The following is a 72,089-nucleotide window of genomic DNA, read 5'->3' as shown; positions in this document are numbered from 1 at the left end:
CAGACAACACAAAGAAATAAAAGGCATCCAAATCAGCCAGGAGGAGGTCAAACTTTCACTCTTCGCAGATGACATGATACTCTATATGGAAAACCCAAAAGATTTCACAAAAAAACTGCTAGAACTGATTCATGAATTCAGCAAAGTTGCGGGATATAAAATAAACACACAGAAGTCAGTTGTATTCCTATACACCAACAATGAAGTGACAGAAAGAGAAATCAAGGAATCGATCCCATTTACAGTTGCACCAAAAACCATAAAATACCTAGGAATAAATCTAACCAAAGAGGTAAAAAAATCTATACACTAAAAACTATAGAAACCTTATGAAAGAAATTGAAGAAGACACAAAAAATGGAAAAAGATTCCATGCTTCTGGATAGGAAGAACGAATATTGTTAAAATGTCGATACTACCCAAAGCAATCTACATATTCAATGCAATCCCTATCAAAGTAACACCAGCATTTTTCACAGAGCTAGAATAAATAATCCTAAAATTTGTATGGAACCAGAAAAGACCCCAAATAGCCAAAGCAATCTTGAAAAAGAAAACCAAAGCAGGAGGCATCACAATTCCAGACCTCAAGCTATACTACAAAGTTGTAATCATCAAGACAGTATGGTACTGGCACAATAACAGACACTCAGATCAGTGGAACAGAACAGAGAACCCAGAAATGGACCCACAAACGTATGGCTGAGTAATCTTTGACAAAGCAAGAAAGAATATCCAATGGAATAAAGAGTCTCTTCAGCAAATGGTAGTGGCAAAACTGGACAGCGACATGCAGAAAAATGAACCTGGACCACTTTCTTACACCATACACAGAAATAAACTCAAAATGGATGAAAGACCTCAATGTAAGACAGGAAGCCATCAAAATCCTTGAGGAGAAAGCAGGCAAAAACCTCTTTGATTTTGGCTGCAGCAACTTCTTACTCAACACGTTTCCAGAGGCAAGGGAAACAAAAGCAAAAATTAACTACTGGGACTTCATCAAAATTAAAAGCTTCTGCACAGTGAAGGAAACAATCAGCAAAACTAAAAGGCAACTGACAGAATGGGAGAATATATTTGCAAATGACATATCAGATAAAGGGTTCTTATCCAAAATCTATAAAGAACTTCTCAAACTCAACACCCAAAAAACAAATAATCCAGTGAAGAAATGGGCAAAAGACACGAATAGACATTTCTCCAAAGAAGACATCCAGATGGCCAACTGACACATGAAAAAACGCTCAATATCACTCATCATCAGGGAAATACAAATCAAAACCACAATGAGATACCACCTTACACCTATCAGAATGGCTAACATTAACAACTCAGGCAACAACAGATGTTGGTGAGGATGCAGAGAAAGAGGATCTCTTTTGCATTGTTGGTGGCAATGCAAGCTGGTGCAGCCACTCTGGAAAACAGTATGGAGGTTCCTCAAAAAACTAAAAATAGAACTACCCTATGACCCAGCAATTGCACTACTAGGCATTTATTTATTTATTTAAAAAAAATTTTTTTTTAACGTTTATTTATTTTTGAGACAGAGAGAGACAGAGCATGAACAGGGGAGGAGCAGAGAGAGAGGGAGACACAGAATCTGAAACAGGCTCCAGGCTCTGAGCTGTCTACACAGAGCCCGACGCGGGGCTCGAACCCACGGACCATGAGATCATGACCTGAGCCGAAGTCGGACGCTTAACCAACCAAGCCACCCAGGCGCCCCTACTAGGCATTTATCCACGGGATACAGGTGTGCTGTTTTGAAGAGACACATGCACCCCCATGTTTATAGTAGCACTATCAGCAATTGCCAAAGTATGGAAAAAGCCCAAATGTCCATTGATGGATGAATGGATAAAGAAAATGTGGCATACACACACACACACACACACACACACACACACACACACAAATGGAGTATTACTGAGCAATCAAAAAGAATGAAATCGTGCCATTTGCAACTATGTGAATGGAACTGGAGGGTATTAAATTAGTCAGTCAGAGAAAGACAAAAATCATATGACTTCACTCATATGAGGACTTTAAGAGAAAAAACAGATGAACATAAGGGAAGGGAAACAAAAATAATATAAAAACAGTGAGGAGGACAAAACAGAAGAGACTCATAAATATGGAGAACAAACTGAGGGTTACTGGAGGGGTTGTGGGAGGGGGGATGTCCTAAATGGGTAAGGGGAACTGAGGAATCTACTCCTGAAATCATTGTTGCACTATATGCTAAGTAATTTGGATGTAAATTAAAAAAAAAAAAATTCCCAACAGAGTAAAGCTCAGGGTCAGATGGCTTCACTGATGAATTCTAACAAACATTCAAAGATGTTAAACCAATCCTGTTCAAACTCTTACCAAAAATTTAAAAGGTAACACTATCATTCATTCTATGAGGCCAGCATTACCCTGATATCAAAGCCACACAAAGATACTATAAGAAAACTACAAACCAATATCCCTGATGAATATTGATGCCAAAATTATCAACAAAACTCTTGAAAAAGAGAATTAAAATGGTTACATGCCATGACCAAATGGGATTGATTCCAAATATGCAAGGGTATTTCAACATACAAAAATAGTGATTGTAATACACTACATTAATGAATTTTACAGAATGAAGGTAAAAATTATCCCATGATTATCTCAGTTGATAAAAAAAAAAGCATTTGGCAGAATTTAATATTCTTTCATGGTAAAAACAATGAAAGAACTAGGAATAGAAGGAAATTACCTCAAAATATTAAACAACTTATGTGAAAAGCCTACAGCTAACATCTTATCAATGATGAAAGACTGAAAGTTTTTCCTCTAGATAAGGAAAAATGACAAGGATATCCATTTTTGTCATTTCTCTTCAACATAGTCCTTGAGGTCTTAAGCTAGAGCAATTAGGCAAAAAAAAAAAAAAAAAAAAAAAATTAATTAATTAAAAAGCATCCAAATTAGGAATGAAGAAGTAACATTACCTGTGTTTGCAAATGACATGTCCTTATATTTAGAAAACGCTAAATACTACAAAGCTTTTGGAACTATTAAACGAATTTAGCAAAGTTGCATAATACAAAATCAACAAACAAAATTTAGTTGCTTTTTAGATACTAAAAAGAAATTTTTAAAAATCTTATTTACAATAATATCAAAACTAATAAACTGTTTATGAATAAATATAACCAAGGAGAGAGAAGACTTCTTCACAGGAGGCTATGCATTACTGAAAATAATTGAAGAACATCTAAATAAATATAAAGACATCCAACGTTCATGAATTAGAGGACTTGCTGTTAAGATGATGATACTACCCAAGGTGATCTACAGAATTCAATGCAATTGCTGTCCAAATTCCAACAGCCTTTTTTGAAGAAATAGAAAAACCCACACTAAAATTTATATAGAATTTCAAAGGATCCTCAAGTAGCCAAAACACTCTTGAACAAAGTCAGAGGCTTCTCACTCCATGATTTTAGAAGTCATTACAAAGCCACAGCAATAAAAACAGTGTGGTACTGCATAAAGACAGACACATATACCAAGGTAATAGAATAGAGAGCTCAGAAAGAAACACACACATGGTCAAATGATTTTTGACAAGGGTGCCAAGACTATTAAGTGGGGAAAGAACAGTTTTTCCAACAAATGGTTCTGGGAAAATTAGATCTCCATATGAAAATAATGAAGTGGGAGCTTTATCTTACACCATTTACAAAAATTAACTCCAAATGGATTGAAGATCTTGACATAAAATCAACTACAAAATCTTACAAGAAAGCATAGGGGGAAATCTTATTGACATCAGCTTTTGCCATGACTTCATGAATATTACACCAAGAACACAAGAGACAAAAGAAAACGGATAAATTGGACATCAAACTTCAAAAACAAACAAACAAACAAAAACACAATAAACCACCCCCCCCAAAAAAAAAACTGTGTGCATCAAAGGACATAGAATAAAAGGGCAATCCACATAATGGGAGAAAACATTTGCAAATTATATATCTAACAAGTGGTTAATTAGACTATATAAAAACTATTTCAACACTAGAAACCAATCAACCCAATTAAAGAATGGGCAAAAGACTTGAATAAGCATTTATCCAAAGATGAGATATGATAGCCAATAAACACAGGAAAAGATATTCAACATAAAATGGGGGGAGGTATAAAAATTTAGTGATTTAGAATGGGTTCAAACTTAAATGACCATCAACTTATACAGACTGCTATATGAATAAAATATTATTATGATTATAATAAGAAGATAGGAAGATAGGAAGGATGAAAACGTGGATTGGGAGCAAAATGGACTATGGCCATGTGCAGTGGGGAGGGAGACAGTGTGTGAAGAAAGGTAAAAAACAGACTTTCACACCTGGGAGACCATGAATGGGGAGAACAAATCCCAATAACATTTGCCTTTGAAACCAAAAGGGGTCAAATTTTGTGAGTTCTTACAACCAGCAGGACTTAAAGCCTGGAATCTTTAAAAAGCTGTGGATGCAGCTATGGAAGAGCCTAGAGGGCTTTAGGAAGTAGAATCCTTACCCTTAAAGAGACAGCACCACAAACAGCCTTTGCAGATACAGCTTAGAACCAGCAGTTTGAAAAACACTGCAGGCCAATAGGAGGGAAGAGTGATTTGCTCATCTCGAAGCATGACCTGGAGAGACAGGGATCACAGGGAGAACCTTCCAGGCAGGCACCGTTTCCCTCCCCATGCGCCAGCATAAACGACGGCCACCTATGGGAACCAGTAGAGCACCAACACTCCTTACCTAAATTGCTTGCACCAAGCCCTGCCACTGCCCCCTACCCCCTAGCCTTTGTGCTTCAATGGACCTGCCCTTCCAAGTTACACTAGCTTTGTAACTATGCTGTGGGCCCCCTCCCCCAGAAGACTGGCCCACGCCCTGACAATATTACATCTCCCAACCCACGTGTTTTGTGGGACTTCAGTTCCAGCAGCAGCAGGGGGCAGGTTTTATTTCACAAGCAGACCACTGCAAATCTTATTAAAATGCATCCCAGCTCTGCTGGGGACCAAACACTCCCCACAATAGACAAAGAGAACCTCTGCAAAGAAACTGAATGAAAAAGAGGCCAAGGCTCAATAGTACAACATACATGTATGAGACATTCCCTGAAGTACCAGACCCTGGAGGAACAGGAGACACTCCACTATAGAAGCCTATAGGACTTCTTCTTCTATTATCATTAAGAGTAAGAGAAGTAGCTGACTTTCCTAACAAACCAAAACAGACATATAAAGTTAGACAAAATAAGGAGACAGAGAAACACCTCCCAAATGAAAAAACAGGACCAAACCATGGAAAGAGACTTCAGCAGAATGAATATAAGTAATATGCCTGGTAGAGAATGTAAAGTAATGTTCATAAAGATACTAACTGGACTTGAGGAAAGAGTGGAGGACATCAGTGAGACCTTACCACAGAGATAAAAAAAAAAAAAAAAAAAGAACCAATCACAGATCAAGAACACAATAAATGAAATTAAAAATACACTTAATGGGGGCGCCTGGGTGGCGTAGTCGGTTAAGCGTCTGACTTCAGCCAGGTCACGATCTTGCGGTCTGTGAGTTCGAGCCCCGCGTCAGGCTCTGGGCTGATGGCTCAGAGCCTGGAGCCTGTTTCCGATTCTGTGTCTCCCTCTCTCTCTGCCCCTCCCCCGTTCATGCTCTGTCTCTCTCTGTCCCAAAAATAAAAAAATAAAAAAAAAAACGTTGAAAAATACACTTAATGGAATAAATAGCAGGTTAGATGAAGAGGAATGAATTAACAACCTGGAAGACTAAGTAAGTGAAAGTAACCAAGCTGAGCAAAGAAAGAAAGAAAATTACACAAATTGAGAAGTGTCTTAGGAAACTCAGTGACTCCAGTGAGAGTAATAACATTTGCATTATAAGGATCTCAGAAAAAGAAGAGAGGGGTAAGGGGCAGAAATTTTATTTAAAGAAATAATAGCCAAACAATTCCCTAACCTGTAAGAAACAGGTATGCAGATTCAGGAAGCAAGGAGATCCCTCCTAAAAATCCAACCCAAGATTGTCCACACCAAGACACGTGGTAATTAAAATGGCAGAAAATAGTGCTAAGGAAAAAAAATTAAAGCACCAAGACAAAATAATACAGTTACATAAAAAAAAGAAACCCCATAAGGCTATCAGTGGATTTGTCAGCAAAAACTACAGGCCAGAATAGAGTGGCATGATATATTCAAAGTGCTGAAAGGGAAATATCTGCACACAAGAATATTCTATCCAGGAAGGCTATCATTGAGAACAGAAGGAGAGATAAGGAGTTTCTCAAACAAACAAAAACTAAAGGAGATCATTAATATTAAATCAGACCTATAAGAAATATTAAAGAGGAATCTTTGAGGGGAAAGGAAAGACCATAAGTGAGAGTATGAAAAGTAAAAAACATAAAAGCAGTAAAAGTACATTTCTGTAAAAATCAGTCAAGAGATTCATAAAATAACAAATGATAAAATATCATACTATATACCTAAAATGGGAAGGAAAGAGGAGTAAAGAATGGGTTCAAACTTAAGTGACCATCAACTTTATACAGATTGCTATAAGTAGATGATGTTATATACAAACCTAATGGTAACCACAGATCAAAAACCAGTAATACATATGCAAAGAATAAAGGGAAAGGGATCTGATTATATCACTAAAAAAAACCACAAACCATGAAAGAGAGCAAGAGAAGAAAGCATCAGAGAAAATCTGTAGAAACAACCACAAAACAAGTAACAAAATGGCAATAAATGCATATCAATAATTACTTTGAATATAAATGGACTAAATGCTCCAATAAAAGCACATAAGGTGACAGTGGATTAAAAAAAAAAAAAAAGACGTATATGTATGTTGCCTCCAGGAGACTCATTTCAGACTGAAAGACACCTGCAGATTGAAAATGAAGGGATGGAAAAACATTTGTCATGCAAACAAATGTAAAAAGAAAGTCGGGGTAGCAATATTTATACTGGACAAAACAGACTTTAACAAATGTTTATTAATTTATGTTGAGGGAGTGCAGAGAGAGAGGAAGAGCAAGAATCCCAAACAGGTTCTGCACTGTTAACACAGAACTTGATGTGGGGTTTAATCTCATGAACATGAGATCATGACCTGATCTGAAATCAAAAGTCAGATGCTTAACTGACTGAGCCACCCAGTTTCCCCCAGATAAAATTGACTTTAAAACAAAGACTGTACCAAGAGACAAAGAAGGACACTATATAATAACAAAGGGGACAATCCAAAAAAGGGATATAACAATTGTAAATATTTATGCACTCAACATGGGACAACCCAAATACATAAAACAGCTAATAACAAACATAAAGTAAATAATTAACAGTTATACATTAATAGTAGGGGACTTTAACACCCCACTTACATTTATGGGCATATCATCCAAAATAAAATCAATAGGGTAACAATGGTTTTGAAAGTCACACTAGACCAGGTGGATTTAATAGACATATTCAGAACATTCCATCCTAAAACAGCAGAATATACATTCTTTTCAAGCATACATGGAACATTCTCCAAAATACATCACATATTAGGCCACAAAACAAGTCCCAACAAGTTTTAAAAAAACAAAAAACTGAAGCCATACCATGCAACTTTTCAGACCACAATGCTATGAAACTAGAAATCAACCACAAGAAAACATCTGGAAAGAGCACAGATATGTGTAGGTTAAATATCATGCTACTGAACAATGAATGGATCAACCAGTAATCAAAGAAGAAATTTAAAAAATTACATGGAAACAAATAAAAATGAAATCACAATGGGGTAAAAGCTTTAGGATGCAGCAAAAGTGGTTCTAAGAAGGAAGTTTATAGCAATACAAACCTACCTCAAGAAGCAAGAAATTTCTCAAACAACCTAACATTACACTTAAAGGAGGTAGAAAAAGAACAACACACACACACACACACACACACACATACAAACCAAACCCACCAGAAGGAAGGAAATAATAAAGATTAGAGCAGAAATAAATGATACAGAAACAATAAAACATGCCAGAACAGATCATTGAAAACAGGAGATGGTTCTTTGAAAAAAATCAACAAAATTGATAAACCTCTGGATAGTCTAAAAAAAATAGAGAACTCAGATGAACAAAATCACAAAAAAAAGAGGAGAAATAACAATCAGAAATACATACACTTGTAATAGAATATTATGGAAACTATGTATCAACAAACTGGATATTTTAGGAGAAATGGATAAATTCCTAGAAACATGTATCTTGCCAAACTAAAGCCAGAAAAGAGGTGCCTGGATAGCTCAGTTAGAAGTTAGGTAAGTGACTCTTGATTTTGGCTCAGGTCATGATCTCACAGTTCATGAAATCGAACCCTGCATCAGGCTTTGCACTGATGGTGCAGAGCCTGCTTGAGATTCTCTCTCTCCTCTCTCCCTTCCCTTCCCCAACTCATGCACGTGTGCAATCTCTCTCTCTCAAAATCAACATTTAAAATAAAAAAGTGTAAAAAACAAAGCCATAAGAAATATAAAATTTCTACATACCAATTACCAGCAATGAAATGGAACGAGTAATCAAAAAAATCCCCCAAAATAAAAGTCCAAGACCAGATGGCTTCACAGGCAATTTCTATCAAACATTTAAAGAAGAGTTAATACCTATTCTTCTCAAACTCTTACAAAAAATAGAAAAGGAATGAAAACTTCCAAATTCATTCTATAAGATCAGCAATATCCTGATACCAAAACCAGATAAAGACACCACTAAAAAAGAAAACTACAGGCCAATATCCCTGATGAACATAGCTGCAAAAATCCTCAACAAAATACTAGCAAACTGAATCAAACAATACATTAACAAAGTAATTCACACAATCAAGTGGAATTTATTCCTGATTTCAAGGGTGGGGATAGATTCAATATCCTCAAAATCAAAAGCATACATCACATAAATAAAATAAAGAATAAGAATCATATGATCATTTCAATAGCTGCACAAAAAAAGCATTTGACAAAGTATAACATCCATTCATGATAAAAAGCCTCAAAAAAGTAGGTTTAGAGGGAACATACCTCAACATAATAAAGGCCATGTATGAAAAGGCCACAGCTAACACCATCCTCAATGGGCAAAAACTTGGAACTGTTCTCCTAAGATCAGAAACATGACAAGGATTCCACTCTCACCTTCATTCAACATAGTACTGGAAGTCTTAGTCAGAAAACAAAAAGAAATAAAAGGCATCCAAATAGGAAAGAGAAGTAAAACTTTCACTATTTGCAGAGGATATGATACTCTAAACAGAAAACCTGAAAGACCCCACCAAATAAAATGTTAGAACTGATAAATGAATTTAGTAAAGCTGCAGATTACATCAATGTACAGAAATCGATTTTATTCCTATTAAATAAGAATGAAAGAGCCAAAAGTGAAATTAAAAAAAAAATCCCATTTATGACTGCACCAAAACAATAAAATAATAGGAATAAATATAACCAAAGAGGTGAAAGATCTGAACTCTGAAAATTATAAAACACTGATAAAAGACATTCAGGGGAAACACATTCCATGCTCATAGATTGGAAGAACAAATGCTGTTAAAATGTCTGTATTACCCAAAGCACTCTATATATTTAATGCAATTCCTATCAAAATACCAACAGCATTTTTCACAGAACTAGGAAAAACAATTCGTATGGAACCACAAAAGACCTCAAATAGCCAAGTCTATCTTGAAAAAGAAAAACAAAACTGGATATGATTGAGGGAAGATGGCGGCATAGGATGACGCTGGGCTCACTGCGTCCTGCTGATCACTTAGATTACACATACACCTGCCTAAGTAACCCAGAAAACCACCAGAAGACTAGCAGAACGGATTCTATGGAGCCAAGTGCAGACCAGAGGCCCACGGAAGAGGGTAGGAAGGGCGGCAAGGCGGTGCGCCCTACATGGACTGGCAGGAGGGAGCCGGTGCGGAGGGGCGGTCCGCTGGCAAAGCAGAGCCCCCAAGTCTGGCTTGTAAAAGCAGAGGGGCCGGACTGAGTGTGTTTGGACAGCAAGCAGGACTTAACATCTGGAAGGTTATAAGTTAACAGCTCTACTCAGAGAGCGGGAAGGCTGGAGGACAATGGGAGGGAGAGTTGTTGAGCCCCAGACGACAGAGTGCAGCTTGGCGGGGAACAAAGGCGCTCGCCAGCACCATCTCCCTCGCCCATCCCCCAGCCAAAATCCCAAAGGGAACTGGTTCCTGCCAGGGAACTTGCTTGCACCACACAAACACCCAACTCTGTGCTTCTGTGGATCCATCCCTCTGGTGGGTCTGACTCCCTCCCGGTGCCACAGGGCCCCTCCCAAAGCAGATCACCGAAGGATAAGCAACCTGAACTTACCCCTCCCACCCCTGTGCATCTTGCTGATCCACCCCAGCTAATACGCCAGATCCCCAGCACCACAAGCCTGGCAGTGTGCAAGTAGCCCAGACAGGCCATGCCACCCCACAGTGGATGCCTCCCCTAGGAGAGGGGAAGAGAAGGCACACACCAGTCTGACTGTGGCCCCAGCGGTGGGCTGGGGGCAGACATCATGTCTGACTGCGGCCCTGCCCACTAACGCAAGTTATTCAAGACAGCACAGGGGAAGTGCCCTGAAGATCCTCACCACGCCAGGGACTATCCAAAATGACGAAAGGGAAGAATTCCCCTCAAAAGAATCTACAGGAAATAACAACAGCAAACGAACTGATCAAAAAGGATTTAAACAATATAACAGAAAGTGAATTTAGAATAACAGTCATAAAATTAATTTCTGGGCTTAAAAACAGTATAGAGGACAGCAGAGAATCTATTGCTACAGAGATCAAGAGACTAAGGAACAGTCAGGAGGAGCTAAAAAATGCTATAAACGAGCTGCAAAATAAAATGAAAACGACCACACTCGGGTTGAAGAGGCAGAGGAGAGAATAGGTGAACTGGAAGATAAAATTATGGAAAAAGAGGAAGCTGAGAAAAAGAGAGATAAAAAAATCCAGGAGTATGAAGGGAAAATTAGAGAACTATGTGATGCACTAAAGAGAAATAATCTACGCATAATTGGTATTCCAGAGGAGGAAGAGAGAGGGAAAGGTGCTGAAGGTGTACTTGAAGAAATAATAGCTGAGAACTTCCCAGATCTGGGGAAGGAAAAAGGCATTGAAATCCAACAGGCACAGAGAACTCCCTTCAGACGTAACTTGAATCGATCTTCTACACGACATATCAGAGTGAAACTGGCAAAATACAAGGATAAAGAGAAAATTCTGAAAGCGGCTAGAGATAAACGTCCTCTAACATATAAAGGGAGACCTATAAGACTCGTGACCGAGTTCTCTACTGAAACTTGGCAGGCTAGAAAGGAATGGCAGGAGATCTTCAATGTGATGAACAGAAAAAATATGCAGCTAAGAATCCTTTATCCAGCAAGTCTGTCATTTAGAATAGAAGGAGAGATAAAGGTCTTCCCAAACAAACAAAAACTGAAGGAATTTGTCACCACTAAACCAGCCCTACAAGAGATCCTAAGGGGGATCCTGTGAGACAAAGTACCAGAGACATCGCTACAAGCATGAAACCTACGGACATCACAATAATTCTAAACCCATATCTTTCTATAATAACACTGAATGTAAATGGACTAAATGCGCCAACCAAAAGACATAGGGTATCAGAATGGATAAAAAAACAAGACCCATCTATTTGCTGTCTACAAGAGACTCATTTTAGACCTGAGGACACCTTCAGATTGAGAGTGAGGGGATGGAGAACTATTTATCATGCCACTGGAAGTCAGAAGAAAGCTGGAGTAGCCATACTTATATCAGACAAACTAGACTTTAAAGGCTGTAACAAGAGATGAAGAAGGGCATTATATAATAATCACAGGGTCTATCCATCAGGAAAAGCTAACAATTATAAATGTCTATGCACCGAATACAGGAGCCCCCAAATATATAAAACAATTACTCACAAACATAAGCAACCTTATTCATAAGAATGTGGTAATTGCAGGGGACTTTAACACTCCACTTACAGAAATGGATAGATCATCTAGACACACAGTCAATAAAGAAACAAGGGCCCTGAATGATACATTGGATCAGATGGACTTGACAGATATATTTAGAACTCTGCATCCCAAAGCAACAGAGTATACTTTCTTCTCGAGTGCACATGGGACCTTCTCCAAGATAGATCACATACTGGGTCACAAAACAGCCCTTCATAAGTAAACAAGAATTGAAATCATACCATGCATACTTTCAGACCACAATGCTATGAATCTTGAAATCAACCACAGGAAAAAGTCTGGAAAACCTCCAAAAGCATGGAGGTTAAAGAACACCCTACTAAAGAATGAGTGGGTCAACCAGGCAATTAGAGAAGAAATTAAAAAATATATGGAAACAAACAAAAATGAAAATACAACAACCCAAACACTTTGGGATGCAGCAAAGGTAGTCCTGAGAGGAAAACACATTGCAATCCAGGCCTATCTCAAGAAACAAGAAAAATCCCAAATACAAAATCTAACAGCACACCTAAAGGAAATAGAAGCAGAACAGCAAAGGCAGCCTAAACCCAGCAGAAGAAGAGGAATAATAAAGATCAGAACAGAAAGAAACAATATAGAATCTAAAAAAACTGTAGAGCAGATCAATGAAACCAAGAGTTGGTTTTTTGAAAAAATAAAAAAAATTGATAAACCTCTAGCCAGGCTTCTCAAAAAGAAAAGGGAGAGGACCCAAATACATAAAATCATGAATGAAAATGGAATTATTACAACCAATCCCTCAGAGATACAAACAATTATCAGGGAATACTATGAAAAATTATATGCCAACAAACTGGACAACCTGGAAGAAATGGACAAATTCCTAAACACCCACACGCTTCCAAAACTCAATCAGGAGGAAATAGAAAGCTTGAACAGACCCATAACCAGCAAAGAAATTGAATCAGTCATCAAAAATCTCCCAACAAATAAGAGTCCATGACCAGATGGCTTCCCAGGGGAGTTCTACCAGACGTTTAAAGCAGAGATAATACCTATCCATCTCATGCTATTCCAAAAAATTGAAAGGGAAGGAAAACTTCCAGACTCATTCCATGAAGCCAGTATTACTTTGATTCCTAAACCAGACAGAGACCCAGTAAAAAAAGAGAACTACAGGCCAATATCCCTGATGAATATGGATGCAAAAATTTTCAATAAGATACTAGCAAATCGAATTCAACAGCATATAAAAAGAATTATTCACCATGATCAAGTGGGATTCTTTCCTGGGATGCAGGACTGGTTCAACATTCGCAAATCAATCAATGTGATACATCACATTAATGAAAGAAAAGATAAGAACCATATGATCCTGTCAATCGATGCAGAAAAGGCCTTTGACAAAATTCAGCAACTTTTCTTAATAAAAACCCTTGAGAAAGTCGGGATAGAAGGAATATACTGAAACATCATAAAAGCCATTTATGAAAAGCCCACAGCTAACATCATCCTCAACGGGGAAAAACTGAGAGCTTTTTCCCTGAGATCAGGAACACGGCAGGGATATCCACTTTCACCGCTGTTGTTTAACATAGTGTTGGAAGTTCTAGCATCAGCAATCAGACAACAAAAGGAAATCAAAGGCATCAAAATTGGCAAAGATGAAGTTAAGCTTTCACTTTTTGCAGATGACATGATATTATACATGGAAAATCCGATAGACTCCACCAAAAGTCTGCTACAACTGATACATGAATTCAGCAAAGTTGAAGGATACAAAATCAATGTACAGAAATCAGTTGCATTCTTATACACTAATAATGAAGCAACAGAAAGACAAAGAAACTGATCCCATTCACAATTGCACCAAGAAGCATAAAATACCTAGGGATAAATCTAACCAAAGATGTAAAAGATCTGTATGCTGAAAACTATAGAAAGCTTATGAAGGAAATTGAAGAAGATATAAAGAAATGGAAAGACATTCCCTGCTCATGGATTGGAAGAATAAATATTGTCAAAATGTCAATACTACCCAAAGCTATCTACACATTCAATGCAATCCCAATCAAAATTGCACCAGCATTCTTCTTGAAGCTAGAACAAGTGATACTAAAATTCATATGGAAACACAAAAGGCCGTGAATAGCCAAAGTAATTTTGAAGAAGAAGACCAAAGCAGGAGGCATCACAATCCCAGACTTTAGCCTCTAATACAAAGCTGTAATCATCAAGACAGCATGGTATTGGCACAAAAACAGACATATGGACCAATGGAATAGAATAGAAACCCCAGAACTAGACCCACAAACGTATGGCCAACTCATCTTTGACAAAGCAGGAAAGAACATCCAATGGAAAAAAGACAGTCTCTTTAACAAATGGTGCTGGGAGAACTGGACAGCAACATGCAGAAGGTTGAAACTAGACCACTTTCTCACACCATTCACAAAAATAAACTCAAAATGGATAAAGGACCTGAATGTGAGAAAGGAAACCATCAAAACCTTAGAGGAGAAAGCAGGAAAAGACCTCTCTGACCTCAGCCATAGCAATCTCTTACTCGACATATCCCCAAAGGCAAGGGAATTAAAAGCAAACGTGAATTACTGGGACCTTATGAAGATAAAAAGCTTCTGCACAGCAAAGGAAACAACCAACAAAACTAAAAGGCAACCAACGGAATGGGAAAAGATATTTGCAAATGACATATTGGACAAAGGGCTAGTATCCAAAATCTATAAAGAGCTCACTAAACTCCCCACCCGAAAAGCAAATAACCCAGTGAAGAAATGGGCAGAAAACATGAATAGACACTTCTCTAAAGAAGACATCCGGATGGCTAACAGGCACATGAAAAGAGGCTCAACGTTGCTCCTCATCAGGGAAATACAAATCAAAACCACAGTCAAATATCACCTCACGCCAGTCAGAGTGGCCAAAATGAACAAATCAGGAGACTATAGATGCTGGCGAGGATATGGAGAAATGAGAACCCTCTTGCACTGTTGGTGGGAATGCAAATTGGTGCAGCCACACTGGAAAACAGTATGGAGGTTCCTCAAAAAATTAAAAGTAGACCTACCCTATGACCCAGCAGTAGCACTGCTAGGAATTTACCCAAGGGATACAGGAGTACTGATGCATAGGGGCACTTGTACCCCAATGTTTATAGCAGCACTCTCAACAATAGCCAAATTGTGGAAAGAGCCTAAATGTCCATCAACTGATGAATGGATAAAGAAATTGTGGTTTATATATACAATGGAGTACTACGTGGCAATGAGAAAGAATGAAATATGGCCCTTTGTAGCAACGTGGATGGAACCGGAGAGTGTGATGCTAAGTAAAATAAGCCATACAGAGAAAGACAGATACCGTATGTTTTCACTTTTATGTGGATCCTGAGAAACTTGACAGAAACCCATGGGGGAAGGGAAGGAAAAAAAAGAGGTTAGAGTGGGAGAGAGCCAAAGCATAAGAGACTCTTAAAAACCGAGAACAAACTGAGGGTTGATGGGCGGTGGGAGGGAGGGGAGGGTGGGTGATGGGTATTGAGGAGGGCACCTTTTGGGATGAGCACCGGGTGTTGTATGGAAACCAATTTGACAATAAATTTCATATATTGAAAAAAAAAAAAGAAAAAAACTGGAGGTATCCCATTTCCAGATTTCAAATTATATTACAAAGCTGTAGTTAATAAAACAGTACAGTAGTGGCATAAAAATAGACACAGAGATCAACGGACCACAATAGGAATCCCAGATATAAACTCACAATTATATGGCAAATCTTTAACAAAGGAGGAATGGAAATGGAAAAAAGACAGTCTCTTTGACAAATAGTGTGGGAAAAAATGGATAGCTACATGCAAAAGAATGAAACTGGACTACTGTCTTAGGTTATACAAAAAATAAATGAAAATGGGATTAAAGATCTAAATGTGAGATCTTAAACCATAAAAATCCTTGAAGAGAGCCCAGGCAGTAATCTCTCTGACATCAGCTATAGCAACATTTTCCTAGATATGTCTCCTGAGGCAAAGGGAAGAAAAGTAAAAATCAACTATTGGGACTTCATCAAGATAAAAAGCTCCTGCACAGCCAAGGAAACAATCAAAAAACTAACAGACAACCTACTTAATTGCAAAAGATATTTTCCAATGACATGTCTGATAAAGGGTTAGTATCCAAAATATGCAAAGAACTGACACAACTCAACACCCATAAAACAATCCAGTTTAAAATTGGGCCGAAGACATGAAGAGGCATTTCTCTAAAAGACATAAATGGCCAACAGACACATGAAGAGATGCTCAACATCACTCATCATCAGGGAAATGCAAATGAAAAAAATATATGCAATCCTATGTTTATAGCAGCATTATTTGCAATAGACAAGATATGGAAGCAACCTCAATATCCATAGATATATGAGTAGATAAAGAAGATGTGGCCTATATACACAATGGGATATTACTCAACCATGAAGAAGAATGAGATCTTGTCATTTGTGACAACATGGATGGACCCAGTGGGTGTTATGCTAAGTGAAATAAATCAGAGAAAGACTAGCACCATGTGATTTCATTTATACATGAAATCTAAAAAACAAAGTGAAGAAACAAACAAAAAGTCTTAAAAAGAGAACTGGTGGTTGCCAGAAGAGGTGGGGAAATGGGTGAAATTGCTAAAGGGGATTAAGAGGTACAAACTTCCAGTTACAAAATAAATAAGTCACATGGTAACAGATAGTGACCACACTTACCATAGTGAGAAGTGAGCAATGAACAGAACTGTTAAATCAATATATCATAAACCTGAAACTAATAACATTATATGTTAATTATAATTCAATAAAAATAATAAAATCTAAAAAAATTGTTCAGATGGTAAATTTTATACTATATATTAAAAAATACTAGGGTTTCTGATGCTCTTAGCAGTGCCAAATGTTTGAAGTCATACCCTCTCTCACAGGAACCATTTCATATCTCTAGTTTGGATTCAGATCCTATCAAATTAAGTCAGTAAAATTCAGAACACTATAGGACTTACATCTGTATTTTTAAAAATTGTTCACAATTTTCAATTGAGGTAACAAACAAAACTATTTATGCTGGTACTTATGGAAGGATACATTTCAAAGAAGTAGTGGCCTGAATAAAAACTCTTAAATTTCTGGAGGGATAAGGAAATGACGGTCTTTCCAAAGTAATTAGCTGTAACTCTTCTTTAGTGAATGAAAATATTAAGAGAAAATATTCAAATCTAAATTAAGTTTATTACCTCATCATGGTCAGAAACATATATATGAAAATATACATTCAGAGCCAGGAATAAAGAATAGGCAGAAGCCAGAACACAAAATGATAGTTTACCAAATCAAGCCTAAATAAAAATCACCAAACTAGGTAACCAGTTAATTATTTGAAGATCTGAAGGTGGTCTGATTTCTAGATTGAATGAGGTTGAGAAGTATAATAGTAATAAGCATTTGAGGCATGAAAGAACAGATCCGAATTTTAGATGGGAGGCTGTCTTAGTTTGGATTACTCTGAAAACAGAACCTGAGACAAAGATTTGGATGCACATAATCTATTTGGGTGGTGATCCCAAGATTTAGGAGTGGGGGAACAGGATCAGTGAAAAATAAAAATTCAACATAGGGTGCTTTCTCAGTTGCACTGATGTGGGTAGGGGAACTCTATTCTGCTGAGACATCCTGTGCAGCATTGCTACTCTAACTTATCTCCCATGGTGTCTGGGAAGGCTCTGAATCGAGAGAAAATGGTGTGTACTTAAAGCAGGACTCTATCAGCATAAAAGGAATATGAACTAATAAAGAGCCCAGCTTTGTGGCTAAAGCATAAGTGGTCCAAGAAGATGTGAAGATAAACACCAGAGCTTTGACTACAGTCCACCCTTTATACTGCTTAAACTTAGTGACTCTTAGGTACTTTTTATCACCAATTCTTCAAGATGTTAGCCAAAATACCTATGAAAATTTAACAATAAGCTACAATCTCGGTTGCTGTAACAATTTTCAAGTCCACACTGATATTTATCAGTTCTATCTTTCATTGCCCAGTTTATGACCCAGATCTTCATCCCTGAAGGATCTGAGTCCTGACAGCGTTATTAAACCGTGGTTACTTAAGCCCATTCATCTTATCTCCAGGAATTGATATGCCAACAGATACCAAAATGAATTACTTGAGTTTACACTTATGCCTGCTTGTATCCGACATGTAGCAGCAATCCTAGTTCCTAATTATGATAAGCATTAATTAACTAAGTCAACTGAGAACCCCTTCCTTTGCATTCTGTCTAACCCGCATAAAGAACCCAAAGTGATTACATGGGAGTGGTAGTTACTGGCTATCGGAAACATTTCTTTGCCTCCTGGTAGAAGCTTTCTCTAATGGGAACTAGAACTTCTAATCCAGCAAAGCCTAACATTAGGGGAATGGGAAACACAAATTCAGAGTACGGTCTCAGTAATTTTTTGTTCACTGACCTATCAAGCAGATTAATTTGTAAATCAAGCACAAATTTGTTTTCTCGTCTATGCTAAATCCCTCCATGAGGCCAATGATATGAGCTGTGGAAGAGGTGAGGTACAGCAGAGGTAGGTTCTGTGAGCTTGGAGGTCATGTTTTAATGTACCTTGCTTGTATGCTCTAGTTCTGCTATGTCTAATTCCAGTGGAATCATTTTCATTGTAACTTTGATGGTTGCTGCATCGTCCTGATCCTCAGACTTCATGGATCTGACACACCCAGTTTGTAATGAGAAGTTCTGGTATGTCAGTTCCTACCAGAGACCTGTAGCTCATCAAGAACAAGTTTTCAAATAGCAAATTATTCTTTTCTACAGAAGGAATGACCTTGTTCTAGAATATTAGGGGTCTCTATTGAAACTCTCCAATCTGGACTTGCCAAAGACTCTGTCTACACTAAGCATCTGTATCTGCCATAGATTCTCTATCACCATTTATTTGATAGCGGTAGAGACAGCCTTCACCTGTTTTAGAGCCCTCTCTTGGATCCTGTTTGAGACTGGCAATTTGTGAATCACCGGATAAATCAATCTGCATATTATTCCCAAATGGAGTATATGGTTCCCTCAAAATTCCAAGATGCCTACCGAGCACTGTGCAACTTTCTTAGTGTCAAGGAATACACTAAAAGGGAATGTTCTGGCATGCTCATACCATTGACCTTCTAAACACTTCACCAATAAGTCCATTTTCTGAATATTTGTAGGATTTACCTCACAATTCTGACACTGTGTTTTATTAGAACATCTAATGTATTTCTCATTTCCTAATTACCAGGTCATCATATCATTAATATAGTGGACCAAGGACTATGTTTTATGGATGTCAAAGAAATTAAGGTCTCTATATGCTATATTTTCACAAAGATTAAGAGAATAATTTTATCCCTAAATGAGTAAATATTGCCATTATTCTCACATAAATACAACTTTCTTTCCATACTTTTCATGAAGATTGAAAATAATTTTATATCTAATTAATATAACTATATGTTGATTATAATGGAATTTAAATAAAAGGATAATAATTTTATATCTAGGTAAATAGCCTCACATCAAGTGTCACAGATTCTGGTAATCTTATTTAGTAAATTTGAAACATCCAACTTGGGATTTTTCAGGGAACATATTTATTAATTTAATAGGGATAGAAGAGAGATGACTTCTCCATCTTTTAAGTTTTGGAGGGTTATGCTAAAGTTGACCATTCCACTTGGGATGGGATGTGTCTTCTGTTATACCATGATGGATCAAATAGCAGATTTGGGGATTTCAATGGCCATTTTTACCCTAATAACCTGTACCCCACAAGTCAAAGAATCAATGTGGTTGTGGTTTCTGTTATCTACTAAAAATATTCATACTGGGGCACTTGGTGGCTCCAGTTAGTTGAGTCTAACTCCTGATTTCGGCTCAGATCATGATCTTGTGGTTTGTGAGTTCAAGCCATGGGTTGGGTTCTGCACTGACAGCATGGAGTCTGCTTAGGTTTCTTTGACTCTGTTTCTTTCTCCACTCATGCTCTCTCTCCAAAATAAATAAAAAATATTCATCTTAATTATGCACCAAAGGACCAGAGAAATAACTATATGATGTTCTATAAACCCACTAGACACATTTAGTAAAACTTGAGCCAGGACTCCTGTCTTGCCCTCCATTCATAAATATCCAATCTAACTAGGAAGATAGGGGGGAGATGAGAGCATGATGCCATTTGATGCCTGGATTTCAGTGTCAGTACAATGAGCTTTAAGCATTTCTCTTCACTAGTGTATAATTTAGCAAGTAGACACAAGTTCCTTTAGGGAAGAATTGGGAAATATTTATTACATATACTATACTGCCCTTAGGGCTCCTCCTCCTGGGAATGAGAACTGATTAAATCTAGAAATTAGATGAGGGATGATTATTTTTTATTACAGTACTGACCTTAATCTTCTGTTTACCTGTTCTTAATCCTGTTGAATATATAAGTCAAACAATACCTTTGTTTTTACCCCATCTTGTCTCTACTAACACATTACTTATTAGGCATTGCCACAGATCCCTGTAGTTGGGACTTCCTAATTACCATTCCAGCTGCCCATTATAATAATTGCATTTATCTTGTCTCCAGTAGTTATGTGTTCCCACCCAGATTGTGTCATTCTGGAATCCTATCATCCCCATTGACTTTAGGGAGCCTGGTTACATAGAAGTATCTCCTACCATCAAACCTGGCCTACACACTGGAAAGTCATCACTGAGCTAATCAAAGATGTTAAGGTACCCTTCTCCCACACCTCCATTTATTACCTTAGTAAATATAATGTCAGTAGTGTTCAACTCCATTCTAACAAAAGAAATATCAGTATTCCTCTTAGAATTGTCCACTAGAAGGACAGGAGACTGGGATAATCCCCAGAGACACTAACTGTCCCACACTTCTTGGCTGAGATTGTATGTTAAGCTACAAGGGTTTCAGTGGAATTGGGAAAGACTCTAAAAATAAAGAAGATAAATGCATGGTACACACCTGAAGTGGATTTGTCAGCAAGAACTGAGTCTTTCATGAAACCATCCATCATAGTTGTGAATTAAATCAAACAAAGGCTGAAGGAATATGCTATGCGTTTTTCAGATGTCGGCCCTGGAAGTTCTGTCACAGGAGTGAATACAATGCTATTGCAAAAGGCAATGGCAACTAAAGGGATCTGGATACTTAAGGTGGAGAGAGAAAACCTACAAAGTCACAGAATCACAGATGGGTAAATGCTTATCCTCAGAGAATGTGGTCAGGGAGAGAAAAGTGGTTTGATTGATACTCTCTTTTTCCGAACAACTAAAATGTATGGGTGCATGAGTAGATGAAAGCATCTGGAGGCTAAGCATCTGCTCAAGATCGTGGATGAAGAGGTAGAGTCAACTGTGTGTCTTGTTCAAGGACTAAAATAAGACCTCAAATACAAGAAAGAATATAAGGAGCTCAGGCTCCTGTGAGAAATCTGAAATGAAGATACCCACCTCCTACACATTACTACTCCATACACAGCTTTGTCAGCCACAGAGAGTAAGAGGCAGCCCAAAGTTTGGGGTTTGGTGGCACATGGAAAGTAACCTTGTCTAACTTCCTATGCACCTGATTAAATATTTATCACATGTTGCTTAGTGTTAATTAGAATTCTTTGGAGGAGGTGGTTAAATAGCTGTCAGTTATGCAAGCTATATATAAATTTTTAATTAAAAAAAAAAAACAATCAGACCATTACAGATAAAGCTCAAGTTTCCACCCTTTTCACTCCTCATATTGTCCATGTCTGCTCCTTTCCTCCAAAGAGGTACCCACTCATATAAGTTTATAACAAGTAATGCATTTTCTTTACATTTATAAATAGTCATGAGCTCATGGGAAATATATAGTATTGTCAGGAATTTTTATAATCATGCTTTCCCTATACCTGTTTTAAGACTCCTAGCAAGAAAGTGGGGCAGACGATGCCTCCTCTTTCAATTAGTGATCATCCCAGGAGTGCCAGGAGATGGGATTACACTGGCAAAGACAGTAATCCTGAAAAACTGATTATGTGGAGTACTTGTGGAAAGGAACACTAAACTCCATGTTTATGTAATAGATTTTAGGGAAATGTAAGCTCCAACTGTGGACCTGGAGAATATTATGTTAAGTGAAATAAATCATATATGGACAAATAGTGTATAATCTCAATTATATGTGGAATTAAAAATAGTTAAACTCATAGAAGCAGAGAGTAGAATGGTGCTTGCCAGAGGCTAGGGAGATTCAGAAATGGGGAGGTGATGCTTAAATGTTTACAAAGTTTCAGTATGCAAGATAAATTCTGGAGGTCTATTATATGGCATAGTGCCATAGCCATCAATACTAAATTATATACAGAAAATTTGCTAAGAGAGTAAATGTTAAGTGTTCTTACCACACTCACTCACTCACTCACAGTAAATTATAACAAAGAGAGAGAAGGAAACTAGTTGGTGATGGATATGTTTATGGCTTTGATGGTGGTGATGTTTTGCAGTAAGTAATATACATACTTACCCCAAAGTCATCTAGATTTATACATTAAATATGTGCTACTTTTTGCATATTAATTATACTTCAATATAAAGGTTTAAAAAGTATTTCAGGGGGCTCCTGGGTGGTTCAGTCAGTTAAGCATCCAACCTCGGCTCAGGTCATGATCTCACGGTTTGTGAGTTCAAGCCCCGTGTCAGGCTCTGTGTTGACAGCTCGGAGCCTGGAGCCTGGAGTCTGCTTCAGATTCTGTGTCTCCCTCTCTCTCTGCCCCTCCCCAACTTGTGCGCTCGCTTGCTCTCTCTCTGTCTCTCTCTCAAAAATAAATATTAAAAAAAGTTAAAAAAAAGTATTTCAGAACACTCAGTGTCACAATCAATCCAGCATTGATGGTGCATTGAGAAGATGCAAAGGAAGGTCAGCTTTAGCCCATGGAAGAACACAAAGGAAGAAAAAGCTATTGAAAATATAATGCATCTGAATCTGGGATACCATCATGGTTCTCATGGTTGAGTAAAGAGAATGTGACTGGTTAAGCATTTGCCATGTTGTGTGTTGCAGAAAAGGAATGATGTTTATGTGAGAAGAACAAGCCAAGGGCCTCCTGCAATGAATGTACATAAAGTGGGTGGGAAAGAGATTATCCATCACCATATTAATATTTATTCTCAAGACATGGAAATAAGATTTAACAGGATGTTATTATCTTTTTAGCCTGAATCCATTATTCATATCAGACTAGAATATATCTTCCTTCAATTTATTAACAGTAGTTAGAAACTTGTTCTTCCTGAAATATCTATTTAGAATCTGTGTTCTACAATAATTTTTAGACACAGCTTTGACAATTATATTCTATTATTTCCTCAAAGAGAATGTAGGGATTTTAATACCCCATACGAGATAAAAAATACATGAAAGTAGCTTACATGATCCAAAGAAGGAGTTGGAAAACTTTTTACATAAAAGCCAGGTATTAAATATTTTCAACTTTGTTGGCCATATGAATTCTGTCTAAACTATTCAACTCAGTTGTGACTCAAAAGAATCCATTGACCAGGGTATCTGGGTGGCTCAGGTGGTTAAGTATCTCATTTGAGCTCAGGTCATGATCTCGTGGTTCACGAGTTCAAACCCTGCATTGGGCTCTGTGCTGACAGCTCAGAGCCTGGAGCCTGCTTCAGATTCTGTCCCTTTCTCTCTGCCCCTCCCCCTCCTCCTCACTCTGTCTCTGTCTTTTTCCCTCTGTCTCAAACATAAAAAAAAAAACATTTAAAAAAAAAAGAATCCATAGACAATAAACAAAGAAGCACACCTGTGTTATAATAAAACTTTATTTACAAAAACAGTTGGCAAGCCAGATTTGGCACATAGGCCATAGCTTGCCAACCCCCGCTTTCTTTCTTCCTCTCACAAATCTCTGATTTAACACTTTACAATTAGCGATCTTATTATTATTATTTAATTTGGGAGTTTTCTCTCTGCTGATGTCCATTAATTAATATGAACTAACTCCTGAAAGGAAAAGAATGTATTGTGGAATTCTAAACTTAGCAACATTAATTAATTAAGCAATTATATATCAAATGCCACATTTGTACCAACAACTATTCTACGTACTGGTGAAATAGAGATTAAAAATTCACTGCTAGTTCTCAAGAAGCTCATAGTTGTTTAAAGACAGAGAGGTACACAGAAAATTAAAATTATAATATACTCATGGAAGAGAAATGCTCATGATTCAATAGTGACAGTACACTTATAGCAATATAAGTGTACTTATAGTATCTAGCACTTATAGGAATCTAGTACCAGGGTAATTAGTTAGATAACAGGATGTGGTGGAGGTTCATGTGTATATGCTATGGAGAATCATATACCCAATTTTTTAGAAGGTTCAAGAACGGCTCTATATCTGGTGCTTGCTCCTTTCCTTTGTGGGGTAGCAATTGTGGTGCATTTTGGAAGGGTGCTTGCTCTTCTTAGAATCCTCTAGATTTCTGGGGCGCCTGGGTGGCTCAGTAAGTTGGGGGGCCAACTTCAGCTCAGGTCATGATCTCACAGTCCATGAGTTAGAGCCCTGCATTGGGCTCTGTGCTGACAACTCGGAGCCCGGAGCCTGCTTCAAATTCTGTGTCTCCCTCTCTCTCTGCCCCTCCCCCACTCATGCTCTGTCTCTCTCTCTCGATCTCTCTCTCTGTCAAAAATAAATAAACATTTTTAAAAAATCCTCTAGATTTCTTCTACAGAGGCTCTGTTCAAGGGAATTACAGTCTTGGAGATGGATTTCTCTTTGAAGTTTCACTCTCAGAATGATGATGAGTGCCAGGTTACCTGGAGTCCTATTTTCCTGTGCCACATGACCAAAGATAAATCTATGACTTTCTTTGAGCTTTATTATTTTACACTTTCAAAAGACAACTTTTGAGTCTAAAGGGATACACAAAGAAAGGATTCACAGATTAGGAGAAAGAGTCAGATAGGAACAGAATTTTATGAAATACATTCTATACATGAGGCACTTTTGTTTACAACATCACACACAATCTCCACCACAAGTATGAGAGGAATTATTTTACCAAAGATGAAGCCAAGTATCAGAGATTAAACAATTTAGCTAATAATTGCAGGACAAGATTCAAATTTAGGTCTGTGATATTTTGGAACCCTGCTTTCTTTCTACGTGTGTGTTATTACTCTCAGGTTCATAACATCCAAAAACATATACTGTGTTCAGGGTCTAAGTTCTAGACACATGAAAAACTAAATAATAAAAGTTAAACAACAATGCAAAAGATGTACATATTTGAGGAAAAGAATTACAGAAAACAAATGAGGTTAAGGTATCAGTGGGCTATGTTGGTAGGAAAGCATACTAAGAGTAGATTTAAACTGTCACAGAAGAGTGGTTTGAGTGTATGTGTGTGTACATATATATTTATATGCACATACATTCATACATACACATATACACATATATGGAGAGATATCATTCTGTAATTTTGGTTTTACAAGGTCTTAAATATGAGGTATAAAGGATTAGAATTTATTTTGTAGATTCCTTGGAATCCATGAGTGGGATACAGACATATTATTCTGACTGGAAACATAGTCTCTCATTTAGAAAGATGTGAGTTTCAATCCTCACTACTTTATTCACTAGGAACCCCATCCTTTTTGAGCATTAGTTTCCATCTCTGTAAAACTAGAGTCATCATCAGATTCAATTTATAATTCAAAATCACTCTCCATGTCCCAAACACATTCTGCAAATATCAAACAGATAAGTTAAAAAAAGATCACTCCTGCATCTTTTGTTTTTAATGGTGTTATTATTTTCTTTACTTTTCCCAGGTTTGCACTATTGCCTTTGATTTACTGTTCTGGAATGGACAAAGTTCCTAGGGTTCCTAATTGGTCTTTTTTCTAATCCAATATGTTTCACACCCATATATCAGTGAACATATGTGAGAATTTGGTAAATTTCAGTATGTATTTGTTCTACCATGTGTTAAGAAAATGGAGGGAAAAAAATCATAAGGTGGGTCTACAGAATGACTGGATCCATGGAGAACTAGTTTTAGGAAAATATCTACTTTTTACTGAGACTTTCACTAGCTTTCACTCTGACCAGAGGAGCATATTGTTGTTTAAGATCTCTAGGATTAGCATCAGCCAAGAGCCAGTATCTAATAATTCTTAAAATATCTGGTAACTCCTCTTTGGTCAGTGCTCAGATATCCTGCTTATGACACCATTCCCTTTTAAAGAGACTTTTAAGGATGATTTACAGTATAGAATTGTGGCTGTGTCATAAGTTGCTTCCTCAAGGGAAGCATCTTCACTGAGGGGGAGTCAAGGCTGAAATGATTTAGCTTTGGGAGCTAGATAAGAAGTGTGAGACTCCATTGTAGAATTCCAAGTCTTATGTCTACTCACCAGATCTAATATGTGTGTATTTATTTTACAGATGGGGTAAATCTTTGGTAGGATGTTTATCTATTTTTTTACTAATTACACCATGATAAGTTAGTCAACACAAAATATCTCTAAAGGTAATTATTATTTAGGTCCTATTCCACCTTACAGTAATTGCCTTCATCTTCTATCAGACAACTAAGCAAGGAGCCATGGTCTCTGCCATAGAGGATTACATTATTCCAATTGAAATCAGGAAGCCCATTTTAATATAACCATTTCCTACTATCATCCCAACATACAGAGAGCAGCCACTACAAGGCTTTACAAAGATGCTAGTGCATTTTTCTTATTATTACACTTTCTGATGTCTCAGCAAAATGAATATCCTTTTGGTCTATCAGGAGACATACTGAAGAATGGGAAGAGTATGGGTAGAGTGGTTCATGAAGTATCAATTCCAATAATTCTGACTCCTTAAATTTTGGGATTCCTTCCTTCTATGAGGGAGGCTCTGGAATCTAAATTTCATAGTCTGCAAGTCACTATTGACTTTAGACTTCTTTCAACCAATCAAGAAAAGTGTTAGAACTACTCCCATCTGTCCATCTAATATATTATACCCACCATCCCCAGTAAGCATATACATTATCAATATTAAAGCTCAAAGGCTAACATTATTTCGGTCCTCTTTGGTTACGATTCTTAGAATTAATTTCTACACATATACCACACATTCTTCTTCAGTATAACTTAACAAACCCTGCAATTCTTTAAGTACATGAGCCATCTTTTCCTGGATCAGATTTTATATTTTTCATGTTGAAGCACAATGGGCTCTGACTCTAATATTTAGTCTAAATACAACAAGGAGTAGTTTTGAAAAGACTCAGCATCCTTTAAGAGATAATTGCCTCAGGTGAGGTAATTACATGTCTTTAAAAAAGGGAGGATGGTATTCTCAGAAAGAAAAGGAATGAATTCCTCTGGCAAGAGAGGCTCAGAGGGATTTGAGGATTCAAGGTTATCATGTTCATCTAAGTGCAATGAAATGTCTCTACCTAAAATGTCAGGTCTCATTCATAGTCATTCAATGCCCGAAACTAAAGATAAGAGTCTTGGCAAAGATGTCAATTCAACTTTGATTGCAGAAGCCAATTTATATCTTAAACATATACATTTTGTCAAATATACCTCAGTAAAGCTGGAAAATCTTTAAAATAATTAAAAAAATAAAGTTAAGGTATTTATTTTCAACTACATCAGTCCTGTGTCTATAAAAGAAAAATTATTTTGGAGACTTAATAATTATATCCAGTTCTGAGTCTTGAGTTGAAAATGTAGGGCCCTCATCCTGCTCTTTCCTTCAGTAATTTCTCCAATGTTGTAAAAAAAAAAAAACACTAGTCGCATGGTTCATATTATAATCATTATTATTATAATGTCCAAGTGCATTATCACTTAGTCTTTCAATGACTTAACTTTATTTTTTTATTTTAAACTTTTTCCAGCTTTACTGAGGTATAATTGACAAAATGTATATGTTTAAGATATACACCATTATACTTTGATATAAATCTGCACTGTGAAATGATTTCCACAATCAAGTTAATTCACCTATCCATCACCTCAAATATTTACCTGTGTGTAAATATTTGTGTGTGTGTGTGTGTGTGTGTGTGTGTGTTCAGAACACTTACAATCTACTCTCTTATATTTAAAATATGCTTTATTTCAAGCCACCACTGATGATAACTTAAAATTTTGGAAAGCCACTACTTTCCATAGATTATTAAGACCTCATTTATGAATGTCAAAGAGGTTACCTCTACATACAAATCAACGAGGTGAGATAACTATCTCATTTTTCAATATTTCGTAGCCAGTTATCTGGAATCATTCCTGTTTCAGTTTGGATACAATCAGGAAAACATATACATATTGGGTATTACAAAGAGAGGCAAAGAAGGGCTTTCCATAATGATCAGTAAATGTCAATCCAACAGAGGGTATAATAATTGAAAATATCTATGAACCTAACATATAAGCACCCAAATACATAAATCAAATATTAACAGACATAAAGGTAGAAATCAAAAATATAGTAACAGTATGGGACTTTAATATAATACCAAAATTGGGGCGCCTGGGTGGCGCAGTCGGTTAAGCGTCCGACTTCAGCCAGGTCACGATCTCTCGGTCCGTGAGTTCGAGCCCCGCGTCAGGCTCTGGGCTGATGGCTCAGAGCCTGGAGCCTGTTTCCGATTCTGTGTCTCCCTCTCTCTCTGCCCCTCCCCCCGTTCATGCTCTGTCTCTCTCTATCCCAAAAATAAAATAAACGTTGAAAAAAAAAATTAATATAATACCAAAATCAATGGATAGATCATCCAGGCAGAAAGTCAGTAAGTAAAGTGTATTAGATGACACATTTAGAACAGATGAACTTAAAAGATAAATATGGAAAATTCCATCCAAAACAACCACAAACACATTCTTTTCAAGTGCACAGGATAGATAACATTAAGCCACAAAACAAGTCTCAATGAAGTGAAATCAAAGAGGAAATAAAAAAAAATACAATGAGACAAATGAAAAAAAACAACAGTACAAAATTTTGGAACATAGCAAAAACAGTTGTAACAGGAAAATTTATAGTGATATAGTCCCACCTCAAGAAATAAGAAAACTCATATAATGTTTATAATCAAAGGAACTGGAAAAAGAACAAACAAAACTCTAGGCTAGTAGAAGGAAGGAAATAATAAAGATCAGAACAGGAATAAATGAAATACAGATTTTAAAAAACAAGAAAGATCAATTAAACCAAGAGCTTGTTCTTCCAAAAGATAAACAAAACTGACAAACTTTTAGCCAGATTTATCAAGAAAAAAATAGAGGACAAATAAATAAAATCAGAAACAAAAGAGAAGTAACAACCAATACCACAGAAATACAAAGGACTATTAGCGACTACTGTGAAAAAGTATATGCCAACAAATTGAATGACCTAGAAGAAACAGATAAAAGAAACAGATAAAATGGAAAATCTAAAACTGAATCAGGAAAAAATAAAAACTCTGAACAAATTCAATAGTAATTAAATTAGATCGGTAATCAAAAAACTCCCAACAGGGGACGTCTGGGTGGCTCAATAGGTTAAGCATCTGACTTTGGCTCAGGTAATGATCTCACAGCTTGTGAGTTTGAGCCCTGCTTTGGGCTCTGTGCTGACAGCTCAGCAGCCTGGATTCTGCTTCAGATTCTGCATCTCCCTCTCTCTCTGCCTCTCCCCTGCTCAGGCACGCGTGTACTTGCACACTCAGTCTCTGTCTTTGTCTCTCTGTCTCTGCCTCAAAAATAAATAAACATTTAAAAAAAAGCCTCCCAACAAAGAAAAGTCCAGGACCAACTGGATTCAGAGGTGAATTATACCAAATATTTAAAGAAGTGTTAATACCAGTTTTCCTCAAATAATACCAAAATTACAAGAGGAAGGAAAATTCCAAATATATTCTACAAGGGCAGCATTACCCTGATACCAAAACCAGACAGAGACATTATAAAAAAAAAAAAAAAGAAAAAGAAAACTACAGGCCAATATCTCCAATTAACATATATCCAAAATATTAACAAACTGCATTCAAAAATATGTTACAAGAATCACGTACCATGATCAAGAGAGGTTTATTCCCAGTATTCAAGGATGGTTCAATATTTGCAAAATCAATCAATATGATATGCCACATCAGCAAAACCAAAGATAAAAATCTCAATCGATTCAGAAAAATCATTTGTCAAAATTCAACACCCATTCATGCTAAAAACTGTCAACACAGTAGATTCACAGGGAACATACCTCAACGCAATAAATGTCTTATATGAAAAACCGACAGACAACATAATCAATGATGAAAACTTAGAGGCCTTCCTCTATAATCTGGAACACAACAGCAATGTTCACTATCATCACCTTTATTCAACATAATACTGGAAGTCCTAGTCACAGTGATCAGGCAGAACAAATAAATACAAGGCATCTGAGTTCGTAAGGAAGAAGTTAAACCGTCGCTAGTTGCAGATGATATAATAATGCATATGGAAAATCCTAAAGACTCCACCAAAAAACTATTGGAAGTAATAAATCAGTAAATGCAAAATTCACACACGGAAATCAATGATTTCTATACACTAATAATGAAGTAGTAGAAAGAGAAAATAAGAAAACAATTTAATTTACAATTGCAACAAAAATAATCAAATACTTAAGCAAAAAGTTCAAAGACCTGTACTTTGAAAACTGTAAAACACTGATAAAAGAAGTTGAAGAGGACACAAACAAATGAAAATATATTCCATGCTCACGGATTGCAGGAATCAATATTGTTAAAATGTCCATACTACCCAAAGCAAATCTACAAATTCAACCTCTATCAAACACCAATAGCATTTTTCATAGAACTAGAACAAATAATACTGAAATTTGAATGGAACCACAAAAGACCCTGAAGAGCCAAAACAATCCCACAGAAGAAGATCAAATTTGGAAGTGTCACAGTTCCACATTTCAAGCTATGCTACAAAGCTATGCATACAAAATAAGCAAAACAGTATAGGGCTGGTGCGCACACACACACACACACACACAAAATAGACACATAGATCAATGAAACAGAATGGAGTCTAGAAATAAAGTCACAGTTATATTGTCAATTAATCTATGGCAAAGTAGGCAAGAGTATAGAGTGGGGAAAAGAGAGTCTCTTCAATTAATGGCACTGGGTAAACTGGACAGCCATGCAAAAAAGTGAAACTGGATCGCTTTCTTACACTATATACAAAAATAAACTCAATATGGATTAAAGACCTAACTGTGAGGTGTGAAACCATAAAATTCCTAGAAGAAAACATAGGCAATAATCTCTTTCATTTTCAACATTTTTCTAGATCTGTCTCTTCAGGCAAGGGAAACAAAAGCAAAAATAAACTATTGGGACTACACCAAACTAGAAAGCTTTTGCACAGCAAAGGAAACCGTCAACAAAGCAAAAATAAATAAATAAATAAATAAATAAATAAATAAATAAATAAATAAAAATAAAACAAAAATAAAAATAAACTATTGAATAGGAGAAAATATTTGCCAATGATATGTCTGATATAGTGTTATACTAAGTGAAGTAAGTCAGAGAAGGACAAATACCACATGATTTCACTTATATGTGGAATCTAAAAAACAAAATAAACAAACAAAAAGCAGAAACAGACCCTTAGAGAAAAAAAGACTGATGTTTGCCAGAGGGCAGGGGGATGAAAGGGTGGGAAAAATAAGTGAAGAGTGGGAGGTAAGGCTTCCAGTTATGGAATAAGTAAGTCACACGGATGAAAGGTACAGCATAGAGAACATAGTTAATGGTATTGTAAAGTGTTGCATGGTGACAGATGGTAGCTCTGGTGAGCACAGCATAATATATAGACTTGTGGAATCACAGTGGTGTAAACTTGAGACTAATTTAACATTGTGTCCCAATTATACTTCAATAAAAGAAAAAAAACCAAGACTTATAATTGTGGAAATGATTACTAGCATCATATGTACAGTACCTTGCCATATAGTTATTTTTAATACCATGTCTCATTAAAGAAAATAAGCCTTGCTATCTGGCCCGATTTTTATACAAAATAAATATGCAATATCTATAAATATATGCTATTAATACAATTAGCAAATGCTTGTTGAGTGTTAGAATGATTATTTTATAAAGTTGACTTTTTCCCCTTAAAAATATCATATAGACATACTTTAAAATTCTCATTACCTTATTCATCTAGTTTTGTGACTTCCAACCTGATATTTTCTTTTGAGGGCTTAGGTTTTCTTTTGTAACATGGGAGATGTTTACCTTATTCAGTTGCTGTACTAAAAAATGTGTCAGCAGTCATGATACATAATGTTCATGTGGTAATAACGATGATGTCAGTGAAGATGGAGAGCATTAGTGGTGGTAATGATGATGAATGCTAATTTGATGACTCTTTCTAGTAAGAGAATTTATAGGTTTGCTCATATTTTCAAAGTGACCAGACTCCCCAGATGTTAGGCATCATTTCTGAGGGTAATAAAGAACTATTCAGAATTTGAGAAGTAAGTGACACAGCCAAAATAGCTCTGGAATTATTAACCTGATCTTGGCATTTTGGAGAGATGAGGTAAATTACTGAGATGAGGTATCATTTATTTAGCAATCATCTATTGACACTTAACTTGCTAGTTATGGAACAAGTTGTAAAGTTTAATTGAGAAAGTTTTGGCCCAGGAGAGTCCTTCCTCCGAAGAAGTTGTATAATTAGAATGTGATTGAAATTGTTCATATGATGACAATATTATACAAGTATATACAACGACACTTTGTTCCTGGTGTGGAGAATGAGGGAAAGTGGACATCAAGAAGTTCCTTTCCCAGGAAACGGAAAGTCAGAAGGGAATAGTCAGTTGTAAGATAGATAGGACTGTTAATTTTCCTCTTTCTTCTTCCCTATCTTTCCTTGAAAGAATTTTTTTTGGTATTATTTACAATATTAGAAAATTTACTTTTTATCTTTCTTAATTGAAAACACAAAGTCCCACCTAATTACTCAAATTGTACGAAATATAAACATCCATCCTCGTACTCTTCAATTTCTCCTTTTCTACATGCTTTTCATCTTCCCAGATATTCTACATGCTAATAAAATTTGTTCTAATGCAGGCAGAATGCCTCCAACCTATAATCATTGGTACAGTTGTCACAGTCAAGGTTTCTATTGCTGCCTAGCAGCCACACCAAGACAGCAATTATCAAAGCTTTGTTGCTGTAAGAAGCATCACTTCCTATCTTCGAAGAGAGAATACAGACCATAAAGATGATGTATTTCAAATGTGAACTTTCTCAGGAAATGTAAAGATTCTACCTCTAAAAACCCAAAGTGTCAGAAAGAGAAGGAATGCCTTTGGCAGAGAATATGCTGGGTTCATTTTGGTCCAGAAACTGCTACTCTGGTATCCTTTACTAGATTTTTTATTTAATTTGGTCCTTAACGCATCCTTTGAAGTCATGTTTGCTCAGCTCAGGGATCCTTCCTGCCAGCATCAATACCTGATCGTTAGTGGTGGTTTTATTGTTGCCTCACAAATATGTGGGTCTCTGAACTGGTCTGTTTCCACTTGTAAGTCAATTCCTGCCTCCGTATCAGTCAACAGGTATTTTTTTTTCCTTTTTCCTACACAGACCTTATGGGGGGAAAAAGAAGCTGCAACATTGCCAGTGCTTGAAATAAAGTAGTCAGGCAGAAAAAAATAGAACACTATTTCACATCGTCTCTTTTACTTTGACAAAAACCAAGTGGGAAATTCAGATCTGATTGAAATTTTTTGGGTAAAACCACAGTAACAAAACCCAAAACTATATGCTAACACATACACAACCACACACACACACACACACACACACACACACACACACTCTCTCTCTCTCTCTCTCTCTCTCTCTCTCTATATATATATATATATATATGTGCATATATATATGCATATATATGTATGTATTTACACACACACACACAATCCCCAATTATCTTGGTGATGGAAAAAATTTATGTAGCTACATCAGCCATGAATATTGTGCAATACCATACCTTAAAATTATGTGTGTGTGCTGTGTAAAATGATGCATAGGTAAGCTTCTAGAATTTAAAAATATAAAAGTCCTTCCATACTTTGGGTTTTTATAACTTTCCTATGTGGAATTCACCACCCTGTCTTAAACAAAAGAACTCCTTATCATACCCTCGATAGTTTCCAAATCATTGAAAAGGAGAATTTTTAAGTCAATACATTTCCTACAACAAAATTTAAAAAGCTTGTTCATATTAGGCTTGAATCTTAGAGCATACAGTACCATCATTCTTCCCACTCCCACCTCCATACAACTGTCAAGCCATGAAGATAACTCATGGGTTTACTATCTGAGGAAAGAAATTGAACTTTAGAAATTTCTGATACTTCTGGAAGGAAAATACTAAAGAAAAATTAAAAAAGAATTATGTGCAAAGCAATTTATATTCTTCTAGATGTTAGACTGAGCATTGGAGGATGTTTAGACACACATGTTATCAATAGTGATCTGCAGTTTTATTCTTAGAAGATGAGCCTACATGCCCAACATCACTGGGCCTGGCTTTGGTAATGGCAATGGCTTACATGGATGGGGCAAAGAACTCAGGTTTCTGCTGATGAGTGAAAGGAAGTGAAGCTTGAAAGTGGTAGGCTAGTATAACAACTAACTGTCTGGAAAAGACAAAAACATATCTTATAGTGTTTGCCCCCCCCCCTTTTTTGGGCACAAATTCTCTTATCAAAGTTGATTTCCAGTTACCACATAACATCACGGAATACAGAGTTGAGAAGACAAACACATAATTGGCACATGTAAGTCATCCTGAATGAGTGCTAGCATACCACGGAAGCTGGGTCAGAAAAGGCCTGAGTATCAATTTGAAAGACAAAACAAGACTAAACCTTTTGATGTTATACCTGCCCCAACTCTCCTACAGAGGGTTGAAGACAATTTTCTCTCTGAGTATAGCATCTTTTCTTAGTTCTGTTGACTGGTGCTATAGATCAAATGCTTTTCCTGCCCCAGAATTGGTATGTTAAGTCCTAATGCCTAACATGATGGAAGGTGATTAAGCCCTCAGGATGGAGTCCTCATGAGAAAGCTTAGTGTCCCTTTTAAAAAATGCCAGGGAATTCCCTACTTATCCCTTCTGTGAGCACACAGCAGAAGGATGGCCAACTATGAACCAGTAAGTGGGCTCTCAACAGACATCCAATCTTTAGGCCCTTGATCTTGGACATCCCAGCCTCCAGAACTATGAGAAATATATTTCTGTTTTTTATAAGCCACAGAGTTTATGGTATTTTTGTTATAACAGCCCAAGCAGATTAAGACAACCAGATACCATTCATTTAGCGCTTAGCCAGGCATCAATCTGTTATGTGAAATATAGGGAAAGTCCAATAATAAGTCATGTCTACAGGCCATAAAAATCCAAATTTAAAATAAACACTGGGACTTTCAATTCAGGCTCTTGATTGTTTTATTTACTTAGTTTCTTTATTTATTTTGAGAGAGAAAGCACAGTGGGGGGAAGGGCAGAGACACAGAGGGATAGAGAGAGAATCCCAAGCAGGCTCCACACTGTCAGTACAGAATCTGACATGGGGCTTGAACTCAGGAACTGTGAGATCATGACCTGAGCTGAAATCAAGAGTCAGAAACTTAACCGACTGAGCCACCCAGGTACCCCACAATTCAGACTGTTTAGATACAATCTTTTTTTTATTGAAGTATAGTTGGAACACAATGTTACATTATTTTCAGGTGTACTACATAGTGATTCAACAATTCATAGTGATTCCTTCTTATGGAACTTTGTGTTAGCACAACTGGGGGAGAAAACAGGAAAGAGACTGGGAAAGGTCTTGATCATAAAATTTTCATGAATACTTCTTTCTCAGAATAGAATTTTGTCAGGACATAGCCTGCCTGTCAGTGTTGCTGGCTAAGTAACACGAGAACAATAAAATCTTCTAAAAGTTCTGAGGACATGGGGATGCCGAGGGATCAGTGCAGTCCATCCTCAGTGTTGGCAGCTAAAGGCATTGCCAACATGTATCGGGGATATGGGTCAATTCAGTGTACATTTAAAGGGCCCCTTTAGGGCACAGAAATGAATACATGCTATGTTCAGAATTTTGTAACATATATCCATAGGAAAAAGAAAAGACTGAAAGAAAATATATCAAAATTCTAATAGTGTTTATCTCAGTGTAGTGGAATTTTAGGTACTTACATATGTTTTCCCCTTAAAAAAATATTTTCCTAGCAGTGCTACTGCTGAAGAGGGCATCTTTTGGGATGAGCACTGGGTGTTGTATGGAAACCAATTTGACAATGAATTTCATATATTAAAAAAATAGTAAAATAAATAAAATAAAAAAATATTTTCCATGTTCTACACAAAGATGTTTTATGTTTAACATTTGTAATAGAGAGAAAGAATATAAAATAGAAATCCTCTCTGAATTCCTCTAAAGGTACAATCATTGGTTAGGTATTTTTGCTGTCTTCTACTCCCACATAGCTATTTTTATTACTGTAGTTAAATATTTATAAGTATTTGTTTAGTATCTATTTTTTTGCCATAGATGATCTCCTATCTCCATAAAAGCAGAAAATATCTCCAACATGGGGTCTGAAGTAAGTAGGTGCTCAATAAATATTTGTTGAATGAGTAAAGGTCAAGGAGGGACAGGTGAGATGATTTGGGGTTGGTTAACAAGGGCCAGATATTGAATATAAAGTTAGTAAAATAGAGTTTTGTAACTCTCATTATTTGTTATTGAGAAACCTTTTTCTCCCCAAACTAACCAACTTTTGCCCCATTTTCACCATTCTCAACTCCCTCTCTCCCTCCTTACCTTTCCTTCTCTCCTCCTTTACTCTGTCTCATGTCTAAGTGGACCACAAGTGTACAATATTAAATAAATAATAATCCTTTTATGACATACTCTTATCATGGTTGCCTATATTTTTTTCTTTTTACTCACTGGTTTATCTTCAATAATATACTTAACACAGTAAACCTATTTCCTAATCTAATAAAATTATTGACAATACCCTAAATAGATATATGAACTCTCTTTCTGTGGTCACCCTACTATGCTTAATTTTATGTTAATTCTATGTATTTCAAAATAGTTTATATAATCTTTAAAATTTGGCAAATCATGATGGAGGTGTCTCTGGCAAAGCCTAATAAGTGACTTCTGTTTTCCAGGTGTGTTCAGAAGGATTTGGTCCACCAACTATGAAATTTTGTAGGTCCTGAAACACATTATTTTCTAATAAGAAACATAATGGGGAAATAAGTTCTTTTTAATTGAATATTTATTTGTAATGCATAAAATAAAACTAGATATTAGATATCCACACATAGTGGACTAGTATAAGTGAAAAAATTTATTTTCAATATCGTTTAGTACCAAATATTGGGCAGTTGTTAAAGGAGAGGGAAGTTCTCCTTTAGACTAAACTCTGGAAAACTGCAAGTAATAATAGCTTGGTGAGTAGAAATTCTAAGCCCCAAGTATATGTTTTTATTTCATGTAAATTTAGTGAATCAGAGCCTTTTTTTTCATTATAACTTCTGGATATATTTGAAATCCTCACAAGAACATATGAAAAGGAAATCAGAAATCGTATGTTATTTACACTTGAGATGAAATAACAGGTATGACCAGAATCAGTCAACCATACGCTAATAGACACACTTGTGGCAGGAACATTTTGCCTATGATAAAATTTCAATTACTAGAAATTATAATATATTTGACCTCACTCTGCATTTCCCCTGCTACTCTTATGATGAAGAAAGAAGGAATAAAAGATGTCCAAACAAGCTGAGATGTCCAAACAAGATGGATTTTGGCTAAAAAAAGTTCACTGATAATGTACTCTACTTAGTCGACATTAACCCTGTCTCCTAGAAGGCGTGTCACATATATCTCCTGGCTTCAATTTTCTTCTCCAGATTATTTTTAAGTCCCTTCTAGCCATTCATATATGGTGATTTTATATACTCCTTCCACTCATCAGTCATGGAGAATGAGAAGTAAGACTCATATTGATGATGAACACAAACCCCGTGGAGCTTCAGGCCTTTAAGCACTCCAGACGTTAGAGTGCCCCAAACTCAGGGAGAAAACCTTATTTTAACTATTTTAACAAAATGCATGTTTTTGTTGATCTGTTTCTGTAATTTTCAACAGACATTCTGAGTAATTGTGTTCTTGTGAAGATAAACCTTAACATCAGAAATTCAGGTAGAGTGGAGAAGAGAATTAATTTTTAATCTGAAGTCAATGACCAACAGCCTGAACTCAATTCTTGTTTCTGCCTCAAATGAGCATTACAGTTTGGGGCTAGGCATGTTACCCTCAAATGTCTTTTCTCATAAACTATGGTAATAATAATAATAGGTATCTCAGGGTATTTTTTGTAAAAACTGAAGTATACAATGTTTGTTTGAAAGTTCAGCACAGTGGCCACTCAGTAATGGTATGTGGATTCTCAGGTGGGCCAGTGGGGATGAGGTGTGGAGAATGTTGTATAAGCTTCTAACCACAGTAGGGAACTGTAGGACTTCTCATACAAACAAGGCTGGCTGAAGTCCTGTGAGGATCCCTGTCTAGCCTTCCTATTCCTGTCTAGTGAACAGTTTAAAGAGATAGAAATAAAGGGGCAGCTAGACATAGAAACCCTGGTCCTGTGGGGAAACATCTAGACCAGGATCCATGGATTTCTCTCCAGCTCCATACCTCTAAGTAAAAACATGTAAAAGACAGCAAAACAGTTTGTGGGAGGAAACAATTTGCATTAGTGCACATTTTATGACTTCCTTTAAACATGGTGAACTGTGAACATTCAAGTAAAATAATTTGTGAGATTCACTAACAAAAACCGTTGAGTAATGTATGAACCACTGGGCTCTGCAGAGGACCGCTTCTTTGTTACAGAGATGAGCAAGTATATTTGAGTTTGCCCTCTTCAGTCAGGTTTCTCTTGTGATTTCGTTAAAATTTATAAGATAGATTTATGAGGTTACGAGTCCAGGGCTAAAATTTTGCATCAGTCTCTATCTAGGGTTAAGGGTCTGTCAGTGAGCTGTGGGGACAATCCACAGATACCCCAAAGTAATCCAATTTTCTCCTCTCATCTTGAGAGTGCACAACTCTCAAGCTACATGGTGGCTTAAGGATCACACCTGTAGGTAGCCACTCAATCCATGTTCCCTCCATGTAGCATTTAGCATTCTAACGCGTTGTTGAGTGTTCAGTTAGAGTCTACCCCCAAACACCACATCTCTTACAACCATCTTCTATGACTACCTACAATTTTGTCTCCAAAAAAAAAATCTCCTCCCATCTATTCAGTTAGAGATGTCATGGCAGAGAAAGAGGAATCTCACCTCTGCTCGGGATCAGCATTACTATGTACTATTTGTTAATGTTTTCAAAATACACATACTTCCCTACTTCTTTCTCAACCCAAGATATATTGCTCAAGGGACCTATATGTGTATATTTTAAAAAATATTTCTAGGCTATGTGTATACATAAATACACATATACTCATATAGACATATATAGGCATATATACACACATGTGTGTATTTCAAAGTTTAAGAACCATTGCTACACTTAAAAAATTCCCTAGAGAAAAAATATTCATAAGTGATACACACACACATATACACACCAAAGTTGAGAACCACTGCCAATATCATGCAAACCATGACTAAAACAATTATTTTTGTGGCTCAGGTTTTTTTTTAATGTTTTAAGTGATTTTTAATTATTTTCCCCAACTTGTTGAGATGTAATTGACATATAACATTGTGCAAGTTTAAGGTATACATATGATGATTTGATACATGTATGTATTGCAAAGCGATTTCCACAATAAATTTTGTACCTCAGTTTCTTTATCTGGAAAATAGGGGTAATGAAGGAATATTGTGAGGATTAGATTAAGAAGAGGATCTGGCACAAAGCGTTTGTCCATTGTATGATGCCTATTCTTATTTTGACAGTATGAGAAATGTTGATTACACAGGCTAAGCAAAGGTAGAATTATCCCAGTTATATAAAGAACAAGAGGAATGAGATTCAAGCACAAATTTCAGCAAAACACCCTGGATATACAGTCCTTCTGTATATCTATAGCATTGGCTTATTTCTAGACCAAGGCATTCATAGAAGGGTAAACTATCTTAATCACAGGGAGCTTTGGAACATGTTTTATCTAGTTTCCTTTCCCATATAGGAATTGCTCTTTAAGCTAGGATTCTTTGGGCCCTCAGCCCAAATTGACCTGAAGTAATTTTGTTCATCCTTTATTTATTAGTTCAGTAAAACATGGTTTGATATGTTTCAATGCAGCTTTGCCAAAAATGCTATAGAGATATGAAGAAATGAATGCTTAGCCTTACAATATTCCACGGTCATGTTTAACATTTGGATTTCCTCCTGGTAAATGTCACCAAGAAAACCAATTTTTATATTCCCAGGGAATACCTTGTGGCAGTATTCCCTTCCCCAACCACAAAGCCATGGGCTATGTTTTTATTTTAATTCTCTATTATTCTTATAATAAAACATGGCATATGGACAGAATCTGGATCGCTATTTACTTAGAGGTGATGTGTTACAAAAGCCCAGTGCAGTTCATTTCCACAGTAACTGTAAGTAATCCCTTATTTGACCGAAAATGTGTAATAAAAATAATATTTTCTTCTGCCAACACCTATGTAGGAGGATTTTTTTTGTTTGTTTCCACACAAGGGAGGGAACAGAGTATGCCTTTAATTCTGGCCTTGCTTCAATCACTGTTCCACCATTTACCAATATAAGGAAATGAACAAATTGTTAAGCCACTGTAAGCTTCAGTTTCCTCATCTATAAAATAAGAGTAATATATTTCTCATGGTAGTGCAAAATTAAATGGGATAATACATGTAATTAGCATTTGGCCCAAAATATTGAATAAACTTAGCTACTAATATATATCCACTAAGCACATAAGGGTTTATTATTATTGTTGTTGTTATATTTATTCTTTCTGCTCTTTAGGCTATCTATTAGCCATATATACTTTGTGGGGACAGGGAGGACTGAATTCTCTCAGCCAGGCTGTGGGAGCCCAAATAGCACAAGCCTAGCAAGCCATAAATTCAAGAGATTACAAGAGGATCTCACTGAACTGAGCCTGGAATTACATGAAAAGAAATCTTTTAAGAGTTATTTCCTATTCAAAAAGGACTTGCTGCATTATTAAATTCCACCATACTGAGAATTTTCCTCCTTCACATTCGTGCTTTCAAATCTTACTTATTACAGCTCCAACCTAAATGGGGTGAAGGAAGCTGGGAAGGGAAATGCTGGGCAATAGATCAGAAAGGAGATATTTGTAGGAATGAGAACAGCCCTAGCTTTCTATGTATGGTTATGAGTTGCTTTTAACTCTTCAAAACATTTTCCATTCTACCCTCTGTATTGAGGCTAGTAGCAAGCAGCTACTACTATTCACTACCGACAGTGAATCTAGGACCCCTAGACATAAAACTCCTAGATAATAAAATATCTATGCACCCCTACCTACTCATCCTACCTGTTAAAAACCTTCAGAATAATATGAAGACAGTGACTATTTTATAATGGCATATTCACTTTTTGAGTATCCACCATATGTATAATATATGCCCCAAATCTTATATTTTTTAATCTATGTAGGATTTAAAACAACACTGAAGAAGCTGGTTTTATTTCTGATAGTGAATTGCTCAAAATCCTGTAGATAGCAAATAGCAGAACTTGGATTTGAATGCAGAAACTTAACACTAAAACTTGTGCTTTGACTACTCTACTAAAATGCAGAAAACTTCATCCTATGCTTGGAAATGGATAAAGGGTACAGAAGCCAGTGTAAGCCTCTACCTGGCACTAAAATAAGAGAGCACACCCGTGGAAGAAGAATGCCATTTCAATGTCAGTATATATCTAAATGGTTAAAGTTAATTTCAAGAGACAAAGAAGGCAGAAAACGTGAAGAAAGGGGTGACTTTTAAGGACCTAGATGGGAGGAAGCAAATACAGCTGAGCCTGTAGAGGACCTGGAGACCATATCAATCAGGGTGCTGTCCAGCTATGTGCTCAGAGAGGGTTGTATAAAAGAAAGGAACCTCAATAAAACGTAATCCATGACCTATTTCTGTAACCCCATATCTTGCTGAGTTAAATGGATCTCAGTCCCTGTCAGCTGGCACCCATTTGGGAAAAATATATAAACAAAAATATAACCTTTAATGAGTCAGTTCTAAATTTGTGAAGTCCTTCAGCATGAAGAGATTTCAGAGTAGGATGAAAAAGAAATAGGAAAAATGAGGAAAAATCAGAAATGTTATTTGACCTGCCCAATATTAAAATTTATTTGGGGATTACCTCATATTACTGGATATATTGCTTTTTGCTATCATTGTCCTAGAATTAACTGAAGGTAACATAAGTTCTCTAAATTAAAAGTTTCTCATTTATTTATAATCATTTGACTCATTGACCCTGAGCCATGGGGTGGATGTGGCATTAGAAGTGGTGGTCTGCCTGGGTCACTAGGAATCCTCTATAACCCTTCTTCAGCAGCTTTCTGATGTTTCTGTGCTGAGAGGAGACATTTTGATATTGTCTTCCCTCTTCTCATCTGAGTCCTGTCTTTCATCTTTTGCCTTTTCCGAAATTGTATCTATCTCTCAAGGTTGCACTCTAGCCCCACCCACCATCAACTGGGCTCAGCAACCCTCCTCTATACTCAGTTCAGCCTATCAGAGCCCACCTGCTCTTCATCATAATGTTGATGATAGTCTTATCTTCTCAATAAGACCATGATCTCCTTGGAGGTGTGCTATAAGCCCCTGTAAGTCTTATGCCTCTCCTGTACCCCTTACTCTAAAAGCATATCAAAGGTGTGCTCAATAAATATCTACTGAGTGACTACAGCATTAGCATCTTTCAACTAGTAACTATCAGAAAAATTTTGAAGTGTGCCCATGTATAGCATTTCTTGGACTAAAGGGCACCTTTGGTTTTTCAGTAAGAGATGTTTCAGCTCCATGGAAAAATCACCTAACTTTTAATTGGTCCATCATTAGGGAAGACTGTGGCATTTGTTATAATATGAGGACCCTGATAATTCAGGCTATGTATACTCAGCCAGTAGCACAGAGTCTGTGGCAGGTGAGCTCATGAGTAGACACCCTCTGCTACTACTATTAGGCAAGCGCCTTTCCTGATAACGCTGCTAACTACAATTTTCCATACAATCTTTTCTTATCCCTAATATATGGACTAGACATCAAAGGTTTTATTTGGCAGCATATTTAAAGATCACTCATCATTCATGGTAGTTATGTTCTACAAATTCAACAGAAACATTTAATTCATGAATACTGATCATCGCCCCTAGAGGAGATATAAAGTTAGGTTCCTGGGAGCCGCCAGCCACACATTTTCTTCAACTGATTATTATATAACCTTGTTTAATGGGTATTTCTGTTTAGATGCCTTATTTTCTATTGCTGATTCATTAACATTGAACTCATGGCCCAAAACAGTGTAATAATGCCTGAAAGAAGCTCATCTAACCATGTATTTTCTTCATAAGGTGTATCAAAACCTTCTTATGCCTAGGATCAGTGGATATCACTTTAGCATTCCACTTAGGGGCCATGTTCAATAGTCAAATCACTCAAAAAAGCATAAAAATGTGATAAATATGGCAATAGATTGTGAAAATGACACTTGTTTACAGTATGCAAGCTGAAACAAGGCAATAGAGGGTTGACTTAATGGACCTCAGCTGGGAACATGCACATTGGCGACTCATATTTTTCACTACTCTGTGAACGGGCATGTCTGTGAATGACTAAAAAAGTGCATGAGTATTGATTTAGGGTTTACAAACAAATTTTAGCAAGTAGACAAATTGGCAGATACACAATTAGTGAATAATGAGAATTGATAGTACCTTTAAATGGTATAGCAGCACTTTCAACAATAGCCAAATTATGGAAAAACCTAAATGTCCATCAACCGATGAATGGATAAAGAAATTGTGGTTTATATACACAATGGTATACTACGTGGCAATGAGAAAGAATGAAATATGGCCTTTTGTAGCAACGTGGATGGAACTGGAGAGTGTGATGCTAAGTGAAATAAGCCATACAGAGAAAGACAGATACCATATGTTTTCACTTTTATGTGGATCCTGAGAAACTTAACAGAAGACCATGAGGGAGAGGAAGGAAAAAAAAAAGTTAGAGAGGGTACGAGCCAAACCATAAAAGACTCTTAAAAACTGAGAACAATCTGAGGATTGATGGGGGATGGGAGGGAGGGGAGGGAGGGTGATGGGTATTGAGGAGGGCACCTGTTGGGATGAGCATTGGGTATTGTATGGACACCAATTTGACAATAAATTTCATATTAAAAAATAAATAAAAGAAAAAATAAAAAAAGAAAAAATAAATGGCATCTAATTTTCATTTGATATTTGTATCATGTCTTAGATCTGGGAACACTCCATTTATCCACTTTAAGAAAATGGTCCATATTCTTTTACTGGGAAAGGGAAATTCACATATAACCTGGAGGTAAAGGGGTCCCTGGCAGTTAGGGCGATTCTAACACACTCAATTATGCTTTAACATTCCAAAAAGTCTCAAGGCTTAATGAGGTATAGAAATTAGAGCTTCGTAAGAACATAGGCTTTGCTGTCATAGAGATCTAAATTTAGAAAAAGATTGTGCTACTAATTAGCTGAGTATCCTCAGGGAAGTTATGTACCTTCTCTGTACATAAGCTACCTTATTTCTAAAGCTATTAATATAATACCACCTTTTTAAGTTTTGAGATAACATACATGGAAAATGTCTAACATGAGGGCACAATGAGTTCAGTGTTTTTCTTTCCTTTCCATTTCAGGTATCCTGGAATGAACCATATTAGATATTATGCTTTCCACAATTCTGGGAAGGCAATGGGCAGCAGGGAATGGATGGGTGGTTTGAGACTATGTGTAGGCACTGGCCACTATTACAGGTTAATTAAAAACATATATTTTGTTCTTCTCTAATCAAAATAGGCTTCTTAGTAGGAGGTGAGTCTTGTTTCAAACAATGGGAAGGAATGAACATGCTCATGAGATAAATTTGTTAAAATTATCTCATGATAAAATCATCTCATGTTAAAAGTTGGAAAAAGCCATTAACCTATGCGTTTTATAGGATTGGGCCATGGTTGATATTTAGGGGGTCAATCTGAAGCTAAATGATTAAGATTGAGACTGAGATTAGAAGGTCAGTTGCTGTAATTTAGAATGTGAAATTGTGAGCCCATTCAGGAAAATAGCCCAGAAATATATGACATTTTTACTGGACCTCATGCTTTGAAGTGCAAAAAGTTGTGAATATGATACCTATGATCAATATAAGCTGGCATAACTAAAAGGTCAGGCCTTAAAAAGCAGAGTTTGCATGGAATGATATGGTAGGAATATTGGGCAAAATAATGGTGTAAGTTGTCTGTTTCACAAATGGAATTGAGAAGTTCACCATCCCAAGTAACACTGGGATTGTGTCTATAAAGAGAATTCTTTGGACAATTATCATATCTCACGCCTCCTAGTGGTCGGTTCATGGAAAGGTGCATAGTTGTGATTTTTAATTAAAAAAAATTAATGTTTACTTATTTTTGAGAGAAAGAGAGAGAGAGGGGGGCTGAGAAAGGGAGACATAGAATCGGAAACAGCCTCCAGGCTCTGAGCTGTCAGCACAGAGCTGATGTGGGACTCAAACCCACAAACTGTGAGATCATGACCTGACCCAAAGTCAAACACTTTAACCGACTGAGCCACCCAGGTGCCCCTGTGATTTTTAATTTTATGTGTCAACTTAAATGGGCCATTGGGTGCTCAGAAATTTGGATAAACATTATTCTGGCAATGTCTGTGAGAGTGTTTCTCGGTAATTTAAAATGTGAATCAGTAGACCTAGTAAAGCAGGTTGCCTCCCTCATATGGGTGGACCCCAAACAATCAGTGACATGAATAGAATAAAAAAGCTGAGTAAGAGGGAACTTCTTTTGCCTGATTGCTTGAGTTGGAACATTGATCTTATTGTGACCTTCATATTTAGACTGAAGCATGGACTCTTCTCAGGCCTTGAGCCTGCTGGGTTTTGGACTATGACATTCACCATTGGCTTTCCTCATTCTCAGGCCTTTGGATTCAGATTGAAACTAAACTTTTAGCTATCCTGGGTTTCTACCATGCTAACTGCAGTTCTTGGGACTTCTCAGCTTCCATAACTGCATGAGGTAGTTTCTTATGACCTCTCTCTCTCTATCTTTCCACACCCACACATCTATCTATCTATCTATCTATCTATCTATCTATCTATCATTTCCTCTTGGTTTTTTTCTCTGGAGAACCATGACTAATAAAGCAGTAAATTGTAGTGAACTAAGTATTTAGTAGTTTGGGATTTTGTATTTTCCCAAAGGGTTTATAGTTGCTGTGATGCACTGTCAAGATCTTTCAGGAATGAAGACATTAGTATTCTTGAAGGTTAGCATGTCACTAAAGACAATTCTCCAGTGTTACTACCTCATGGATTATCTCAGCTAAAGGAAGCCATATCATCTAAGGTCATCCCCTCTTTCTGGGATGGCTTACATCTAGTGAATGACTGACTGTGGGTATAAAATACAGCTCTCTTGCCTCAACTTGTGATGAAGTATGTGGTCTTCTCCCCCAGAATGCACTTGACCCTTTTCACAGTGGATAGTAGCATGTAATTTGTGTGTAGTTAAATGCATGTTTGGTATCTCTTTTCTGTTGTTCATGATTATATATCTGGTTGGTAATCTGAAAAGATGTATTGGCAAATCAATTTCTCAATTCACACATCAAATGAATCAACCTTGGTCCCATGTTATGTTTGGGGGAATTATCTGAAAAATAATTGGCTAAGATACCTAGATCCAGGAAGTATATTTACCCGGCTGTAAGAGCATTCATCAAGTAGCTCACACTCTCAAATGCAATGAATATTCATTAACCATTCAAAGTTAGACTTTAAAACAATAATTTGGTTAGTAACAATCCAGAAATAGGAGGCAAGAGGATATAATACAGAGTGTAAAGATAGGGTGAAACCAGATTCTCTTCTAATTTGTTGATGTGTCTTGTGTATATCAAATGACTGTATTTCATTTTCCTCATTCTTAAATGAGGTTAGTTATACCAATTGACAACAGTTAACATGGATGTTACCAAATTGGAATTTATGGTGTCCAATGCAAATTCTAGCTCTAGGAAAGCTCACTGATAAAGGATGTGTTTGTGTAATAAGAGAATAGATATTTGTATATGCTCAACCAAGCTCCTTTTATCTGGCAATGTTATATTAAACAAGATAATGAGCAAATGTAGGAATGTTTAGAAAAACTTAACAATGAACAAAATATTCATTTCTGTCTTGTATGTACAGTAAAGAAAACAAACATTAAGGAAAATCACCAACTAGGGAAAAGCAAATTATAGTCCATCAAATTGATGGAACTTTATGCAGCTGTTAAAATACATATGAAAAATATGTATAACAATGCAAAAATTTGTTTAGGATGCAGCATCAAGAAAAAAACATTAAGCAAAATTATATGCAAGAATTAAAGCTATAAAAAATAGGTATACATTTGGAGAAAGTATGCATGAGAATACATGAAAATCAAAATACTTGTTTCAGTGTGATAGAATTATGGGTAATTTTTTCCCTTAAAAATGTTCTTTAATGTTACATTTTTTACAACACAAATACTGTGCATATGGAAAATAATTATAACGAATAAAGCAATCAGATTGTCTTGAAGCAAAGTAGTGCCATGAAATCAAGACAACCCTAGATGAGAGATGTGTTACATTTCTTGATTCATATAAAGCAGAGGGCATTTTCCAGAAGCCTGAGATGACAGTTTAACCAAAGAGTGTGGACAAGATAGTAGAGAGAGAGATAGAAAATGGGGATGAGGGGGTGGCAGGGTGATCACAAATTTCTTTCATGACTTCAACACTGACTCATGTAGCTCTGCACATTGTTAAATTTTTCCAGCTCTATGCTTCCACCGTCCCCTCTGCTCCATACAGCGAGCTAATATGCAGCTTCCCAGCAACTGTCTGAGAATAATAAGTTATACTAGGGAGAAATGCCAAGGATGAGGCTTCTGTCCAGCTTTTCAGAGCAGTTTTGTATTGCGATATATCATAACACATACAAAGCTGCTAGCAGAGGAATATGGGGATAAGGGGAATATCTCTATTCCCATATTGGGGATATAACTACAGGAATTTATCAGGATAGATTTCCAGATAGTTGCATTAAAATATTGCATATTGTTATAAGTATTCTTAATTTAACATTGTGACTATCTATTGGAGGGGGCAAAGCATGAATAATTTTATTTATTTATTAAAAATTTTTTTTTTTACTTTTATTTATTATTGAGAGACAGAGTGAGACAGAGCAAGACAGAGCATGAGCATGGGAGGGGCAAACAGAGGAGGAGACAGAGAATCCGAAGCAGTCCCCAGGCTCTGAGCTGTCAGCACAGAGCCTGACGCGGGGCTCAAACCCACCAACTGGGAGATCATGACTTGAGCCGAAGTCGGACGCCCAACCAACTGAGCCACCCAGGTGCACCAGCAAAGCATGACTAATTTTAAGTTAGAAAGTATTTTAGGGGCTCCTGGGTGGCTCCATTGGTTCAGAGACTGCCTCTTGATTTCTGCTCAGGTCATGATCTCAGGTTTCCTCAGTCTGAGCCCTGCATTGGGCTCTGAGTTGTGCAGAGCCTGCTTCAGATCCTCTGTCTCCCTCTCTCTGCCCCTCCATCTCTCTCTCTTTCTCTAAGAATATATTTTTAAATGTGGCCTTCATCCTGTTGTATGGTATTTGCAGTGACATATTCTACTTCCATGTACATATGTAATTGAATATAAAATAGTGGCTCTTGGGCATAAATGGTGTATAAATTATAACATATTGTCACAGTGGCCTACTAGTTTTAAACGGAATCACGTTTTTTCATACTGATGCCAATTTACACATTTACTCTATCAGTTCTTCACCATAGAATTTTCATAGATATATTTCCAAGCCATACAAAGATAACATATTACCCTTTCTTCACCTTTGATAGCAGGAGCCATACCTCTCCTTCCAATGATCTTCATTTTCAGGGTAGTATTATTAAACATAAATCTAATACCCCATTGTATATTTCATAGAACCGTTATTTGAATTTTAAAGGAATTCTGATTGTTTGCCTTTATATACAGAAAAAACATTCACATACAGTATCTGTTGAAGCCTGTGGTAAAATCTGAGTACTGAAGGAGAAAGTGTCCAACATTTGGTTCCCGGAAGGGTTGATTATGAGAACAATTAATGCTCTTCGCATAATACTTGTTGTTCTTTACCTTATAGTCACATGCAATTATTATATATCTGTACTCTTTTTCACTGTGGATGTAGCCATGTGATTTGATTTGGCCAATGAGACACATAGAAGTGACATGTATTATTTCTGTGTGTGAATACCAAAGCCAGCACACAATTTGCCTTTCTTCTCCTTCCCACAGCTTCAATGATTAAGAAAAACTTGGCAAGATGAAGCCTCGGTCAGTTTGGGAATGTGAAGAATTCACATGAGCAGTGTCGTCCACTGATCTATGTTGAACAAGCAGTATGAATAAGAAATAAACATCTGCTTTGTTAAGCCGCTGAGATTTTTGGAGTTGTTTGTTGCCACGGCGTAAGAGAACTATCCTAACTGAATTACAATGAGTAAAGATCTGAGAAGTTTTCCAAATTTTATTCATAGCCCTAAAAAATATATTACTTAGTATTGACAGAAAAGAAATATGTATGAATTGTGTATTACTAAGCATAAAATTCAAGCAAACACCCATGAACTTACCATTCAAATTAAGAACTAGAACATTCCTATATTGATGGAATCTTTCTTTATCTTCCTCTTACATCCCAACATCTAACCATGTAGACTCCTCCCTAGATATAACTCACTATCCTACATTATTCTTTATTACTGTTGCCCTGATTATTTATATTTATATTTTTTATATATAAATAATTTTAATTTAAGAATTATAAAAATTATACATATATAAAATCATGGCAATAGTAAATATGTATTATATATTATTTTATGTAATATATAAACATATAATATAGTATAGTATATATAAATATAATACATTATGAATATATTATATATAAAATAACACATGCATACATATATACACATACACACATATGTATATATTTATATGCATATGTTAACAGCAAAATAAGATGCAGATGTAGATGATATCATTTTTGTAAAGTACTCCTTGCTTTTTAAATCACATTCTTTGTAATAAATGAATACTACAATACTACTAGTGGTTGACACTGAACACTTGCTATTTGTCTAATATTGTTTATATATATATAGCATACATATGTATGAATGTATATATATGTGTGTGTGTGTGTATACACACACACACACACACACACACACACACACAAAAGTTTCTTTCTATGAGGTAGGAACTATGTTTACTCTCATAAAACTAAGGCACAGAAATTAAATTTTTTATTCAAGGTGAGCTATATTATAAACAGCAGAGCTAGAATATGAATTCTGAATATTTGGCTTCTGTATTAGATTCTTATTAAGGCTATCACAAATTACTGCAAACTCGATGGCTTCAAACAACAGAAATTTGTTATCTTGCTGTTCAGGAGAACCCCAGTTTAAAATGGGTCTTACTGGGCTAAAATCGAAGTGTCAGTAGAGCTGAATTCTTTCTCAGATATTCTCAAGAAGAATCCATTTCCTTGTCTTGTCCAGCTTTTAGAAGTTATTTGTATTCCTTGGCTTGTGCTAGCCAGCACAGCATCTTCAAAACTCTGACTCTTCTTTCACATTCTTTTCCTTATAGGGACCCCTGTGATTACTTTGGGCCCATTGGATAATCCAGAGTAATCCCCATCTCAAGATCTCTAATTACATATTCAAAGTCCCTTTTGCTCTGTAAAGTAACACATTCATACATTCCAGATGTTAGGATGTAGACATCTTTTGGGTGGCCATTATTCTGCCTACTACAACTCCAAAGTCTGTAGTGTTAGTCACTATGTTCTACTGCCTCTCAAAAGAATAATAACCTTAGAACAACTCTACTGTGATATGTAATGCTCACAATGAACAACATCAATAGCTACAATAAAAAAAGCACATTCTAAAGCTATCGTTATTAGAGCAAATGTGAACTATTGGGACTTCAAGATAAAAAGCTTATGCACAGCAAAGGAAGCAATCAATAAAACTAAAAGGCAGCCTACAGAATGGCAGAAGATATTTGCAAATGACATAACTTATAAAGAGTTAGTATCCAAAATCTACAAAGAAATTACCAAATTTAACACCCAAAAACCACATAATCCAGTGAAGAATGAATAGACACTTTTACAAAGAAGACATCCAGATGGCCAAACAGACACATGAAAAGATGTTCAACATCACTCATCATCAGGGAAATACAAATCAAAACCACAATGAGATGCCACCTCACACCAGTCAAAGTGGCTAAAATGAACAACTTAAGAAACAACAGATATTGGAACGGATGTGGAGAAATGGAAACCCTCTTGCACTGTTGGTGGGGACGCAAACTGGTTCAGCCACTCTGGAGAACAGTATGGAGGTTCCTCAAGAAATTAAAAATAGGACTACCCTATGATCCAGCAGTTGCACTAGTAGGTATTTACCCAAAGATACAAAAATACAGATTTGAAGGGGTACATGCACTCCAAAGTTTATAGCAGCACCATTAACAATAGTCAAATTATGGAGAGAGCCCAAATGTCCATCAAGTGATGAATGGATAAAGACAACATGGTGTATGTATATAACGGAATGTTACTCAGCCATCAAAAAGAATGAAATCTTGCCATTTGCAATGACATTAATGAAGCTAGAATGTATTATGCCAAAAGAAAAGAGTCAATTAGAGAAAGATAAATACCATATGGTTTCACTCATATGTGGAATCTAAAAAACAAAATAGATAAACATATGGGAAGGGGAGTAGAGAAGACAGGGAAACAAACCACAAGATACTCTTAATGATAAGGAACAAACTGCGGGTTGATGAAGGATGGTGGGTGGGAGATGGGCTAAAGGGGAAATGGGTACTAAGGAGGGCACTTGTGATGATGAGCACTGGGTGTTATATGTAAGTGATGAATCACTGAATTCTCCTAAAACTGATACTGCACTGTATCTTAATTAAAATTTAAATTTAAAAAACCCCACAAAACTATCTGTATACTAAATTAGCCATATAAAAAGAACTCATCTCCTACCTTGGATCTAATCTATAGATTCTCTGAGATGTTTTATAATAGAGGTTTACACTCAGGCAGAGTAGTAGAGTCTCATCCATGTTACTAACTACTTGTTACTATCAATAGTTTACAGATGAAGAACTTGAGACTTGTGAAGTTTAAATAGCTAGTCCAATATAACATAGTTAATGATGGTTTATTTCATCATAGCATGTTATACCTTATACACAGGTTTTACTGAACAAATAGAACAGGGATTACATGTTGTGAGTTTGAGAAGAAATACATTACAGTGGTTTTGAGTACATGGGAAAACCTTTATACAATTGTGGGAACTGAATTGTGCCTAGAAAAATATCAGAATATGTAGTTGCAGGATTTATGTAAATCCAAATACTAACTTTACTAATGTTCACTGGTACTTTATTCTGGGATGGGAGCATTGTGTTAGACATCTTCACATGCTTTTTAAACAAACAAAATACTTGACGAGACAGCTAAAGACACCAGTGATTATTTACAAAACATGTTTGTTTGCTTATATTTAAGATGACTATGAGAAATGGAGAGAAGAAAGGGGACAGACTCAGGACCTCAGGATCCAAGGAAGAACATGGTGTTGAGTTGATGGGTTTTCTTTTTGTCTTTTATATCCCAAACTGGAGCTGTTAAAATTGGCAGCCCAGAAATGCCAAAGGTGACAGACCAAACAAACAAACAAACAAACAAAAACAACAAAAACAAAAACAAAGAAAAAAAAAGAAAAGAAAAAATCCCAAACAAAAGGCTGCTCTAGCAATATGGCACCCTAGCACATATCAAACTTTTAGGCAACAATCACTCTACTCGAGCCAAATGCCACAGATAAAACTGTGGTCACACCCACACCAAAAAAAGCAAAGTAGGAAGCTTAGACTTCCACTTCTGTGAGGCTATAATGAAGAGCCTCAATACTCCCATTGAAATGCTAGCAAAGAAGGGATATAGGGACTCAGCACTTTTATCCCCATTGGGTAAAAACAAGGCACTCCTGATCATGTCCATGGAGATCACATAGTGAGCCTGGACGTCCACCCTCAAACATCAGTAATAAGGCAACACCTCTCTGCACCTCCTGAGTGGTGTTAGAGGACCACAGGAGGCCTGATGGTGAGTCAGGACTTTCACCACTGCCAGTGGTATTCAGGTATATCATCCTCTCCTGCTATGGTGTCAGTGGAGACCATGAGGGGAGCAATAAAGGGACATTCCAGCCTTTTTCAGCCAAGGAGATATGAATAGAGGTCTAGTAGGGAGCCAGAACTCTCACCCCACCTGAGCAGTAATGAGGAGTCCCTCCCTTGAGTGTCAACGTATGTCCTAGGTTACAAACTATATGATTCCATTTATATTACATTGTTGAAATGCAAAAAATGTAGAAATGGGGAACAGATTCGTAGTTACCAAGGGTTAAAGAAGGAGTGAGAATGACAATATGTGTGGCTATAAGAGGACAATAGGGATCCTCATGTTAATGGGAGTATTCCAGATCTTGATTGTATCAGTGTCAGCATCCCATTTGATGTAGTATCTAAAAACATTACCATTGGGGCAAACTGTATAAAGGGTATACCAGATTTCTTTGTATTATTTCTTACAACTGCATGGAAACCTATAATTATCCGAAAATAAAATTTTAATTAAAAAAATCTTGATGAGGTATATCTGTTATACTTTGAAAGGCATGATATTGAGGTAACATGCAGTGTTTTGATTAGGAGACCATAGTACAGGTTTGGTCCTGAGGGGGTTAGTTCCTGATGTTTCAAACTTTAATAACAGAGACAAGTGATAAATGCTCTGTGGTTTGTCCCATGTTAACCAAAATCAAAAAGTATAAAGAATTGGTTTGAAATCCAAACAATTATTTAATATATGAAATGTAACTGCCAAAAAGCCTAGAATATTTAAGATCAATGCTATCATTCCTTTAGAAATATCTACATATAAAGGAAAATTATAATTAAAACTTTTTGTAGTAAATATACAGTCAGGACATGATCCAATGCTTGTCAAAGGACTTTGGCTACAATAGCCTGAGGGCCTTAAGTCACTGGGGTTTCCTTTTCATGGCTGTTGCAAAAACCATCCACCACTTTCTCCTTTCTTTATCTTTTCATACTTAAATACCAACCACATCCTATTGACATGTTAATACCAGTGCACTACTGATATCTTAATGCTATCATGGTTTCCTAGGACTACAGCACAGGGAAGGGAAATAATGGAACTAAGCTTTGTTAAGCATCTAGAAAATCAGGTTCTATGAGGAATCAAGTCCTTTATTTAATTTTTAAAGTTTATTCATTTATATTGAGAGAGGGAGAGAGAGCAAGCAAGCAGGCAGGAAAGAGGCAGGACAAGAGGGAGAGAGACAATCTCAAACAGGCTCTGTGCTGTCAGCATGGAGCCCAACACAGGCCCAACTGAACCATGAGATCATGACCTGAACCGAAAACAAGAGTTGGTCGTTTAAAGGACTGAGCCACGCAGGTGCCCCTCAAGTCCTTTAACACACAAAACCACCTAGTGGTATACTGTTATTTTTACAAATGTGTATAAGAAAGATTTAGGGTGGTCCCTACAATTGATCCATTAATTATTATTTGGGTCTGGCTTTTGCTACTTCCTTATTAGATTCTCACTGGGTAAACTTATCTCCAAGCTCTGAGAAATTCCCTGCAGATGCTTTTCATGGACTGGCCATGAAAATTATTAGCAACACACAATGCAACTTAGAAAAGTCAGGTTCAAATAGGTTATACTTAATCATTTATATTTCAGTCCTGGTAAGTGATAGAACTAGATTTAGGTTTCTTCCAAGTTTATTGTTCTTCTCTGATGCTTTGTGAAATTTGAATACATGGACAGAATTCAACAGTAAGACATTTTCCTTTCTATTTTCAGCATTTTTGAAATGTAGTTTGAAGCAAAGTTGGTTATCCTATCCTTCTGACAAGTTAATGTTGACCATTCTGTTGATTTCTTCTATAAATATTCTAATATTTCTCTATGTCCAGTGTGTTCTGAAAAAGATGAGGTTGTGGCAGCTATGTTTTTAGAAAAAAGAGAACTGAGACATTATTTGGAGGATGTGTTTTTTGTCCTGACCTAAGACAAATAGGAGAAGAACCATCCCACAGTCTGTCAAGAAATTTTTCCTTTGGTAGAGTGTTTATTTTCTGTAATATATCCGGACTCAGAGAGCCTGGCAGTCTACAGCTGACCTATAAAAATATAAAGAATTAGGACAACTGTTCTGTTCAATTGAGACCTTCCCTGCTATAGCCATGGGAACTTCCTAATTGATACATGTTCAAATTAGTCTGGAATTGAGAAGGAGAAAATACTAGCTATTTTGAAATAATGAGAAACTGTTCCAGCATTTATACACTAACCAGAATCTATGTCACTGCCTAGAGTATTTTAATTCCCTCGTGAACAGAATTGGCCCAACTAATTACCCAATGCTTGAAGCAACATAAATAAGACTTCATGGACTTCTATGTTTTCAGCAAATGGAAGATGTGGCAGGAAGGGAAGGAGAGGAAGAGGAAAACACATGTAGCAATTTTGACTTACTAAAAGAATAGATGTATGTTCAACCATGTCCTTTAGTAAAATAGTGAAGTTGTTAAAGTTTCAAAAACTCTTTCACCCAACCTAACAACATTCCTCTCCACATCCAAATGCCCAGTAAATGCCAGTTTTCGTAGACTTTACATTCAGGGGATTGTGAACTAAATGATTAACTAGTCATTAAAACATCATCCGAATAAGGTCAGTGCCATGCTAGAAGTATTTACATATAAAGTTGAGCTTTGGAGAACTTTTAAGACTTAAATAAGGACTCTATACTAGTACATATTGAGTTTCATTTGTTTGAAAGGAAAGTCGGTTTTGTAGGTGTGCAGAGGGTAGCTCAGTGACAGGAGTTCAGAATGGAACTCTGCATTCTTGACTCCACTCACCTTTGGTAACACTGTCATATTTGGTTAAGAACTCTTAAACTAGTTTAATTAAAACACACACACACACACACACACACACACACACACCCCTTTGGTTTTATCCTTTGTATTTGATGGCTTAGAAAGAAAATTATGCCCACTCTTGATACTTTCTCTCTCTCTCTCTTTTTTTTTTTTTTTGCAAATAAATCATCTAGATGTAATGTGGAGGAAAATAGAATCAGTTTTCCATTTCCTGTTTTTTTTTGTTTTGTTTTTCACAGTGCTGTGTTTAATGGGCTTCCCAAGTTTATTGAGAAAGAAAAAGAGGAAAATTGTATTTGGAAAATAAGGAGAAGAGAAGGAATAGGAAAAGGACAATAGGAGAAAGAAGGACAGCCATCCATATAGAGGAATTATTCAGTGGGGACACCAGATGGGCCCAGAAACAGACTGCTGGTGTGAGTCCAGGAGGAAGGAGTCCATTCCTATATAAGGGAGGGGTGACTAGAACTGTTGATGGATGTGGAATGGAGGACTGGTTGAATGTTCAGAAGCCTTATAAAGAGAGAAGTCTTTGTCAGTTGGTTGGCAGCTTTTATATTTAAAAATCAAAAAACAAACAAAAAACAAAATAAACAAACAAACCCCAAAGTTCCCATGTTCAGTACACAAGGCTGTCACCAGCAGATACTCTTCTCAATGCAGTTGAAAATTTGTTCCACCTAAAATTTGCACCTTATCTGTTATCTAGTAGGGCTACCTAGCTGGGTCACACAGCTCTGCTAGTACTCTGAGCACAGTTTGATTTGCATAGGAAAATACCTGTTGACCCACAGAATGAAAGCTCTACAGGCACCAGGTAGAGGATAGCATACCAAACCAGCACCTCTCATTCATTTAGCAAGTATTTTAGGATACTTTCCACAAGTCAGACACTCTGATATGTTTTGGAGGTACAAAGATAAGTGAAGCAATATCCCACTTTGGGCAATGTTTAACAGGAAGAAATTATTATTACTTACATATTCAGTGCCAAAATAGAAATTAGGGCAAAGCGCTATGGAAATTCCCTGTAGCTCAACAGAGGGATCAATTCTTCCTGGGGAGAGGCAAATAACTAACTGATTACAACGTATTTAAGCTGTGTTTGGAAGGATAAAATAGTGCATTAGGCAGGAAGAAGATAAAAGTAATTCAACAGAGTGGGCAGTATTTTGAAATCTTAATGGCATGATTATGTTTAGAGAATTTGAAATAGTCTGATCATAGGGTATAGGAGAAGAAAGCAAAAGGTAAGGATTAGAAACTCAACAGGGGCTAGATTAAGGAAAGTCTCTGGAGTTTATCCTGTGGGCAAAAAGGAAATTGAATTATCTTGGGAGGAAAAAATGCCATAACAAGGGTTATATTTTAGTTGGATGAACCTGGTGTTAGCACGGTAGAAGATTTGGTGGATGGATTATACTCAGGAGGCATGTCAGAGAGCGTGTCATGGAAATGGAGAGGAAGAACAAAGGGGGATGTGAAAAATGGATGGTGGGGGACAGTGCCAGGCAAAGGACATATAGATATGTGAAATTTTTTTTTAAAAATTCAAGGTTTAAAGAAAGATCAGAAGTGAGAGTTTCATGGGATCCAGGTGAAAAGAGGCACATAGGTATTGAAAGAAGTTCATTGGGTTTGAAAATTAGAGAGGAGCTTTTTGTGGGTATATTTCCATGTAATATTGAAATAAGTATGCCTAGTGTTTTCCCACCCTCATCTCCACTTTCTACCACTCTTCTTTACCTCAAAGAGTTGACCTGTATATGTCATGTGTTATCTAATTGTCTGGCTTCTGTTGGGTTTGTCCAATGAGAGGCCAGCAGGAAACTGGAAGGCAGAAAGAGAGAGAGGTGAGGGTATTTGTTTCCCCGCTTCCCCAGTGTGAGGCCACCATGGGCTGCCATTGTCCTGAAATCATCACTCTTCTCAGGGTGGTTTCTCTACAAGACTCTCTCCTGCTGGGTCCCATTAACTACCCCTTCCTTGGGACAAATGGTAACTCCTGTAGCTCCTATAATACTATCCTTGGGTTATTCTTCCATCTCTTGTAAATGTTTCCCTTTGTAAATAACACTTTCTTAAATAATTCTTACTTGAGAGTACCTCTGTTCTTACTGGGAATCAGTCAGAAAGAGTGGAAGAGAGATTTTAGGAGTCAGTGGGACATAGAGAGCAGAGATAGCAAATACAGGCCACTCACCCAAGATGTTTAGCTGTGAAAGAAAATGAAGAAGAAAAAAAAAAGGTTGTAAGTTGATTAGGGCCAGAATGGGAAGAAAATATTTAGGATGGAGGCACATGATGATTTTTATATATTGGGACATGGACACTTCCTCTAAGTAGGTTAATTAGAATAAAAGAAGCATCTGTGTAGTGGGCCTTTCACAAATCCCACGGTTTGGCTAATTCTCACATCTAACTCTAACCTCCTTTAATTGCCACATATGGGAGACAGAAAAGGGGAGTCACAATTCTTGTTCTGGATAATACAGAGGATGATTCTAGTAGTATCTGCTATAATTGCTCTAATAACAGTATCAGCAGTATCTAAATGATAAAGGTCACCGTAGGGTCTTGGTTTAGAATCAGCATGAAACTATGGAGTGGCAATGAAGAAAGCTGCTGTATAATAAACTTAAGCAGACACAGGGGTGGAGTTAGTCCTAGATAGAAGATGACTCACAAGAGGAAAGAACTAGAGATGGAGAGATCACTGGGCGAGGCTGGGGATATTCATTACATTTTTAGTTTGACTACTACAGAATTTTGGCATCACCTTTATGACACTACCATTGTAGTGGGCTACTGCAATGGACAATACATTGTATATTGTTTTACTCAAATTTAGCCTTCTGATTCAGATACTGTCCTTCATCACAAAATTTACTATATTAGAAGAGAAACAATCAAGGTTCTATAACACGGTGTCTCAAGGCACTTAGAATGCTTTTCCACCTAATGAACAGTGCAAGCAATAAGCTCTATGAGTTTAGACAAGGGGAGAAAGATCACTGAACAAATAGACATTTATAAATGACTTATCTATATGTGTAAATCCACTGGACAATTAATTTAGTCTGAGAAAGAGTCAATGTCCTAATTTTTGTACATAAAATTCATTAAGGTCTTCTGATCTCTCTTGGTTTGAAGGCTCCCACAACTTGCTATATAGACTGTGAAAATACCAACAGACATTTTATTTTTTAAACCACCCAATCCCATCAATTACCCAAAAGTGCTAGATGCTGAGCACAATATGAGGTAAAATATAGTCAGCCTTGAAAGTCCATGGTGTTTTTATTTTGCTGATATTTCTAAAATGTTTCAAATACCTGTAATATACAGAGCAATAACCATAGGTTTGAGCTAGGAAGATGTTAAAGAACAACTGCAAAATAAATGGCTTTTCCCAATATAAGCGAATTTATCCCAAATCCCCCAAAAGAAAAAAAGAAAGCAGAAAGCACTGTGGACGCTGGAGAATTATAACCTATTACTTATCAGTACCCCTCAATTTTTATGAGACATCTGAAGCTTAGGTATTAGAAAAGACAGAAAATCTTGAATAGAAAGAAAGACATATTATGGGGCTCCTGGGAGTCTCAGTCGGTAGAATGTCCAGCTCTTGATTTAAGCTCAGGTCATGATCCCAAGGTTGTGGGATTGAGCCCTGTGCGCGACTCTGAGCTAAAAGCATGGAGATTGCTTGGGTTTTTCTCTCTGCCCCTCTACCCCTCCCCTCCCTCACAAATTAAAAAAAAAAAAAAAGCATATTAAATGTAAGTGAATGGTCTGAATTGCTCCACAGGCTTAAGGGTATCAATATACCCACATGTCTAATTTTTTTTTGTTTTGTTTACATAAACTGCTCAATCACCCACCTGTTTAATATCAGGAATTTCAGTATCTTCCTCATTTTCTATTTAAATGTCCAAGAATCCTAGCAAGTTTTTCAGTATAAAGGAATTTTAGTCCCATTGAATCCAGGTTGCCAGTTCCTCATGCTATAGTGTGTCACAATTGATGAGTGTTTATTTAGTCTGATGGATTATGTCAGCCCACTGCTCCAGTGGTGTTTGCTTCTTACTCTCTCTGTAGAGGCCACAGAATTTAAAGGAGAAAGATCCATCCATCCCCTGTGCAAAGGTTCTATTTCTTTGGGGTTTTAGGTCACAACTCTTAATAATCAGTCATTTAAGTTACCCAGACCCAGCCTCAAATATAAGAGCCTCAAAATACTGGATCAGAACTCCTGACTGTGTCTTTGTCCTTTCACACCTGGAAAAAATCATCTACTTTTCCTTCTAGTAACCACATCTCCTAGGGTTATGGTCCATGTTCTTTAATTTCTCACATATCAAAGGGTTTTTTTACATATCTGTCTATAGATAGACTATTTAGGGTTTACTCAAACAAAATCTATCAGTTACGGGTGGCGTCTTTCAATAATTCCAAGTAATATTATGTATTAGATTATAAATATTAGGGATGACTGGGTGCTTCAGTTGGTTAAGCATCTGACTTTGTCTCAGCTCATGATCTCACAGTTCATGAGTTCAAGCTTCATGTTAGGCTCTCGGAGCCTGGAGCCCGCTTCAGATTCTCTCTCTCTTTCTCTCTCTCTCAAGAATAAATAAACATTAAACAATTTTTTTTAATATGAAAAATATGGCATTTCTCTAGTGTAATACGAGGAAAAAAGGAATAACAATCAAAACCAAAAAGTGTTTCTTTTACAATGCGTTTTCTGGCAAGGTACCTAATCATGTGGCATTTTGTAATTTGTATGACAGTATTAATTCCTTTAAAAATATACTCTTATTTGAAAGTTGTCACCTTATATGGAACAAAATCTATAATCCAAGACGTACCTACTCAAAATGACACATTTACTAACATGAATGAATCAGGATTTCAACTTAGAGATCATTGCTATGTTCTTCCTATCATGTTACTAAACGTGCCCTCGAGTGTGCCATGGAGCATAAAGGACATAAAGAGTACTTCAAGAGTTTGCATTAATGGAAGTAGGGGGGCAAGGAAAATGCCCAACTTAAAAATATAAAAGAGTCAGAAAATAATAAAGGATAGCACACAGAATAGTAATAAATTTAAATGTAAACAAGTGTGTATGGTGTTGGGAGTGCTTCTTAAAGGAATTCAATTCAACTCAATAATATTTATTATGTTAGTATAGTATGATTGACTAAAAGAATTCCTCTTGCAAAGCACTTTATATGGCTTGTGCAGACTGGCTTACTCAATGCCAACTCTAATCCCTTCCAGTATATCTTCCTACCCTTTAGAGGCCAGCAAGCTGAAGATTTTCAACATGGCTTCTGTGTGTGACCTCTAAATTCCACCAACAAAATACACCACCTAAGACTTAGAAAGAATAAGTTGGCTATGTGAAGAGGCAGCCACAACCATGGAGACTACCCCTTTTGAGTCAATCAGGTGGCATGGGCATCATCAAAGAACAGAAGTGACTATGAGTTTTTTTTAAGAGTCCTATTTTGTTACAAGTCTTTTTTTCTGCCTGTATTATCTAGCATCTGGACTACTAGAAATCCTCCAAGATAATTATAAGAAACTCCCTTTCTGCCTAGTAGAGCTACAGAAGATTATGGCATTTGCTGCTAAGAACCCTTAAGATACAATAATTGATACCAGAATTATTTCAAGCAAAGTAGTAGGATTTGGGGTTGTGTATGTGACTTGGTTAGGTTGAAGATAGGCGTGGTCTAGTTGGCAGTAGAGATTGGAATGCTTGTAGCCTATAACACTGAATGGTACAAGAGTTATTAAATTATGGCCTTTGTTATTGGGAAAAATCTCTACTAAAGGCATAGACCACGCTTAGGTGGGTCATGCTGAAGGGTATGAAGAATATAATGACACTGGGATGGGCTGCTACTTCCAACTGAACTGGGGAGTATAAAGCTAGAAAAGATAGAGGCAAATTATAAAATATTGACTCAAGTCCTAGCCAAATAATCAGGGAATTTCTATAACCACTCTAAAAAATATCTTCTATTCCTTTTAGGTACTGGGTATAACAATTCAAACCCAATTCCAGAGACTGGTGGTGAGAAGGGATGATGTAACATCAGCAGAATTCAGAGCTTTGCTACATCTTAAGTAAAAATATGGGTATTGATAGAAACTACCAGCTTTAGAAACTTTAGTATGCATATTTGAGATTATTTAGTTTGACTTTGAATATTCTGAACCCCCAAACTTTACAGAGTATTCTCAGATAGCACTAGCAGCCACTTTTCCCCCTTCACTCCCTCCCCCTCCCCCGGCTGATGAGGCTCTTCCTGCTTTCCTGGAAGACCATGAAATCAGTTACTTTGCAAGGGAATACCTGTTCTTCTCTATATCCCATCCTGTCATCTGTATAAATACAGCCACTTCTCAGTCTGACCCAAAGGACCAAATATTCAAATCCGAGGTGATAAATTGTTTCTAATTTAGACTGGCAAAATCTGGAATGAGTTTACTGAAAACTAGACATAAGAGTGGCTTATGTTAAATGAGGCTGAGATGATAAAAATTCCTTAGTTTTGTAGAAGAAAAAAATTAAAGGCTAATAGCATTTAAAAAATGGTATGGGGGTGGAGGGCACATGGGTGGCTCAATAGTTAAGTGTACAACTCTTGATTTCTTCTCAGGTCATGATCACATGGTTCATGAGATTGAGCCCTGCGTTGGGCTCTTGTGCTGACAGCAGGAAGCTTCCTTGGGATTCCCTTTCTCCCTTTCTCTTTGCCCCTCCCTAGTGTGCCCACATGTGTGTGTGCACGTGCTCTCTCTCTCTCTCTAATAAAAACATTGAAAAAACAGATGGCATTATGTTATCAAATGGCAATAGCTCACCTCTGTTTAAACATGTCTGCAAAGATAATGAAAACTTAATTTACTATGACTTTGAGAAATATCATCTAAAGGATGCATTAGCATGTTTGTAAAGCTCTATAGTGAAAAGACTTGTCAACAATGCAAGAGAAGAAGAGTTCTTGTATTGTCAGTTGACTAAAGAAAAAAAAATTAAGATTTACAGATGATTCAGTCTGATATGTTGGCATGAACCAAAGGGGACTGTTTCACTTTCCTAGGTTCACTCACGGATAACCTTGGACAACAGTAGATATGTGAATTATTCCACTGGAAAAAAACTAAGTGCTAATTGTGATTATCACCTTTCTTTAAGAGACTGTTGTGATATAGATATTCATCACTTCTGTAGGTAAGTGTGTACAATGGTTTGGGGAGACAGAGACATGTAATTCAAGAAAATATTTTAATATTCTTGACAAGAAGATTTTGTTAAGAGATTCGGAGATAGATTTCTTGAAGTTGTCCAGAATGTAAGGATATTTGTTCCTCAGGTGGATGCTTCCCATGATTATCACCACTCTCAACCATCATGTGAAAAAGATAATTATCTCTGTTGGTATTATGCAACCTCTATTCACTGCCACCCTACATTTAATCAGTGGACTCATGAATAAAGGTGGCTATGGTGACAGTGAGTAAAGTTAAGCATAACCTTAAAAACATGGATTTCTCACTAGGCTGATCAGGTAACTGCCATTGCTGAGTACTTTATCTGCTTGCAGCAAAAATTAATGTTACATCACAATAGTCTCATATCCAAAGGCACTAACTGACAACTTGTGGCAGGTCAATTATAGGAGAAGAGACCTCTTTTTTCATGGACAAGAAAGTGATTTATTTTCACTAGAAGAGATACTAAATTTTGCACTGTAAAGGAATATGGATTTGACTTCCTTGCATGCTTTATGTATTGGCTCCCCCTGTGGATTTACTAGGTGCTCTATTCACAGTTAGGGAATTTCCCACAACACTGTTTCTCACCAACAAACCATTTTACAACCTATCAGGGATATTGGTATCTGCTCTTACTGGGATCTGGGGAAGATAAACCTGGAGATACAGGAGTCTAAGAAGGGTTGGAAGAGATAGTGTGGTGTGGTAGAAAAATATTGAGTCCCAGAGCCCAAGAATGTGAGTGTCAAATTTCTACAATTTTCTTAGTCTTTGACACTGGCAAATTACAGAACCACTGTGGGCTTCAACATACCTCTCTGTAAAATACATAAATAATAAGTGAGGATTGTTGTGAAGGTTAAACAAAATACAAGCATTAATAGGTTTTAATACATGGAGATAATTTTTTAATAATTTAAAACAGTGCAAGTTAAAAATATTCACCCTTTTAATATTCTAGAAACAGCAGAGATTTTTTTTTCCTATATGGGTCTCATTATTGCTTTTACTGTCCACATATGTTAGTCAACCATATATGTTTACGCACTGTGATTTTATCCACAAACTGAAGAATAAACACTCCGTAAATTTGGTCCAATAAATACATTTCTTTATTCTCACTCTTTTGTTCTACATAATATATATTTGTGGAACTGAAATGTTTCATCATGTTATGAATACCAGTGAAGTTACATCATTAGTACTAATTTATATTTCCTTGCCTTTTTGCTCTAATGGCATAATGCAAGACCTCAGTGCCCCTTCAGGTGTTAGATTCTTCAAACTCAAAAAGTCTAGACAGACATTGCAAATGCTTCTCTTTTTTTGAGTTTCAAGTATCTATTTTGAAACTTTGATATTAAAAAATTTATTAATTTTGTTCTCTTGCTTTGTGTTCTCTCTTAGATGAGGCATGTAGTTGGAAAACTGGCAAGATAAATGGGGAAAGGTGGAAGAGTAAGAAAAAATGGGGAGAAAACACACACACACACACCTACTCATAAAATATCTATTATGCCCCACTATCTGCAGAGAGATGTCAAAACATGGATGTATAAATAGAAATATGTATTCATATACAGCAAGTATTTGCAGTGAGGTACCTAGGAATAGACTTTTCAAGATGACTAAATTTAAATGTTTTTAATAGTTTCTATGGGCAAAGAAAGTAAATCACTTTGAAATCTCTTTTGTTATGTTTTGTTTGGAATAGTCACCAGAATAACTATATAGTTGTTCATGTATAGGACAAATATTTTACTCATTGTTCATAGTGAAGCCTCTACATAGTAGATTGAGAACAAGCATAAATTGTTTAACTGGATTATTAACTATTCTTTTTATAAAGGATTTCTCAATTATGAATGCTGAGGCTCTATGTGTGGGGAAGATTTTTGATTCTCTACATGGGTGTTGGAAAGCAGGGCTTTTATCATTCCTATGCTGGCAATTTGATAGTGAAGCAGAGGCCTCAAGCATGAAGTTGAGGGCCTGTGTGCTCTGTTATTAGCTGTGGGGAACCTTGCATTTAAGCCAGGTAGACAGGTAAGTAACACTATTATTCAAGTCATGGGAAGATGAACAATGTGCAGGAAACTCAAGAAAATAGTACTTTAGGGTAGAGTCAACTGATAAAGGTGACAAGAGACTAGTTGAACATAGGGATCCTGTTAGCATCCTTTTAAGGAGTCTCAGAAGTAACAGGAAAGCATTTTGATGGAGGCCTTAGGTCCGTCAAACTCATCAGTTTGCTCAAGGCTTTCCTGAATTTAGCACTGAAAATCTCACCACCCAGGAAGAACTTCAGTCCTTGAAGAGAGGGATGTTTGTTACCCTTATCTCCTGAAGATACTCTGATCTACTTGTTTGGGGCTACCCACTCCTCCACACACACCCGTGATTCTAAGGAGCAGCCAGAGCTGAGGGCTGATGATGTATGGATGAAACTAGATGAGTTGTCTTGCGGCTAGGTTGTGGAGGCCCTTAAACTTTAGGCAAAGGAATCTGTATGTTGTTTTATGGGTATTTTCAAACATTATGTTATTATGTGGTCAACTCAGGAATGATGGATTAGAGGAAAGTTGGAAGAAAGGGAGGTTATTAGAGAATGAGACAACTCAAGTGGGCCTAAATCAGTGTGGTGGTAGGAATGTGAACATCTTCAAAAGGGAAGAGTTAAAGACCTTATACAAAGAATGGGAAACAATGTGTGGACTATCTTTTCCTCTTTTATTCTAAAACAGGTGGGGGAGTGGAACTGGGACAGGTGGGCATCATTATATAATGTCCTCTAACTTCAGGTTATAGGACAGGCAGGTCATTTTAGAGACAGAGTGAGGCTTCTATGATCCTTCATGACATGACCTTTTATTGTAATGCCATAAAAGTGCACAAACCAACACCACCCACCCATGTTCTTCCTTTGCCAAAAACCTGTTGCAAGGTAAATATTTCCTTTGTATGTGTACACTGGGGGGGGGGGGGTGATGACAGCCAACACTATTTGAAAAAAAAAACTTCACATGGCTGTGTAGAAGTAAGGGAGAAACAGCACAGTTTCTGAGCCAGAAAATATACTTACATGCTCAGGAAGACAACAACACACACCGTATACCTCATTCACACACAATTATGCACCCACATACATTCTTACATAGTCATACATACACAAACACACACATGCTCAGACATACACCTCTATGTCTTTTTTTCAAAATCAAGCAAGCTGTGAGAAGATTTAAAAGGAAAATAGAAAGATGAAAGAAAAAGTCACCTTTGCTTTGTTGAATTTATAAGAAACCCTCTTGAGAAGGGTATTGATTTATTATCAGGTAAATAGTTTCATCTCCCATGAAATCCTGTAGACCCTATAGCAATTACTGAGGAAACTTATCTAATGGTTCCTTGGAGGTGTCAGGTAGCAAGATATCAACTTCTACGATCAAAAGGGGACACCTAACCCTTTAATAGCTAATCACATTGTGAGACAACTGACTCTCCAGGTTCCCCTGCTAAAGAGAAAATTATCAGTTTAAGCCTTGGGCAGAGACTGTCCTGCCTTTAAGGAAGGAACAAAAGGTTGTAAACAGGGAAGAGAGAAAGATATTTAGCTAAATGGGCCCTGCAAGCAAATCAATGATTCTGGTTTCAGTGCAAAAATGGGAACAGAAAGAATTTATATACACATATAAATATGAATATAGCTATATATAAATATAGATGGATGTATAAATATGTATGTAGATATAAATACAAATATAAATTTGTCTATAAATATAGAAAGAAGATACCAGGTGTAGGTCTGGGCCAAGTTTATCTGTGTTCTGAGGGTAAGGCATGTATTTTATTTGAAGAAATTTGAGAGTGAGTTGTCTTAGGTAAATTATATAACAAGGAAGCTGAAAGGGACTTAAAAGATTATTGTCTGACAGATATAGAAATCAATGTCCACAGAGCTGAGAAATGGTCATAGTAGTCTAACCACTAATCCAATAATCTACCATAAACTGTCTATTCAAGAAAGAGTAGAAGAAAGTCACCCACAAAGCTATACCTAGAAAAACTTCAAAGACTTTAGAAATACTTTTATCCCGTTAAGGTCACCCACTTCTTACCAGTGGTGAATCTTTCTGCCATGGCTTTCCCTAGTAGAGCAGAGTGAGTAATGCCCAGGGAAGCACTTCTCAACATCTAGAATGTCTTTCTTCCTTCCTGCTATCACTCCCTTCTTCCTGGAATTTGGTTTAGAGTCTGTAGCTTGGGAGAAGTTATAAAAACATATTACAGTTGTTAAATACAGTGTTCTGGGAAGGTCACAGCTGTGAGGGAGGGTACTACAATCATACCCTCCTGGCCAGAAGGCTCTAGTTTATCTTCTCCTGGCTTTGTTTTTCATGGTTTTCCTCACCTCCAATCTCCCAGTGATTACAAAATCTTGAAGCTCTTCTTCATTTTCCTCTCCTTCTGAGCCAGTTTTTATAAATATAACTGATTGATTCATAGAATCTTTCCTTATAGCATTCTCTCATCTGACTGCCATATCCAAGGTCTCATGGTCATGATTCTTTCAGCACACTCCCTTTCTCTCTCAAATCTGTTATTTCAAAATCAGTGTTCTGATTTTGAAGTGTATCTGTAATCTCAAAGAAGGTTTAATAACTAATGTGCTTAGAACATTAATGAATGCTAATTGTAATATGTTTTCTCTCCCTTATCTGCACCCCTTCTGGGAACTTGCATACTTCTTATTTTAAGCCAAAGGATTGACCCTTTAAGGATGGAATTTTAGGTAACATTCAATGCTGGTAAAAGATATATTTTCAGGCAAGAGATTTTTAGGAACTTTGTAAATCACACCACTTTTGATGACATGTACCATGTTAATTTACCTTCCTCAAGTACCTTATAAAAGCAATGCCTAAACCTATCTGCCTTCGTATCCACTACATGGTAGGGAGCAAGAGTGGTACATATGACTGGTGGACCTTTAGAGCCCTCTCCATTGCAATATGATTATAGCACATTCTCTGTCTGCACCAAGAGCTGGTTTTGTCTCTTTCTTCTTCTCTAAAAAGTGGTAGCAAGGAAGAAGAAAACCAGTGCTGGAGGGAGTGCTCAGGAGAACAAAACAAGTAGGAGAAGGGAGTGGCCCCTGCACATGAGCTCCCCTCACTGAGGTAAAAAGGTAGCTTGTCCACAGTCACACGGTACGAGAGGACAGCCTGAGACTAAGGATATGGAGCTGCTCTCTGTCTGCACCTCCCCTACAATTCTGCACTCTGCTCCACACCATGTTAGTTCTTGGGCAAAATAGAGAAACAGGAGGAATGACCCGTATCTTAAAGGTGATGTGGTTTAGAACTGACTACATAGAAAAGGGTATTCTGTCCCATTTGTCGTTTTTATAAAGTGGTTCACAAGAGTTGAATTCCAGTCAATATGGTCATTGAAAGGAGTCCTGGGCACAGATGACATAGAATGACATCCAAATGGAATAATTCCTGAGGATACACTCATAGTAACAGTAATGATCATTATAATCACTTTATATAGGGGCGCCTGGGTGGCGCAGTCGGTTAAGCGTCTGACTTCAGCCAGGTCACGATCTCGCGGTCCGGGAGTTCGAGCCCCGCGTCGGGCTCTGGGCTAATGGCTCAGAGCCTGGAGCCTGTTTCCGATTCTGTGTCTCCCTCTCTCTCTGCCCCTCCCCCGTTCATGCTCTGTCTCTCTCTGTCCCAAAAATAAAATAAACGTTGAAAAAAAAATTAAAAAAAAAAATAATCACTTTATATATATGTATACATATCTGTGTGTGTGTGTACTTTTAATCTTCAGAAAAACCTTGAATAGTGAGTCGAATTATCTGATTTTACAGGCAAAGATCCTGAGGATTAGTGATGTGTACAGGGTCACTCTAAGAATATTAGAACCAGCATTTGAACCCAAGTCTGTTAATTTCCAGGTCCATGCCTTTGCTTTTCTGTATTTCCTTTCAAACAGATTCTGTGATCACAGGCTGATCCCAAGACAATTTATCAAGTGCAGCTAAAGTTGAGCTAAGCCTCTGCACAGAGAAGAAGGAATAACCTCTGTGCAGATACCACACTAGAAGCTTTTACATGTCTTATTTAATCATCACAGCAACCAAATCAGGGATTTATTATTAACTCCCTTTTATAGATGTAGGTGTGAAGGTCCAAAGAGTTTCCACATTAATTCAAATGGTAAGATGAATACAAGTGAGAGCAAATACTTTGTAAAGGCTAACTATATGCTAGACCTGATGCTAACTTCTTCATATTATCAACTATGTGAGGGATGATAAGTTAAAGCATTGTTGTCTGAAGGCCCACATGGAAATGCATGTATTTTATTCATCAGAAAGACATCCTTGCAAATACATCATTAACAGTGATCAGTTTACCAAAATGCTCACCAGTGGGGAGAGCCATATGAGACATAGGTGTTTGTTTGAAGGAGAAATAAACTAAGATACAATCATTCCAAGATGAAGAAGAAAGTATTATAAAATTAACAGATGTGATTGTTCATTTTTAAAAAAAATCAATAAATAGTCACAAATATTCAATTAGTTGTTCAGTGTATATATTCATAGAAGGCCGTTACTGGTGAATGGAAACTATATAGAGCCTAAAAAGTTCTTTGCTTATGAGGGGCTTCTTCAGGATTATGTTTTCCCGAGGCTTTAAATAACATGAATTCTGTCCCTGGTTTCATCTCATAATGGTGTCAGTACGTTTCCAAAGATAACTCATTGGGGTTTATAACTGGTCCTTGAATTTATCTAGACAAGTGTTTAATGTTGTAATAAGCTCATGGCATACTTGGCAGAAATAAACACACACAAAAAACCCCACCCAAAATAGAATACATGCGCTAGTAATAGCAGGAAGCATTGCATATTACATATCTGAGATAATTACATATTATATATCACTAAAAGTTCTGACAAATCCTGCAGTAGAAAAACCAATTCCCCAAACATATTTGATTTTAGGATCCTGTGGGTGGGCCCACTGGAGGAAAATTCCCTAGGGTATTATCAAGGTCTCATGTTCTCAGAGGATTCTAAACTCACTTTGCTCTTTAAGAAGTTACTGTTTTTTTTCTCAGGCATCTGATGACTATTCTTACAGGACAGATCTTTAACAAAACATTTAGACCTGTACCTGGCTAAGAATCCATATCTGCTTACCTTTGTTTTTTATAGAGCTCCTGTGTGTCAGTTAGTAAGCTGGTTGTAGGTCTTGGATATTATGTCGTAGGTTCTCTTTACATTTTCTAGGACATTTCTACCCCCTCTTTCTAGGACATCTTTTCTACCCCCTCAATTTAATGCCATCTTTAGGATTATTTATATTCTCTCACTATTTTTCTTCTACTTACTTCCAAGTATTGCATTCAAAGTCTATTATTTTACTGAATAGAATAGTTACAGTGAATTTTATAGTTTTAATATGCATGTCATTTTAAGGATATGAAAGTTAATCAGTACCACATCTTTTGCACTAAACTAAGAAATTTGGATTTCAATCATCTCCATCCTGTTTCATGTGTCATTGTCTAGTCAATAGGTTTTTTTGGTTTACCCATACATTGTTATAATTCCATTGCTCCTCCAATTTTGGTATTTCAGTTCTTCTTTCAGTGTTTAATTTCTTTCTCAAAACACAATTTTTATAACTTACTTTAGTGAAAACTATTAGGCTAGTTCTCCCCTGTTAAATCTGAGAGTTATTTCTCTCAGTATTTTTAAATAGTATTTCATCATCTTATGGCTTCTGTGGTTTGGTGACCTACTATCAGTGTAATTGTAACTGCATTCCAGAAAATTCTGTATGCAGTAGACAGACTTCTAAGATATCTTCCAAGATTTCCAACTGTGATGTATGAATCCCATATAGTCCCCCTTCCCTTCAGTTGGGCAGGTTCTGTGCATATGATGGGGTAATATCCTGATGATTAGGTTATACTATGTGGCAAAGTTGAAGGGATTTTACAAGTATGATTAAGG

The sequence above is a fragment of the Puma concolor genome, chromosome A3 (assembly GCF_028749965.1).
Source record: "Puma concolor isolate L17-30 chromosome A3, mPumCon1.1.hap2, whole genome shotgun sequence".
Classification (NCBI taxonomy): domain Eukaryota; kingdom Metazoa; phylum Chordata; class Mammalia; order Carnivora; family Felidae; genus Puma; species Puma concolor.
Note: the sequence above shows the minus strand (reverse complement) of the source record.